Source organism: Physcomitrium patens, chromosome 15 (genome assembly GCF_059467195.1).
Source record: "Physcomitrium patens ecotype Gransden chromosome 15, ASM5946719v1, whole genome shotgun sequence".
NCBI classification, from domain to species: Eukaryota; Viridiplantae; Streptophyta; class Bryopsida; order Funariales; family Funariaceae; genus Physcomitrium; species Physcomitrium patens.
Genome location: NC_143424.1, coordinates 9,003,138 through 9,074,847, shown reverse-complemented (window position 1 = coordinate 9,074,847; position 71,710 = coordinate 9,003,138). Strand labels below are relative to the sequence as shown.

The following is a 71,710-nucleotide window of genomic DNA, read 5'->3' as shown; positions in this document are numbered from 1 at the left end:
ATAAAGATTCAAGATAAATACTACATTATCTAAAAAAATTTAAAAATTGAATAGTTAGATAAAGAGATATGAAATTCTGAAGTTTGGAGAAAAAAAACTTTTATGGGAAGAAAATGTGTTAAAAGTTTTTTCTTCAATTTGAGCATTTTATGCAAAGTAAAAGAACTTTTGGAAGCCAAGAAATTATATATATGTTAAAGATGGAGATACAAAGCTATGAAAAAATTCTGATATAAAGATGGATTTTTGTAAGAAGATTATGGATTTTCTTTGAGCTTATTGAAAATCTCACTTATTGACAAATAGTTAGTTATAATTTGATATAGCAAAGGATATTAGGAAATTTCTAGATGCTCTAAGAAATCTCATAAAAAAACCTTCTTAAATATAAAAGATTTTATAAGTAGAATATCTTTCTATATTGTTTTATTTATTTATCTTTTATAATAAGAATAAATCATTTAATAGAGCTTAGCTAATAAGCTAAAGCTAAACTCTCTACATCTAAGTCCCAGTGTATTTGTAGATAGAAAATCACACCATACAACAATGTGTCAAAGGTCCTATAGAATGTTGTCACATATCTTTTGATTAGATAGTATATATGGAGGCAAGAGTGAGCCTTCTTTGTTCTAATCAATGCCTTTTTAGTCCTTATTTTTGTTTGAAGATTTTCTAATCTTCTTGTCTTTGGCAATAGCCATTTTAGTTTAATATTATACCATCTTTGAATGATTTTCTAATCTTTTTGAATAACATAAGAATATATTAATCTTTTAGTTGTTTGGAATCCATGTCCTTATCTCATGGATATACATAGAAACTTTTATAAATACCTATATGATTAAGTAGAAGTAGATAAAAGTAGATTAATTTCATAATACCTTTTAGAGAAGCTTCTTATAAGCTTAATAGATGTTATTTTTACTTTATATATATTTATAATTAATTGATAGGTTAAAAACTTGATCAACAAGTTAACTATATGTTGATAGCTTGTAGAACAAGCTAATTATGTGGCATACACATAAGAAACTTGCCTTGCAAGTTAAGATGTTCATCTTGCAAAATCAAAGTATTTTGGAAGTTTTATAAGACATCTCCAAGTAGTTCCTAATTAAGAGTATATATGGAAACAAGAGTGAAGCCTTCTTCATTCTTATCAATGCCTTTTTAGTCATTAGTCTTGTTTCAAGACATTCTAGTTTTCTTGTTTTTGACAATAGTCATTCTAATTCAATATTATATCATCTTTGAGTGACTTTCTAATTCCTTTCAGTGATATAAGAGTATGTTAAGGAATTTCTTTCCTTGAGATTCATATCCTTGACAGTTTAACAAGAGTACTAATTTACTGATTCTATCTTATTTTAGAAGTGAGTGAATTACTCTACTTCTATTTTTGTATTTTTATGGTTGTGGATTATCCATCTTTAAATAAAAAATCTTATTTTCTAAAACTAATCTTTTCCTTAAAGAAAGTGGATTTTCCTTCTTTGTGAATTTTTTTATTAGAAGTTGTAAATTAATCCTCTTTGTGGAAATTTTTAATAGAAGTTGTAGATTACTTTCCTTTAATTTAATTTTTTGAATTTGTTTGAGTTATCTATAGAAAAAAAAATTATGGATGCTACTCTTAGCAAAAGTAAAAATAAATTTGTAACTATTGAAAATCTTCATAAACTTGTCAACACTCTAAGAGTAAAAATCTCATGTATTTCCAACTCAAATCATAGAAATATTATGCTGTCACGAACATATATTTATTGTAATTGTTACCTAAGTGATATGAATAGATAGAAGTAGGTAAAAGTAGATTAATTTTATAATATCTTTTAGAAAAGCTTCTTAAAAACTTCATAGATGCTACTTTGACTTTACATGTATTAATACTTGATTGATAGGTTAGAAACTTGGTTAACAAGTTAACCACATGCCATACATATTCATAGCTTGAAGAACAAGCTAACTATGTGGTACCTATATAGAAAACTTGCCTTGCAAGTTAAGATACATGTTATGCAAAGTAAATACGTTTTTGGAGGTCCTATAAAATATCGCCACATAGCTCCTAAATAGATAGTATATATAGAGGCAATAGTGAAGCCTTCTTCACTCTTGTGAACTCCTTTCTTGCTTCTAGTCTAGTTTCAAGGGTCTATAGTTTTCTTGTCTTTTGGCAATAGCCACTCCAATTTCTTTCTTAATATACATATTTAGTTATTTCAATTTTGACATCTTTCTTTGAAAAAAGTCTCATTTAATTATTTATTTTTATCAAGTTCTTATCCTTGACATATGCCTATGCCTATAAAATAAGTTCAAAGTCTATAATAAGAAGTTTTATAGTTGAAAGAAGCAAGTAGATCGACCTAAGAACCAAGTCCAAGGGATTTTGCTTCTAGAAATATGACAAGGAGAAGGATTAGTATGCTTGAAAAGTCTGATGGAACAAGATCAAAATTTTGAGGATTTTTGCAATAATTCAAGCTTCATCTAAGATTACATTCTTTTGAATATCTTGATAGATTTACTCAAGTTGGATTTATAGGGGTGCTTCTATTAAAAAGTGCTCTCTCTTGATTTGTACCTTTAATAAAAAAAGATTCTTGACTCTTTTATGATTTGAATTCATTCCTAGAAGTATTTATAGCCACATTCAAAGAAAGTAATTAAGAAATAGTACTAGAGACCAAGCTCTTATCTTTATGGTAAAGATCACGGTCATCCACCATACATGTTGTAAATTCTAAAACCTTGCTTGCGATGTCGACTCGAAAGACAAAGTCTTCATCAATTAATTTTAATATGGATTGAAGAATAATGTCAAAGACTTATTATTGACAATGCCCGAGGCAAAATCTTTGGAATAATTTACTGCTCAAGCCATTGCACAAGACAATTGATTATTTGAAAGATGTCAAAAATAAATATTTGGCTGAAAAAAATAAATCAAATAATGATGATAGCTCCCAAGTTTTTAGAAACTTATTCATCAAGACTAAAACCAATGCAAATTGATACAGTATATTTTAAATTCTTTACAAAGCAGAAAAAAATTGACAATATCAATAGAGTTTATACTTAAATTGTAAAGAAGCTAGGCACACTACTCAACATTGTCTAAAGAAGCAATGTAATTATAAAACAGAAAGCACAATTGCCAAAGAAGATAATATGTCAAAAAACTAGTTAATTCAACTACAATAGGGATGACGAGGATGGAATCGTGTGCAACATCTAGTAAAGGTCATATTTTCTATTTAGATCTCTCACCTTGTTTTACAATAGAAATCTATTTAGGACCAGAAAATCACAAGTCTTAGCCTTATTGAATTCAAGAACCTTAGCCTGTTTTATAGATGAAGACTTTGTGAAAAAATAAGATATATCTTTACTTAAAAAAATCAAACCTATGCATGTAAAAGTAATAGATGGACGTTCATTGTCTTTTGAAAATGTTATATTTGAAACTGCTCCTGTAGAAGTAGCAACTAATGGTCACAATAGTTTTGTAATATTTAATGTGATTAAATCTCCTTCTAATTCAATTACTTTAGAATTATCATGATTAGAATGATATAACCCTCAGATAGATTGGATTTCTTGCAATCTCAATTTCTCCCATAGTTTAGTCCAAGGTCCTGCTAAGCAAATAAAAATCCATAAGTCTAGTATATCCAAACCATTATTGGTAGAAACGAGAGCTTGTATGCATGCAACAAATGAAGGGCCATCTTTTACTATATATGCCATTTCTATTATTGATGGCGACAAGATATCAAGTGATATTCTTAATCAATGTCAAGATTTTCAAGACATTTTTGAAAAGAAAAAGGCAGATATTCTTTTGGAGTATTGTTCTTATGATTGTTCCATTGATCTTTAAGAAAGAACTCAACCATCATTTCTATCAATCTATAGCCTATCACAGTATGATTTGCTAGCACTCAAAGAATACATTGATGAGAATTTGACTAAGAGCTTTATTTACTATTCTAAATGTCTAACCTGATCTCATATCTTATTACTAAAGAAAAAAGATGGATCTATATGGATGTGTGTGGACTATTGAAGACTTAACAAGATCACCATTAAGAATAGGTATCTTCTATCTTTGATTTTAGGACTTCTTCATCAACTAAATTAAGCAAAGATCTCTCAAAAAATATATCTACAAAGAGCATATAATTTAGTCTATATTAAAGAAGGATATGAATGAAAGACTCTTTTCAAATTAGGGATGGAAATTTTGAATATAATATCATGCCTTTTGGACTCATGAATACACCAACTACTTTTCAATATCTAATGAATGATGTAATTTGTGAGTTTTTTAATGATTTTATTATTTTTATTTAATTATTATTTTAATTCATTCTAAGAATACAAAAGAACATGAAGTTCATGTTTGTTGTGTATTATAAAAAGTAAAAGATGTAAGATTATATACAAAGATGGAAAAGTATGTATTCCACATTATTCAAGTTAATTTTTTGGAATACATCATTTCCAATGACGGCCTTATGATGGATTCAAAAAAGGTCTTATCATAAATTAGAAGATCGTAAGAACAATAAAAAATGTGTAATGTTTTTTGAGATTTGTCAATTATTACTAAATCTTTATCAAAAACTTTTCTCAAGTTGGAGTTCCACTTATATGTTTAACTTGTAAAGATAAAATTGAGTAGAATAAAGAAGCTAAACCATTGTTTGTTGTTTTGAAGAAGGAACTTATTTTTGCACCAATATTATATTGCATCAACTTTGCTAAGGCATTTTTTATGGAAACAAATGCATCAGACTTTGCCTTGGATACAGTATTGTCACAAATGGGAATAGATAACAAATTCCATCCAATAGCTTTTTATTTCAAGAAATTTTCAGCAACTAAGATTAATTATGAGATCCACAACAAAGAACTTCTTATAATTATGGATTTATTTTAAGAATGGCGTCATTATCTAGAAGATGCTTCAAGTCCAGTCGCAATATATATAGATCACAAGAACTTCAAATATTTCATGTTGGCATATATTTTGAATCATTACCTAGCTCATTGGAGCATGTCATTACCAAGATTTGATTTCAAGATCACATATTGATCTAGAAAAAAATAAGGTTTATCAGATGCTCTTTCTAGACGCTTTTATCTTGCACTAAAAGAAGGAGACATATCTATTGAACAACAAAGAATAATTCTCTTAAAGCCAAAGAATTTTTATCTTTGAGAAAAAAAATCAACATTGATTGTTAATTTGACCTTTTTCAAATAAATTTAATCAAGTATGTCCTCTAATCCTCTTGTTCTTGATATTAAGAATCTTTCTGCTAAGTTTCATGATGTTTCAAAGTTCAAGTTAAAGAACAACCTATTCTATTTTGAAAGACACCTATATGTTCTAGAAAGAGAAGCACATTTACTTATTTTTCAAGCACGTCAAAACTTTCTAGCATCATGATATTTTGGATACAACAAGACTTTAAAGCTTATATCTAAAGATTTTTTGGTGGACTCAAATATAAAAGGCAATAAAAGACTTTGTCCAATCATATGATATTTATTCAAGATCAAAAATTCCTCATCATTGATCCTATGGACTTCTCCAACAATTGCCTATATCCATACAATTATGGTCTTCTATTTCTATGGACTTTATTAGAAATCTTCTAAGTTCAAGTTCATATGATTTCATTTTTGTAATTATAGATTGTGTCACCAAAATGGTAAATTTTGTACTATATATAAAATCTATTTCAGGTAAAAAAACAACTAAGCTTTTTATTGATAATATCTATCACTATTATGGATTATCAAAGGATATTATATCGGATAGAGAAACTCAATTTGTATCAAGATTTTAGAGAATCCTATTCAAGATTCTAAAAGTGGATATAAAGCTCTCTTTGGCTTTTTATCTTCAAATTATTAGGCAAACAGAATGGATGAATCAAGTTCTAGAGCAATATTTGAAGTATTCTATTAATTATCATCAAGATGATTAGATAATTCTTTTGCCATTAGTAAAATTTGTATACAATAATTTGATACATTCTTTTGCTCAACAAACACCTTTCTTTTCCAATTATGGTTATCATCCATGACTTGATACTTTTGACTTTTCAAAAGTTAATAATCTTATGGCGAAAGATTTAATAAATTGTTTGTTAGAGCTATATGCAACAATGAAGAGACAATTAAATGAAACTTAAGAACAACAAAAGACTAACGCAGATGTCTATTGATAGGAACAACCACAATTCAATGTAGGTGATTAGGTATGATTACTCTGTCGCAATATCAAGACTACTCATCCTTGTGATAAGTTGGACTATTGTAGGCTGAGACCTTTTCCTATTTGTGAATAAATCAATCTTGTTGCTTATTAATTACATCTACTGGAGTCTATGAAGATCCACCATATATTTCATGTATCTCTTCTAGAGCCATATAAAATAGTGAATATTTTGAGAAGAAGACAAATGCCACCTCTTCCTATAAAAGTGGATAATGATCAATAATTTGAAGTCGAAGAAATCTTAGATTTAAGGTAATACCAAAATAGATTAAAATATCTTATTTTATAGCCTGAATATGATATTAGTGAACGCACATAGGAGCCAACAAAGAATCTTGTAAATGCAACAAAGAGAGTTGAAACTTTTCATTAACAACATGTATGAAAATGAAGATGAAGAATAGAAAATCTTTTTTATAAAAGAAATAAGATTAAAAGAAGATTATATTCTACCTTCTATCTTTTTTCTATATATTTGTGATGTAAAGGAAATGGAGAACCAACAACCAACAAATTCAATTCAAGAGCTTTTATTTACAGACTTATTAAATGAGATATTTCAATTGTCACAATCTTCAAGGTGAAAAAATCAAGATGAAGATCCTTAAAAATGACATATCCTTCCTTGAATAGAAGGCAAGATATAATGTGTTTGGTATCACGACCTTTGAAAAGAGTTTGAATGTTTGGTAATTTTATTAGAAGTAGGAAAAAATCTTGACAATATTTCAAATATTTTATTGGAAAGAAGTTATGAAGGCCTCAACAATGATCAAATAACATGGTGGTCTTCTTGTTTTAGTATAGAATACTATCAATGGTTGAAAGGACCTATCAAATATCTTCAAAGAGAACAAATATCAGAGTATGTGGTAAATACAATTCATCACATCTTAGATCTTCTCAACATATGAAGATTGCTCCTTATAGAACTCGTCTCTAGAAGGGAGAATAATGTCATAGATATACATAGGTACTTTTGTTAATACCTATATGATTAGGTAGAAGTAGATAAAAGTAGGTAAATTTCATAATATCTTCTAAAGAAGCTTCCTAAGAGCTTCATAGATAATGTTTTGGCTTTACATATGTTTGTAATTGATTGATAGATTAGAAACTTGGTCACTAAATTAACCACGTATTGATAGCTTACAAAATAAGCTAATTATGTGGCACACATATAGAAAACTTTCCTTGTAAATTAAGATATGTATCTTATAAAGTCAACATGTTTTGGAGGTCCTATAAGATATTGCCACGTAATTATTAATTAAAAATATATATGAAAAAAAAAATGAAGCCTTCTTCATTCTTATCAACACCTTTTTAGTCATTAGTCTTCTTTTAAGGCTATCTAATTTTCTTGTGTTTGGCAATAGCCATTCTAATTCAATATTATATCATCTTTGAATGACTTTTTAGTTTTTTTCAGTGATACAAGAGTATATTAAGGATTTTCTTTCCTTGAGATTCATGTCTTTGATACCTTGACATGTTGATAAGAATGTTAATTCATTGTTCTTATTTTTTTATTTAAAGAAAATAGACTATCTTACTTTTATTATTATATTTTAAAGGTTGCAGACTATTCATCTTAAATTTAATATTTGAATTTCTTAATAATAATTTTTTCCTCAAAAAAAGTTGAGTACATTTTTTTGTGGAAATTTTTATTTGATATTAGAAGTTATGGATAACCTTCTTCTAATTTGACATATAGATTTATTTGGATTATCTATAGAAGAAAAAATTGTAGATACTATTTTTAGTAGAAATAAGAATAGATTTGTAACTATTACAAATCATCATGAATTTGTTAATATTCTTAGAGTAGAAATTCCATATATTTCTAACATCAATCATAGAAATAGTATTCCAATGCCTATCGAAGAAATCAAAAATAAATTTTTAAGTCCATGCTAAGAAGTTGTGCAATTAAAAGAAGCAAGTAGATCAAGTTTATAACTAAATCTGAAAAGTCTTGCTACTATAAATATGCAAGAGACAAAGATAAGTATGCTTGAGAAGTTTGATGGAACAAGATTAAAGTTTCAAGGATTTTTACAATAAGTAAAGTTCTATCTAAAATTTCATTCTTCTTGATATATTGATGCATTTACTTAAGTTAGATTTATAGGTATCTTTTTTTTGGAAGTGGTCTTTCTTGTTTTGCATCTTTGATTGAAAAAGATTCATAATTACTATATAATTTAAATTCATTCTTGGAAGTTTTCATAACCACATATGGAAAAAGTCATTAAAAAAAGATAGTAGATATCAAACTTATATCTTTACAACAAGGATCATATTCAGCCACCATGTATATTGCAAAATTCCAAAACCTTATTTACAATGTAGATCAGAATGACAAGGTCTTTATCAATCAATTTTAATATGGATTAAAAAATAATATCAAAGATTTATTATTGACAATACTAAGAACAAATTCAATAAAGCACTTCATTACTCAAGCCATTACATAAAACAATCAATTTTTTATAAGATGCTAAGAACAAAGATTTGGTTGATGAGGCACAAGTCAAGTTATGATGATAGCTTCTGAGTTCATAAAAGCTTATTCATCAAGATTGAAATCTATGAAAATTGACATGATAAGTTTCAAATCTCTTCTTTAGTAAAAAAAAATTCAATACTGTCAAAAAGAATTGTGCTTATATTATGGAGAACATAAGCACATTATTCAACATTATCCAAAAAACTAACACAATCACAAAATGAAGAGAATGGTTGCCAAAGAGAATAATATATTAGAAAATTAGTTTTTTTAGTTAGAATAGAGACCATGCAATTGGAATCTTATGCAATACCTAACAAAAATCTTATCCTTTTCTCAAATCATTTATCTTATTCTATAATAGAAACTTTTTTAAGACCAAAAAATCACAAAATCTTAGCCTCATTAAATTCAAGAGCCTCAACTTGTTTCAAAGACAAAGACTTTGTCCAAAAACAAGAAATATCCTTAGTTAAAAAAACCAAACCTATACATGTAGAAGTAATAGATGGTTATTTATTATATTTTGGAGTTGTTATCCATGTAACTATCTTTAAGATGTAACATTTAATGGTTATAATAGCTTAGTAATATTTAATGTGATTATATCTCTTTCAAACTTAGTTATTTTAGATTATTGTGACTAAAAACATATAATCTTCAAATAGACTGGATTTTTCATAATTTTTTTTTTTTATAGTTTAATCTAAATTTTATTAGTCAAGTAGAAATCTATAATTTTAATATGTCTAAATCTTTATTAGTAGGTATACGAGCTTTCATACATGCTACAAAAGAAGGATCAATTTTTATTATATATAAAATATCTATTTTTGATAAAAAAAAGATTTCAATAGCATGTTAAGCCAATACTGAGATTATTAAGATATTTTTTTAGAGCATCATATCTATAATTTTTCTATTGATTTTTAAGAAGAAACTCATTTATCATTTGGTTCAATTTATAACCTATTACAAAACAAATTGATTGCACTGAAGAAGTATATTAGTAAAAACTTGGCTAAAAACTTCATACGCCATTTTAAATCTCTAATAAAGAATCTTATCTTATTTATGAAGGAAAAAAATAGATCTTTATAGATGTATATGGACTATTAAAGAATCAATAAGATCCTTATTAAAAATAAGTATCTTCTACCTTTGATTTTAGAACTTCTTGATCAAATCAATCAAGCAAAGTTTTATAGCAAAATAAATCTACAAGGAGCATACAATATGGTACATATTAAAGAAAGACATGAATAAAAAATTATATTTTGAACTAAGTGTAGGCATTTTAAATATAATGTCAGGTCTTTTGGACTCACAAATATACTAATTACTTTTCAATATTTAATGAATGACATATATAAATAAACTTAAATAGAGCAAAGAACTTGAAGCATCTTTTGAAGTCTTGAAGACATCATTTATTTCTACATCAATCTTATATCACATCATTTTTTTCAAGGAATTTTTTATGAAAACAAATATATGAGACTTTGATATAAATTTGATTTTGTTACAAATAGGAGTGGATGACAAGCTCTATCTGGTAGCTTTTTATTCTATAAAATTTTTAATAGCCAAGATTAAGTGTAAGATCCACAATAAAGAGCTTCTAGTAATTATGGATTTATTTCAAGGATGGCATTATTATCCAAAAGGTGCTTCTAATCTAATCACTATTTATATAGATCACAAGAATTTCAAGTACTTCATCTTGTTATGTATTTTGAATCATCATTAAGTCCATTTGTAACAGAGCATGGATAAGATATTTGTATTATTTGCACATAAAGATATGTAGTTGGAGTTGTTTTTGAGAAGTTTCCAGAATTAAAGTTAGGATGGTGGTTTGTATATAATCTTCTATGGAATCATGTAGAAAGAATTAAGGCAATTATCATGGTAGGACCTATCTCTAGAATCTTTTAGAAAGACAGTTATTTTGGTGGAACCTACTATTAGAGACATTCTAAAAAATTTTAAGATAGTTGAACTAAGTATAAATAGAACTAACAAAAGAAATTTTAGATATTTAGTTAAATATGGCTTTAGATTCTTTTTCTTAATAAATTTTGGTTTTTTGTTCAGTTCTCTTTGATTTTGTTTGGTTATATTTGGTTTTATTCACTTTTACTCAATCTTGTCTTTCAAGTTCTATTTTGTTTGGTTACTTTTAGTTTTGTTCTAGTATGCTTGGTCTTACATTGTATTGAGATCCTTGTTGTTATGGATTTGATAAGTTTTTAGATTTAGAAAATTTGATCTTGTTTCACCATTGGAGCATATCTTTATCAAGATTATTTATTAACTCAAAAAATAACAAAGTCTATTAGATACTTTTTCTAAACATTCTTATCTTGTACAAAAAAATAGATATATAACTTATAATTAACAAAAAATAATTTTCTTAAAATCAAAATATTTTCATCTTTGGCAATAAAATCAACATTAATTGTTAATTCAATATTTTTCAAGCAAGTTCAATTGAGTGTGTCATATAATCTTCTTGTTTATGATATTAAGAATAATTCTTCTAAGACTTATTTTACTTTTAAGTTTAAGTTTCAAAATAATCTAATCTATTTTGGAAAAAAAATTATTTATTCCAAAAGGCAAAGCATAATTGTATGTTCTTTAAGCTCATCACAACTTTTCAATAATAAGACATTTTCAATACAATAAAACTATAGAGCTAATTTCTAAAGATTTTTAGTGGTTTCAAATATAGAAGGTAGCCAAAGTCTTTATATAATCATGTAGCATTTGTTCAAGATGAAAAACTCTTCATCATTGATTTTATAGACTTCTTCAATCATTACCTATTCCAAAACAACTATGGACTTTTGGTTCTATGAACTTTATGACAAATCTTTTGGACTCAAGTTTTTTTGATTCTATATATGTTATAATAGATTGATTCACTAAAATAATATATTCTATACTATATACAAAATCTATTACATATAAAGAAATAATTAAGCTTTTTCTTGACAATATTTATTGCTATCATAGATTACCAAAAAATATTATATTGGATAGGAGGATGCAATTTTTAAGAAGATTTTAGAGAAGGTAGACATAAAACTATCTTGAGCATTCTATCTTCAAATTGATAGACAAATGGAGTAAGTGAATGAAGTTTTGGAGCAATATTAGAAGTTTACCATCAACTACTAACAAGATATTTGGACAATCTTTTTGCCATTAGTAAAGTTTATTTAAAATAATATGATTTATTTTTTTACATAATAAATATCTTTTCTTCTAATTATGGCTATTATTCATAACTTGATATTTTTGACTTTTCAAAAATTGATAATCATATAGTGGAAGATATGAAAAATTATTTGTCAGAGCTACATGCAATAATGAAGGCACATCTTAAAGAAGCTCAAGAAGAATAAAAGATCAATAAAAATATTTATTGTAAGTGACAACCTCAATTCCATTTTGGTGACAAGATATAATTATTTTATTATAATATCAAGATTATTTGCCTTTGTGACAAGTTGGATCATCATGGACTTAGACCATTTTTTATATGTAAATAAATTAATTCAATTGTTCACTGATTATACCTATCAAAGTCTATAAAGATCTATCTTGTATTTTATAATTCTCTTTTTAAGCCATGCAAGACAATAGATATACTAGAAAGACAATAAATACCTTGTCTTTCTATAGAAGTGGATAATAACTAAAAATATGAAGTTGAAGAAGTCTTAGACTTAAAGAGATGCCGAAATAGGTTAAAATAACTTGTTCATTGATATAAATGTGATATTAATAAACATTCATGAGAGAGAACAAAAAATCTTGTAAATACAATAAAAAAGATTGATACTTTTTATTGACAACATCTATTCAAATCAAGATAAAAATAGCAAATATTTGCTATAAAAAATACTTTTAAAAAGATTTTATTCTATTTTTTTATTTATATTTGTATATTTGAAATCTTTCTTAAAGTATGTTTCTTTTATATATCTTATTTTTGTATATTCGTGATCCTAAAAAGATGGAAAATCAATAATTGAAAAATTCAATTTAAGAGCTATTATTTGCTGAGTTATCAAACAAGAAATTACAATTATTGTAATCTTCAAGAGGATACATTACAAATGAAGATCATTAAGAACAACATGTGCTTCCTCAAATTGATGGTAAAATATAATGTATTTTATATCATAAATTTGGAAGAGATTCTCAATGCTTAATGATATTATTGAAGATAGAAATGACTCTTGAAAGTCTAATAAATATTTTATTTGAAGGAAGTTATAAAATTTCAACAATGAACAAATAATAAGGTAGTCATTTAGCCTTCACATGATATATTATCAATGGCTAAGAGAGCTTGTAACAAGACATGGATAAGATAATTGTATTATTGATGTATAGAAATAGATAATTAGAGCCATTTTTGGAAAGTTTTTAGAAGTTTTTAGAATTGTAGGTAGATTGGTGGTCCATATAGGATCTATTATGGAACATCTTAGAAGAATTAAAGGCAGTTATTTAGGTAGGGCCAACTTCTAGAATCTTCTAAAAAGATAGTTATTTTCATGTAGTCCACCATTAGAAATATTTTAAAAAGTTCTAAGATAATTGGACAAAATAAAAATAAGATTGATAAAGGTCATTTGGAGCATTCAGTCAAGTATGGTTTTGGTTTTTTTTCTCTCAGTAAACTTTGGTTTACATTTTTTGTTTTGTTCCATATCTTTTTGCTTTATTTTGTCTTTCATGTTTTATTTTGTTTAGTTTTGTTTAATTTTGTTTTGGTCCATTTGATCCTATTTTGTGATAGAATTTATGTTGCTATAAATTAAAAGGATTTTAGATCCTTAAGAGAATTTAGTCTTGCAAAAGGATTGCAAAGAAGGTTGTTATTAGTAGTAAAAGGATTGCAAAACTAAATTATTAAAAAGATTTTATTAGTATTAAAAGGATTGCAAAGAAGGTTGTTACTATAGATTTTAAAAACCATACAACACGACTTATAGGATAAAATTTTATGCCACTATCCAACACTATGGCATAACAATCAACGTGAATGGAGATTGATGCCTTGCAAGGACCATTGATACCACAAAGATGAAAAATATTAGCACAAAAGAGATTATGTTATTACTATTCAAAGCCAAACCATCTGATCAAAGATTATTTGAAGCATCAAAATTTAGTTACCAATAAATCAAGGTGGATTTACAATCTTGAAGCTTATTTAGATAATAAAGAAGTGGAGCACGAAAATGAGAATCTTCAATAAAAGTACCAAAGATTAGTACTAAAAATAGCTATTATCTCTTAAAGACAAAAAATATGATCTTAGATAACTATTAGAAGGATCAACTGGTGTATCTATCAGATTGACTAAGACAACAACTATGTCAAGTGGTTATAGATTGTACCTCTATAAAAAATTACAACTCAACTCAGATTACTGGCCGACTTAGAATTAAAAGTAAGGTGATCAAAAGAGGAATTATGTATCTAATTGATGACCAAGAGAATGTATTAAGTGAGACATGTGAAAAAAAAAACCTTGAGATTGAATGGCATCTATGCCTTAAGAAAGAAATTCAAGGTAACTAAGCTCAAATATGAAATTATCTTTGGTATGCCATGGCTAGAAGTAAAAAATCAAAAAGTCGATTGACTAGCAAAGACAATCTCCTTCAAAGACAATGATTATAAGATGATTCTTAGTGTCTTTTCATCAAATGAGGTAAAAAAATGATTTACGGCTAAAAACTTACTTGTGGAGATGACCTTTATGAAGAAGCAAATACAACATAAGTAATCAATATATATGATGGTTCCAAATCTTGTCTCAATGGTAGGAAAGACAATTGAAGGAATAGATTGGGCAGAACAACTTGTACGTGAATATCGAGATATTTTTCTAATTGACTTATGTAGTGGCATATTATTTGATCAAGGTACCCTCTTTCAAATAGAATTATTGCTTGGAGCCAAATTGACAAGTCGATCAATTTATTGCCTAATGCCAAATAAACTTGAAGAATTTCAAAAGACATTGGAAGAACTCTTAAAAAAGAACCTTCTTCAAGAAAGTACATTATCATGGATAGAACATGTACTCTTTGCATTCAAAAAAAGATTGTAGAATTTGACTTTGCATTAATTATCGAGGCTTGAATAAATAGAATGTTAAGAATGCATATCCACTTTCACAGATAGACAATCTTTTTGACCAACTTCAAGGTATAATTATCTTTAGTAAATTAGACTTTCATAGATGCTATTAGCAAATACCTATTGTGAAAGAAGATATAAAAAAGATGGCATTTTGAATGTGCAATGGATATTTTGAATGGCTTGTTTTATCTTTTGGTTTCATGAATATTCCAGCTTCTTTCATGGATCATATGAACAAATTGTTTTAGAATCTTTTAAATAAGTATTTAATTATCTTCATTGATATTATCCTACTCTATATTAAAATCCCTAAAGAGCATGAAAAATATCTACAAAAAGTACTACATTAGCTATGATAGAGTCACTTTTATTGCAAGCAATCAAAGTATGAACTTTGGAAATTAGAGGTCACTTTTTTAGAACATGTAGTATCCTCCAAGGACATGCACATGGAATAGGATAAGATAAAAGTAGTGGAAGATTGGCCAATCTCCAAAAATATTTCTAAAATTTTTCTTATTCTTAGGCCTTGCTAAATATTATTATTATTTAATTTAGAAATTTGCATATATTATTGCTTCATTGACAAGACTATTAGAGAAGGATGTCCCATTTGAATAGAAATTGGAACAACAAAGTACCTTTGATAGGTTGAAGAAAGCACTTATTATTGCTCTAATATTGCAACCATGTGATTTCAACTTTCTTTGTACATGTGACATCAATACTACCGACTTGGCTATTAGAGTGGTCCTTCAACAAAACTTTGATAGGAACTTTCAATTCATAGTATATGACTCATGCAAACTTACAAGGATAAAGTATAATTACTTTGCACATGATCGAGAGTAATTAGTAATTGTATATACTATAAAGATAATATAATATTATTTATTAAAAAAACGAGTGATTGTTTGGATTGACTATTGATTCTTGCTATACAATTTATATTTAAAAAAATATAAAATGATAATATTATTATTAAAAAAGATAGTTGTAGCTTTTCAACATTCAACTTGAGTATAAATAAGGACAACAACATACTATATTGAACAACTTATTGCATAGACCAGACTTGAAGGCCAAATTAAAAGACAAGGAAAAAGTTGCTACTATTAGTAATTATAATTATTATTTTACTTATTCTACAAATTCCTTTCAAAATAAACCTGTAGAGGGAGATTCAAATGCATGAAAAGACTAAGCACATGAGTTCTACTTGTTAGGGTAATACAATTAACTATATTCTAAACAACTGAAAACACCAAGAAATACTACAATGCTTTCTCCCAATAAAAATACTCCTTCATCAATTGATAACAACAAAGTGTAACCCTGCACTATCAAAAGATTGTTCAAAACACATAAATTCCATCTAATACTAAAAATAATAAACTTTACTCTAACTAATCTGGATTCATACAATTTCTGTAATCACAAACTTTCTTTATCAAAACACACGCAACTCTCAATAAACAAAAATCATAATCTTCCATCCATAATCTATCTTCCAATAACTTTTCATATAATTCAATCACACAGTACTCGAATTACATAATGAATAACTCATAAATCAATCTCTGATTTATTCCACAAACTCACTTCTCAATATTCAGAAACTATCCATTATTCGTCAATAACAAAGAAACAAAGAGATAGTACCAAGTTTATCCCGGCTCGTGACTATCACAGTCTAGCCTTTAAATTAACTTCTACAACTTCTATATACTTTCCCCTAATTTTCCAAATTCTAACCATAATTTTGTTATTAACTATTTTTAATAACTAACTCAATTATCTGTCTTCGTGAATTACCTATTCTATAGACTATTAGTATATTTTATCAATATCTTTCAAAAATAAATTAATATCTATTCTACAGTAATATCATTTTAAATCTAATCAAAAAGAAAGAATGAAAGAAAGCTATGCATTAAAATATTTATTTTAAGATGGTTAGCAATGAGCTAAAGGTGAGTAATGTATAATATCAAGATTACAGTCTTAATGATGGTTTATTTTATTTCAAGAAAAAAATATATATACCTAATAATGTTATACTCCGGATGCACATACTTCATGAGAGATACGATATTCCAATATCTAGGCATTTAAGGCATGAAAAGACTCTAAAAAAAATCTCAAGGATATGATTTTGGAAAGATTTGGACTCTAATGTTCAAGCTTTTGTGTACTCTTGCAAGTCATGTCAATATAAAAAAGTACACAATACAACATCTCTTAGACTATTGCAACCAATTTCACTATGTATAGCATATTGAGAGTAAGTGATTATGGACTTCATTATGTATTTGTTATAAATGCGTGATAATGACATTACAGTTGTTATCTTTGTGGACTGACTCTTAAAGTAACCTCACTTGGCTATGATACAATTTAATATTAATGCCTCAACACTTACATGGATCTTTTTTGATACTGTCTTTTGTGATTAAAGATTACCTAGTATCATAGTTCAAATCAAGATTTGTACTTTATTCAGAGTTATTGGTAGGTCTTTTTCAAACTATTGAGCATACAACTTTTTATATCTACAACCTTCTATCCTCAAATAGATGGACAAACAGAGCATACAAATTAGACCTTAGAAGATTGCTATAAGTATTTGTGGTAGTTTACCATAAGGATTGAGATAAATATTTGACACCCTTAAAATTTGTCTACAATAATAATATTCAAGCAAGTATCGATCATTCACTATTCTTCTTTAACACCAATCACCATCCAATTATGCCAATAACTCTCCATCATTCTATCAACATCAACAACTCAATAATAGAAGAGTTTATACAATGATTTACATCTACTTTACAAGAAGCATAATATTGCTTCATTACCACACAAAATTGATAGAAACAATATACAAATAACCATCAACAATATAGACTTTTTGGGAGGTGACCAGATATTATTCTTCAATGTCAAATTTTCACTTATTACATGAATACAAGTTTGTTAGCTAGCACCTTGATGGCTTGGAACTTTTTACATTTTTATAATAATTTTTGATGTTGTATACTGCCTCGAGCTTCTCCCACATATTTAGGTCTATATGGTCTTCTATATTTTGCAGCCTAAGAAATTTTATAGTAAACTAATGTGCTTCTTGGATTGACATCAACTATAACTACTATTAGTTGTCATTCATGACCAACAAAAATATAGAGTAGATAACATTTTGGAGCATTGCTACCTTTATTGTAGCAATAGACATCTACAACTTTAATATAAGGTCCTTTGGAAAGACTATCTCATCCAAGATGCAATATGAGAATTTGTATAAAACCTCATCTATTGTTAAGAAACAATCTATATGTACCATCAAGAACAAAATAAAGACGTTTTGTATTATTGGAAGAAAATTAATTGTTATAAGGCATAGATAAGATAATTATATTATTAACGTGTAGAAACAAGTAATTAGAGCTATTTTTGAGAAAATTTTAGAAGTTTTTAAAATTGGGGCCAGATTGGTGGTCCATATGGAGCCTACCATATAGTATCCTAAAAGAATTAAAGGCAATTATCTAGATAGGATCCAACTCTAAAATCTTCTAGAAAAGTAATTATTTTAATAGAGCCTACTATTAAAAATATTCTAGAAAGTTTTAGGATGGTTGGACAAAGTATAAATAAGACTAATTGAGGCCATTTGGGACATTTGATCAAGTATAGCTTCATTCCATTTTCTCTTAGTAAAGTTTGGTTTGTATTTTTTGTTCTATTCTATTTCTTTTTACTTTGTTTTCTCTTTCATGTTTTATTCTGTTTAATTCTCTTCAATTTTATTTTTATTCGTTTTGTCTTACTTTGTGATAGAATTTATATTAGAATAGATTGGAAGGGTTTTAGATCCTAAAGAGATTTTAGTTCCATTTCAGGACCTATCAACTATCTTTAAAGAAACAAAGATTAAAATATGTGGCAAACACAATTTGTTGCATCTTGGACTTTTTCAACATATGATTGCCGCTTCTTGTGGAACTCATTTCTAGTAAAAAAAGAAGATTTAATATCACAAATATATATATATATATATATATATATATATATAGATTATTTAATTTTCTTGCTTTTAGTAATAGCTATTTTAATTTAATATGATACTATTTTTGAATGATTTTCAAGTCTTTTTGGATAATCTAAGAATGTATTGATCTTTTAGTTTTTTGGAATTCATGACTTTGACATGTATTAATATCAATAAATATTCTAAGCAAAATTGTATAGTTAAAAGTTATTATATATCAATACAGTTATGAAATAGTAATTGATTTTGTAAAGCCATGCCAGTAAAAGCTAATATGATAATTAGTAGAGGCACTACAACAAAAGTAGGATATTAAAAAATGTCTAGAAAAATCTTAAATATAAAAAGCCATTAAAGGAACTTTAAGGTTTTTTTTAAATTAGATAATCAATTTTTTATGTAGTAGTAATTTGAGTGCAAGTAGTTTTATCAAATCTTATCGGCACTCTAATTACATTGAAGATTGAAGATTGTTTTGTACAAAGAATAAAAGAGTCATTAGTCAATTGAGATTGATTTTAACCTAGTGCCATTGTGTCTTTATAAATTATCTTGTATCTTATAAATTCAAAGGCAGCATATAGCTCTTTTAATGTATTAATAAGGCATTGTGCCAATTTTTATCATCCTATATTGTATTTTTGACTATCATGACTTAAAGACAAATATAAATAAATAGTGCTTTATAATTCATAAGATTTAATATCAAAAATAGTTTAATAAATATTTTATTAATAAAAATAAATTAGCACAAAATAGACAACTTTAATAAATCTTTTAAAAGATATAATAATGAGGTGTGAAAAAATAAGTTAAAAAAAAACAAACAAAAAAATAAAAATAAAAATAATGTATTATACATATAATCTTGACTAGAATACAAAAATTAAAAATATAAATAGTAATATTTAGAATAAATATTTTTTAGATATCATGATAGATTTAATAATGTTTAGGTTTTTTATTTCAAATATTTTTGATTCTATATAATTGTAAATAAATAAATAACTTATAAAATTAAAATTCAATTTTGATTTAATAAAAAATTATTTCTAAACTTTATAAATACTTATTTTCAAAAAATAAGTTTATTCTTTATATAATTTAGAATAAAATAAATATTTAATATATTTAAAGACATTAGATAAAGAAACATGGTAGATATAAATCTATTAAAAAAATCAAGAGAAAAATAATATAAACCTAATATCAAATCAATTAGATTAAAAAATAATTAAAAATAATAAAAAAGGTTTTGTGTAATTTGTATAACATATTCTTCAAAGACAACAATGGCAAATCAAAATTACATATGTCTTTTTATTATTTATTTCTATAATTAACTTCACTAAAAAATTAATTACAGTTAGTATTGTAACAATTAGTCAATTTCAATAATTCTACATTGATGGTACCAATTTTTCTTACCATTATTGAATTATTAATTATTTTGCCCATCCTAAATTGCTTTGAAGGTTTCTTCTTCCAAATCTTGTTTTGATGCCCACAATCAAAATATTCAGAAATGTTACATATTTTTCATAAAAAAAATAAGATGAAGTTATTTAAATTAAAATTTACAATTGATATTAGTACTAAATTATATATTTCCTATCTTCAAAAGCCTTCTAATACTATAAAAATATGAAACAATATATATCTTAGAATCAAATATGATATTTTACTATAAATAATATAAGCTTTAAAAATGTATATTTTTGGTATGTATAAAGAAATGTAATTTTTTTTTATTATTTGTGTTATATAAGATGGTATAGTCTTTTGTTTAATTGTGATAACAAATCCATTTTTTTCAACCATGATTTAATACAATACTATAATATAATATATGTACTTTGAATATATATATATATATATATATATATATATATGGAAGAATATATATCTAAGATTTTTTACTTATCATTTTGTAAATCACATCTTCAAAAAACTATTCAAATATTATAATTTTTTTGTATTTTTGATACTTTAAAATTAATTAGTTTGTTTATTTATTGATATTATTTCTTTTATTTTTATTTTCTTCCATGAAATTCTTTGACAATCTATTTGCCTAAAATAAACTTATTTTTTCTATTTTTCTAATTATATCATAAATTTTGCCTAGATATAAAAAATATTTCTTTATTTCTAATTAGTCTTAAAATACGTACTTACAATAAGAGACCATAATATATTAATATCTCTGATGTGTGCAAATACATGACCAAAATTTATTTGCTAGTGGCCATAGTCTAATGCTAGATCTTTTTTACTAGGAATAGACAAGGCATTTGTTTTCTATTTCCACACCTATTGTGCAATAAGTCAAAACAGTTGATATTTTTTTTGTTTTTTTTTTTTTGTTTTTGTTTTATTTTATAACAAATAAAATGAGATTTTATTGCAAAAGAATACTTACAAAGAATTTGGCCTCAGTAAGACTCATAAATCCTTGCCAAAACTTAATTGAAGACTTGGAACTAAATAAGTAATATATAATTTTAACTTAGAAGGGATCTAATTTAATCCAAGAATATAAATTATTGAGGTGCCAACATGTGTGTCTATCTACTTTAGTGCAAATGAAATTATTTTTTTCCTAGCTAGAGTCAAAAGATTTGTACTTGCTTGTCTAAGATATCTTTAAATATTTTTATCAAAAATTAATTCCATGCAATTCTTGTATAGTAGCTAAGACCTTGCTAAATGTGATTTGTGGTCTTTTTAAGGAACCAAACTTAATTATTAATGGATTGGTCATTTTATTTGAATTAAAGTTCTCAAAGTGTCATGTCGCCAAAGAAAGCCCAGATTATATGAAACTTGCTAAATTATTTTGGTAATTTATATACAAAAATGTATTTTATTTATTAGAAGATAAAAACTACTAATGGAATTTAAAGGGTGAAGTGAAGGGCACAGAGGATTTTGATATTTCAATTCTAAATTCTTTATGCATGTGGATATGATTAAAAAGTATAAAAAATTATTTTAACTATACTATAGTAGGAAGAGCAAGAGACTTTGATAGAAGTATTATACTTTTCTTATTAGTTATTGTTATTAACAACCTTATGTCAAATACTCTATACAAAAATAGCTTCTTTATGGAATCTATGGAAAAGCTAAATATTTTTCCAACAAGCCAAAAGGTCATTGAGGAGTTCATTAAGCCACTTTTTCAAGTGAAGTATAAGCAATTTGTCTAGGTGGATAATCTAGCCTCGCACTATTTCATAGTGAATTGTAGAAGTAGAATGTTGTTGGGCCAGAAGTATCTTCTAAAAACATAGGTAAAACTTGTAATTAGTCTATAGAATGAATAGTCTACTTGTTTCTTGGTGCCTCACTCTTATGTAATGATACGGATTTTTTCCACAGTACATGTAATGCACTCCACGCCAACTATATTTGTAGAAATGGTTGGCATAAAATTCATATTGGAAAGGATCTAGAGAGTTAAATCATAGATAGAATAGAAGGGCTGGTTTATATGGCCGACTATAAAAATTATATTATTAAATTTTTGAATTCAAATAAATCCCTCCTAGTTGAAAGCTTATTCTAATTTATAATAGTTTAATTATCTAAATATTCTAAAAGTTATTAATTAGCATTTGATTCAATACCTAAGGAGTTTAATAATATTTCAATTGTAAAATAAGATAAACCACCTTACTAGGTGATTTCATCTAATTTGCAACCACTAATTAATTTTCTAAATAATTAAATAAAAATTCTTTTCACTTCTTATTAAGAAAATTTAACCACTTTAACAAAGTAAATTTATACCTTAATAAGCATAATCCACAAGATAAGTCACACATGTTTAAGAAATTATTTTTTTATATTTTTATTTATGATTTTTTATATTATATTTTTTTATTTACTTATCAAATAGAAAATTTATCCATCAAACTTGTCCATCATTGTTGATTACTCAATATTGCTTGCTTTTTGAACTTCTATGAAACTAAAGTCTTTTCTAGCTTTAATGTAATTGTGATACCAAAAGTAGTAAATATTGATGACTATACTAAAATAAAAATAAGGAATTTAACATTGATGGTCATTGGATCTCAATTTCAATCCACCAATGTAATTACAATACATAACATGACTAACAAAAAATGTCAAAAATGGAGGTAGATGTGATTATGTATCACAGACATATGTATAATTACCTATATGATTTGGTAGAAGTAGATAAAAATATATTAATTTCACAATAACTTTTAGAAAATCTTTTTAAAAGCTTTATAGAGGTTGCTTTGACTTTATACATGTTTTTAGTTAATTAATAGACTATTATACAGAATAACCTTATATAAGGGTGACTTTAAGCAACATTTAGTGCAAAGGTATTTTGTTGCTGGCAAGGAGCTCAAGTTCTTTATCTTTTTATCTTTTATACTAATATAATTAAAAAATTATCCACTATTTAGTAAATGATAAAATTTACTAGACAAAAGAGTTTCTTTCATGCATTAAATCAATTTGAAGAAAAACTCATTCAGTTGCATTGTCAACCATTCTATCATAAGAAGTGAATAATTAAAACTTTTATAAGTTATAGTTTTTATTTAAATCCTAATTAAATTACTTTCTAATATTTTTAATATTCAAGTAATCAAGTTCAACTTCTATTATTGATTTATACTTATAATGATAATTCTATCATGAAATGCATACCAAAAGAATTACTTCTTTTAATGCTTAATTTATTTTTATTTTATTTTTTTATTTTATCTTATTATTATTATTATTATTGTTATTATTATTATTTTAAATAAAATTTATCTATTAATAGAATATCATCCAAATATAAGTTATCATCTCCAAATAACTTTTTATCCATAAATAAAAATTCATCCAATTTTAAATAACATTTATTTATAATTTATCATCCATATCTAATCTAAATTCATCCATCATAATTTTTCATCTAATTTAAATTTATTTATTTAATATAACACCATCCATAATTTAACGTTATGTCATTTGATTGAGTTTAATTTCATTTAAGTTTATTTTTCATCTAATCTAAGTCGTCTACTTGAAAATCTTACAAAACCAAACTTGATGTAGTTAATTTACAATAACTAGTTTGTGTTGCTTGATTCAATATTATTAGCAATACAAATTTTCATGAGCCTTTAAACTAGAATACTGCCAATTACACCTCTGACATTTTCAATAGAAGTTCATCAAAATCACTTTAAATCTTTTCAATCACATAAAACTTGCGTCTTCATTATATTTGTGTTCCAACACTATAATTCTTTTCAAAATCACCTTTAAATATTTTTTAGGGTTGATATCTTTAATACCTAATGTGCCTCTAAATCCTATTGAATCTGTATTATGAGATCTCTTGTGCCATTCAAGTACAAGCAAATCCAAAAGAGAGGATGACAAAGGCCATAATAATGATGAATAGCTCTTCTGTAATTCCACTAGACTACCAACTTTAGAATAAAGTAGAACATTTGTAGTACTACCACATCCAAATACTACTACATAGGAGATCAAAAATAAATGCATAATTGACTCCAATTCATGAAGTAGCCAATAATAGTATAATCAAGGTATTAGAAATAGCATTGATATAATTTCAAGGCATGACAATTCACTACTTGCTAGAATCCTTCCTCCAATAGAAAATAATAATAAAAAATAATTGTGAGTTTTTTTGTAATAGATTGCTATTAATACTAGTATTTTTTATTTTTATTTTTTTTTAGACAAAGAGATGATTGGTAGTGTGAAAGAAATACATCAATAATCTATACAAGAAAGTCTATGCTCTTTCTTTAATAAAAAAATATGAAATTATTTGAGCATGAATATTCCTTGTCTTAAAGTGATTGTAATATAGTCTGGAGGCAAAACTGACCTTTTGCTACACTATCACAAGAATATATGTAATCCAACTTGTGGACAAAAGCTGTGCAGGACAAAGACTTAAAGAAGATCTTTACAATATTGACAAAACTTCTAATACATTGCTTAACTAATAGTACTACAATATAGAATGTGTCGCACCAATGTAATGTGAGAAGAATACGTATGAAGATTAGATTTAAAAGAAATGTAAGAAAAAGTGCACAAAATTTTTACAACCAATATTAGAGAATAAATTGACAATATAGCAAAATAGACCTAGCAAAACTATCATCAATGCTAACTCCTAAAAATTCCGTTGTCTTTTTGATATTATACTTTATAGCATCTAAAGTATGTTGAACAATAGGACATTAATAGAGTAAGAAAGCCAAAACTTTCACTTCAATTTGTCAAGGCACCAATAACAATAAAATGTCAAGGACATAAATCTTAAAGAAAGAAAAACTTAATATATTCTTCTATCACTCAAAAAGACTTAAAAGTCAGTCAATGATGGTAATATATTGAACTAAAATGGCTATTGTCAAAGACAAGAAGACTAGAAAGTCTTTAAATAAAACTAAAGATTAAAAAGGCATTTACAAAAGTGAAGAAGGCTTCACTCTTGTTTCCATATATACTATCCAATTAAGAGCTATATGACAATGTTTTATAGGACCTTTAACATATGTTGACTTTGCAAGACATATTTTAATTTATAAGGTAAGTTTTCTAAATTTGTACTACATAGTTAGCTTGTTCTATAAGCTACCAACACATATGACATGTGCTAATTTGTTGACCAAGTTTCTATTTTATTAATCAACTACAAATACATGTGAAATCAAAATGGTATCTATAAAGCTTCTAAAAAACGATTTTGGAAGATATTATGAAATTAATCTATTTTAACCTACTTATATCTAATCATATAGGTAATTATTGGAATAAATATATATATGTCCATGACACATAAGTCTTAAAGGAGCCACTACAATTTTGTAGCATGACAACAACACCAACACAGGCCACTTATTGAATGAGAAAAATTATACAACCAAAAGCTATTATCTTCACCACAATTCAACCAACAGTGCCATACTGTCGATTTTAAATTTTAGAGGAGAGAAAATACAAAAAGACCAACTATACAAGCGACAGAGAAGCTGATATTTTGAACGGGGCCCACATGAACCCACACACGAGAAGCTCGTTGTCCACCCAAAAGGATCATGCAAAAGTTTCGCGTATGAAAATATAGGGGCTGTCTGTTACTTTTTGGAAATTGTCAATTTCTTTGGCAGTGAAATTGTCCATTTATTATATCTCCAGCTAAGACCTTTTTGTGAGAATGGGCGATGCATCCTGCTTTCGAGTGTGATGGAGGAAAGATACCAAGCGGAGCGTGGCATTCCGAGGGCGATGCTGGACACGAGGCCTCAAGGCCCCGTGACCCCCATCCCTTGTTGGGACTATTAATTTAGGATCTCCGAGAGTCCCACGCTTTCCTCGCCTCTCAGCAGAGGGATAACGCTCCGCTCGCATTCGCATGATTCACCCTGCATGTTGGATGTCGTTTGATCCGTACCCCTTAACAGAGGTGCTTCCAGTGGGCCACTGCGTATGTCTGGATCCGTGTCTGTGGGGTCGTTTAAGCTGAACCAGCTGAGAATTGGTGGCATGCTGTGCCACCTCGGACGTCCCTCGAAATTCGCTTGGGGTGGGGATCATTGCGGAAATGCACTGTTTCTTTTTTTTACTTCCTAGGCTTTTTGGGTTTTGAATCGACAATCCAGGCGTCCCACCCGGTTGAGGGCAGCTGGAGTTCGGTCCTGCCCGGACATTTGTTGATTGCGATTGCAAATGATAATTCTGCTTGGCACCTAGGTCATTAGGCCAGACTCATACGAAGTCCGCTTTGTGAATCGTCCTGGGAATTGAAGCTGGCAGCGCGGAGATAGGGAGTGCCTTTTTGATCAGCTCAATGCGGTGGGGTGGTACTAAACGCCTGCTGATAAAGATAAATCTCTTAGTCAACGTTGTGCAGGATCGACCGAGAGAGGGCTGTATATCCAAGAACGTGACAACAGGGTGGTCGAAGTCGGAGCCTTGGAACAGACGCTGATTGCGTTGGGCGGGCCGGTTTCTCGACGTTGGTTAGTGGTGGATACAGCGGGTTGCGGAAGAGATTGAGGGTCGAGAGGCAGTCCGAGGTGAACCTAAGTGCGCGGAAGACGAGGAAGAAGAAGTAGCTTGCAGCTACAGTCATGTTGCTGAACTTATTCAAGACCGGCACCGTTGCATCGACACCGGCGTGCCGCAATGGCGCTTTTGTGAGGAAGTCCAGCAGATGCGGAAGGCCGGAGCCGCTGCAGGTGCGCGCTTCAGCGAGCGCCGAGGGGGCAGGATGGCTGAAGTCAGCGTCGTCGAAACTCGGCAAGATTGTCGAGAAGAAGGTCCAAGGTCCCAGCAAGGAGGGTGTCGGTGAGACGGTTACGTTCAAAGGAACGGCCGTAATCGTGAAGAAGTTGAAGTTGTTCGACGTGATGGATCGCGTTGCGGACATCCAGGACGACGCCAGTGAGCTCAGGGGAAAGAAAGTGACTTTCCAGCTTGTGAGCAGCGAGGTCGACTCAAGTGAGTTGGGCTTTTCCCCACCTTGTGACAACGTTTATTTGTGTCAAAAATAACGTGAAATCATGTTTCATTGGATCCCAACCGATCGTCGTCGAGGAACAGCATCGCTAAGACGGTATGTTAAGAGATTGAGGTTGTTGAAGTATTGGCGGGTATGTGGTGAGTGAGTGAGTGTGTGTGTTGGATCCGGAATGGCAGGCACAGGGGAGCTTGTGACGAGTGAAGAGGTGACCCTCCAGGGCTGGCTCAAAATCTTCGATTCAATCACGGCAGAGAAGCTCAGCTTTAATGTGGAGTTCTCCGTGCCCAAATCGTTCGGCGTGCCCGGAGCCATTCTCGTGAGGAACAACCATCCCAACGAGTTCCTTCTGGTGTCGTTCAAGCTTGACCTTTCCGGCGGAAGCTCCGCCGACTACATTACCAACTCGTGGGTGTACAACACCGAGAAGTCGGGACCGCGTGCCTTTTTCTTCAACACGGTAATTGTTCGTCGATCTCAGTTCGATGCAAGGGCTGTGGTCGAGATCCCAGTGTGGGTGATTGTGCGATGGTCTCACAATCGCTGTTTTGGGGTTTGCAGCCACTGCTGCCGCATGAGACTCCTGCCGGGCTGAAGGAATTGCGCGAGAAGGAGCTCAAGGAAACGAGAGGCGACGGAACCGGCATGCGAAATGAGACCGAGCGCATCTACGATTTCGACGTCTACAACGATCTGGGAACGCCCGACGTCGACCCAAAGAATGTTCGGCCCACCCTGGGTGGCAGTGCGGAGTTCCCCTTTCCACGTAGAATGCGGACTGGCCGTCCCCCGACGAAATTCAGTAAGCCTCGTTCACAGCATATCCCTGACCCCCAAACATGCTATAGGAAACGCGTTAGTGGTGGGTGCCTGTGCCACTCACCGCTACAGGCTGTGGTGGGAATGTTTCCACTGTCTCCATGCTCTCTGGAACTTTAGAGCAAGGCCTACCTGGCTATTAGAACTGAAGGTTGCGTAGCCGCGTACTTGCTAGCAGAAACAGACTGTTCGAGTGGAAAGTGTGTCCTACACATGCAGTTTGAGGTGTCCGTAATCGAACCGGTGGGATGAGATGAGTAGCGCATTCTGACATTTCGAGAAAGTGGTGCGCAATTCTACTGTGTAGGCCCAGAGTTTGAGAGCCGGGCAGCTGACCTGTACGTCCCCAGCGACGAGCGCTTCGATTACGTCAAGTTGAGCGATAACAAGGCGGATATGGCTCGAGCTGCAGCCCACGCCATACCGTCGAAGATTTCTACCAAACTGAGTAGGAAAGAGAGCTGGTCCAGCATGGAGGAGATCAAAAACTTGTATTCTGCACCAGGCGAAGAGGTGGGAGGAATCAACAATGTGTTGGGTAGCAAGGAGGATGTGTCTGAAAAGGATCAGCACCCGTTGCTATTCCTGAGGGAATTCACTTCCAAGCGTGCTGACGGCAAGGATAACGACCTCCTGAAGTTTCCTCTTCCTCGGATCTTGAAAGGTACTCCCATCGATCACGCCGTGATTCCTCCAACCCCCCCTTGCCGTGCGCTGTCTCCCTCCAGTTGCGCTGCGCTAGGATTTTCGCTTCGGGCTAGGGTATGGAGAGTCTGAAGTGACTCCTTGAGGTGTCGAGATTGGGACTTGAATTGTGGCAGAGGTCTTGTTGCGTTACCCTTGATGTGCACGAAGTGCCTGACAGTCGTGACGTGTGCATCGTGAAGCCGATGAGAAAGCGTGGCAGACCGACGCCGAATTTGCCCGGGAGTATCTCGCGGGCTTCAACCCTATCGAGATTGAGCTTGTCAGGGAGTTTCCTATCAAGAGCAAACTCGATCCTGCGGAATTTGGTGATCCCACCTCTGCCATCACTGAGCAACACATTGACGCCAAATTGGAAGGTCTCAGCGTCGCGCAGGTACCGTGAGCCGACTTCGAATCGTTCAATGTGGATTTGTTTGGTTGTGGCTCAACTACCGGAGTGTGTCACAGTCCTGTTTGCAAACAAATAATTGTTTATTGTTTTCTTTTTCGCTTTCCTTTACCGGGACGATGCGCGCAGGCCGTGTCCGAGAAGAAGCTTTTTGTGGTGGACTTTCACGATCTTTTTCTCCCATGGGTGGGAAGTATCAACAAATTAGAGAACAGCAAGAACTACGCCAGCAGGACACTTTTTTTCTTGTCGAAAGAAGGGTCACTCAAGCCCCTGGCGATCGAGCTGGTTCTTCCCCCGAGGACTAAGGGTGGAGAGAAGAAGGCCCGGGTGTTTACGCCTCCAGCGGATCCCTCAGAGACGGATCACATTTGGCAGCTCGCAAAAGCTCACGCCACCAACAATGAAATGACTGTGCATCAATCTGTCAACCATTTGTGAGTGTCGCTCCTCTTTGATGTCAAGTGTTTCCGTCAAGGAATGTGCAGGTCTCTTTGGAGGCGAGAGGGGCAAAGTTTCTATGTGCTTGACGATCGTTAACTGATCCGCCTCGTTTGGTGCAGTACGCGTTGCCACGCCGTCACCGAGCCCATGATCATCTCGACACACCGTCAGCTCAGCAAGCTTCACCCGATCCATCATCTGCTGTTCCCGCACTGCAGGCACACGTTAGAGGTGAACAGTACTGCTCGACTCAACCTCCTTCCTGCGGGGGGTACGATCGAGCAGATCTATACGCCTCGTGAGTACGTCGTGCGAATGGCTTCTGCTGCCTACCGAGACTTTTGGACATTTGACTCAAATGCGTTGCCGAACGACCTCATCAGGAGGTATCAGTTTTGCGCAATCCAGACCATCATTTTTTCTTGACGGTAGTTTCTAGTTTTGGTGAAGTGATGGATGATGATTTCTCTAGAGCGACCGCTCACGCTTCTTTCGCTCGACTTCAGGGGTATGGCGGTACCAGACCCTAACGCTAAACACGGAGTCAGGCTTACCATTGAAGATTATCCCTACGCAGCCGACGGGCTTGAAGTTTGGGGCGCCATGAAGGCATGGAACACGGAGTACGTTGACATCTACTACAAGGACGACAGCGTTGTGCAACAGGATGCGGAGCTTCAGAACTGGTACAACGAGTATCGTAATGTAGGCCACGCCGATAAGAGAGACGCACCTGGGTGGATTCCAATGGACTCGAAGAAAAACCTAGTAGAAATTCTGACAACAGTGCAGTGGATTCCAACGGCCATGCACGCCCCTATCAACTTCGGCCAATTTGACTACGCAGGGTTCATGCCCCACCACCCCTGTATGTGCCGCCGCCTGATTCCAGAGGAAGGGAGCAAAGAAATGGAAGAACTCCGAGCTGATCCCGTGAAGTTCTATCTATCGACTATCTCCGATACGGACACGACAACCACAGCCATGGCGGTATTCGAAGTTGTGGCGGCCCACGCTCCCAACGAGGAGTACATCGTCGAGCGAATTCCAACTTGGACGCAGAATGAACAGGTAATGTCTCTCTCCGCTTCGCCGCAGAGATGCGCTAGACAAGCGAAGCCTTCAGACGAGTACAATTCGCAGGAAGAGATATGGTGCCCGTCAACTGTTCATCACTGAGATCTTTGTTCCGTGTGCTTTTGCAGGCTAAGGCCGCATTCCAGCGATACACGGACAAGCTGCGAGAGATTGACGATTTGATTGTGAGGCGCAACCAGGATCCGAATTTAAAGCATCGGTGTGGTCCTGCTCAACTGCCTTTCGAACTTCTGCGGCCATTCTCAACCCCTGGTGTGACGGGAAGGGGTATCCCCAATAGCATCACAGTTTAGAAAAGAGAGTCCGATATACAGTGTAAACCTTTCTCCCGGTGGTGCCCGCTATTGTGCAGCAGTAAGAATGACAAATGTGCCCAGTCCGCAACGTTTTAAAGCGAAGTGGAATTAATCTTGAGGCGACTTTCGATCATATCTTTCCCAAATTGACGAACAGATGCATTACATTAGTGACGGATGAGGTGGCTACTTTAAAACATGTGTGAGAATCCTTGCTATGTCCATCACATTCTGGCAACTAAGGAATCAAGGAAGCATTTTATTTCAATTAAATGATGTTGAGTCTATGGCTTGAAAGCCTTGTCCATGACTCGTTGTCGAGGGGCTTTGTGCAGCTTGCTTTTTTGACATATGCAAATACGCTTTGCTAAAATTGTTTGATATATATTAGTTTGTTGGGTATGTACATTCTACTGTTTTAAGTGAACTGAACTGACCTTCTACATGTCAATGTGCATGAACTGACCTTCGACAAATTGTTTTAAATGACTAGAATTGGTTTTAGATATAGCATGCTACTTCTTTGGAGGTTTTTGGTGCACATATGAAATGATTGTTGGCTCAAACTTAGCAGCTCCAACATCGTACAATATGCAACATATCAACATCACTTTTTTCGTTAATTCTACTCACTTATTCACGATATCTCCCTCATAGTCTCTTAATACAGTAAAATGAACACACCCACTACTAATATATATCAAACAATTTTAGCAAAGCGTATTTGCATATGTCAAAAAAGCAAGCTGCACAAAGCCCCTCGACAACGAGTCATGGACAAGGCTTTCAAGCCATAGACTCAACATCATTTAATTGAAATAAAATGCTTCCTTGATTCCTTAGTTGCCAGAATGTGATGGACATAGCAAGGATTCTCACACATGTTTTAAAGTAGCCACCTCATCCGTCACTAATGTAATGCATCTGTTCGTCAATTTGGGAAAGATATGATCGAAAGTCGCCTCAAGATTAATTCCACTTCGCTTTAAAACGTTGCGGACTGGGCACATTTGTCATTCTTACTGCTGCACAATAGCGGGCACCACCGGGAGAAAGGTTTACACTGTATATCGGACTCTCTTTTCTAAACTGTGATGCTATTGGGGATACCCCTTCCCGTCACACCAGGGGTTGAGAATGGCCGCAGAAGTTCGAAAGGCAGTTGAGCAGGACCACACCGATGCTTTAAATTCGGATCCTGGTTGCGCCTCACAATCAAATCGTCAATCTCTCGCAGCTTGTCCGTGTATCGCTGGAATGCGGCCTTAGCCTGCAAAAGCACACGGAACAAAGATCTCAGTGATGAACAGTTGACGGGCACCATATCTCTTCCTGCGAATTGTACTCGTCTGAAGGCTTCGCTTGTCTAGCGCATCTCTGCGGCGAAGCGGAGAGAGACATTACCTGTTCATTCTGCGTCCAAGTTGGAATTCGCTCGACGATGTACTCCTCGTTGGGAGCGTGGGCCGCCACAACTTCGAATACCGCCATGGCTGTGGTTGTCGTGTCCGTATCGGAGATAGTCGATAGATAGAACTTCACGGGATCAGCTCGGAGTTCTTCCATTTCTTTGCTCCCTTCCTCTGGAATCAGGCGGCGGCACATACAGGGGTGGTGGGGCATGAACCCTGCGTAGTCAAATTGGCCGAAGTTGATAGGGGCGTGCATGGCCGTTGGAATCCACTGCACTGTTGTCAGAATTTCTACTAGGTTTTTCTTCGAGTCCATTGGAATCCACCCAGGTGCGTCTCTCTTATCGGCGTGGCCTACATTACGATACTCGTTGTACCAGTTCTGAAGCTCCGCATCCTGTTGCACAACGCTGTCGTCCTTGTAGTAGATGTCAACGTACTCCGTGTTCCATGCCTTCATGGCGCCCCAAACTTCAAGCCCGTCGGCTGCGTAGGGATAATCTTCAATGGTAAGCCTGACTCCGTGTTTAGCGTTAGGGTCTGGTACCGCCATACCCCTGAAGTCGAGCGAAAGAAGCGTGAGCGGTCGCTCTAGAGAAATCATCATCCATCACTTCACCAAAACTAGAAACTACCGTCAAGAAAAAATGATGGTCTGGATTGCGCAAAACTGATACCTCCTGATGAGGTCGTTCGGCAACGCATTTGAGTCAAATGTCCAAAAGTCTCGGTAGGCAGCAGAAGCCATTCGCACGACGTACTCACGAGGCGTATAGATCTGCTCGATCGTACCCCCCGCAGGAAGGAGGTTGAGTCGAGCAGTACTGTTCACCTCTAACGTGTGCCTGCAGTGCGGGAACAGCAGATGATGGATCGGGTGAAGCTTGCTGAGCTGACGGTGTGTCGAGATGATCATGGGCTCGGTGACGGCGTGGCAACGCGTACTGCACCAAACGAGGCGGATCAGTTAACGATCGTCAAGCACATAGAAACTTTGCCCCTCTCGCCTCCAAAGAGACCTGCACATTCCTTGACGGAAACACTTGACATCAAAGAGGAGCGACACTCACAAATGGTTGACAGATTGATGCACAGTCATTTCATTGTTGGTGGCGTGAGCTTTTGCGAGCTGCCAAATGTGATCCGTCTCTGAGGGATCCGCTGGAGGCGTAAACACCCGGGCCTTCTTCTCTCCACCCTTAGTCCTCGGGGGAAGAACCAGCTCGATCGCCAGGGGCTTGAGTGACCCTTCTTTCGACAAGAAAAAAAGTGTCCTGCTGGCGTAGTTCTTGCTGTTCTCTAATTTGTTGATACTTCCCACCCATGGGAGAAAAAGATCGTGAAAGTCCACCACAAAAAGCTTCTTCTCGGACACGGCCTGCGCGCATCGTCCCGGTAAAGGAAAGCGAAAAAGAAAACAATAAACAATTATTTGTTTGCAAACAGGACTGTGACACACTCCGGTAGTTGAGCCACAACCAAACAAATCCACATTGAACGATTCGAAGTCGGCTCACGGTACCTGCGCGACGCTGAGACCTTCCAATTTGGCGTCAATGTGTTGCTCAGTGATGGCAGAGGTGGGATCACCAAATTCCGCAGGATCGAGTTTGCTCTTGATAGGAAACTCCCTGACAAGCTCAATCTCGATAGGGTTGAAGCCCGCGAGATACTCCCGGGCAAATTCGGCGTCGGTCTGCCACGCTTTCTCATCGGCTTCACGATGCACACGTCACGACTGTCAGGCACTTCGTGCACATCAAGGGTAACGCAACAAGACCTCTGCCACAATTCAAGTCCCAATCTCGACACCTCAAGGAGTCACTTCAGACTCTCCATACCCTAGCCCGAAGCGAAAATCCTAGCGCAGCGCAACTGGAGGGAGACAGCGCACGGCAAGGGGGGGTTGGAGGAATCACGGCGTGATCGATGGGAGTACCTTTCAAGATCCGAGGAAGAGGAAACTTCAGGAGGTCGTTATCCTTGCCGTCAGCACGCTTGGAAGTGAATTCCCTCAGGAATAGCAACGGGTGCTGATCCTTTTCAGACACATCCTCCTTGCTACCCAACACATTGTTGATTCCTCCCACCTCTTCGCCTGGTGCAGAATACAAGTTTTTGATCTCCTCCATGCTGGACCAGCTCTCTTTCCTACTCAGTTTGGTAGAAATCTTCGACGGTATGGCGTGGGCTGCAGCTCGAGCCATATCCGCCTTGTTATCGCTCAACTTGACGTAATCGAAGCGCTCGTCGCTGGGGACGTACAGGTCAGCTGCCCGGCTCTCAAACTCTGGGCCTACACAGTAGAATTGCGCACCACTTTCTCGAAATGTCAGAATGCGCTACTCATCTCATCCCACCGGTTCGATTACGGACACCTCAAACTGCATGTGTAGGACACACTTTCCACTCGAACAGTCTGTTTCTGCTAGCAAGTACGCGGCTACGCAACCTTCAGTTCTAATAGCCAGGTAGGCCTTGCTCTAAAGTTCCAGAGAGCATGGAGACAGTGGAAACATTCCCACCACAGCCTGTAGCGGTGAGTGGCACAGGCACCCACCACTAACGCGTTTCCTATAGCATGTTTGGGGGTCAGGGATATGCTGTGAACGAGGCTTACTGAATTTCGTCGGGGGACGGCCAGTCCGCATTCTACGTGGAAAGGGGAACTCCGCACTGCCACCCAGGGTGGGCCGAACATTCTTTGGGTCGACGTCGGGCGTTCCCAGATCGTTGTAGACGTCGAAATCGTAGATGCGCTCGGTCTCATTTCGCATGCCGGTTCCGTCGCCTCTCGTTTCCTTGAGCTCCTTCTCGCGCAATTCCTTCAGCCCGGCAGGAGTCTCATGCGGCAGCAGTGGCTGCAAACCCCAAAACAGCGATTGTGAGACCATCGCACAATCACCCACACTGGGATCTCGACCACAGCCCTTGCATCGAACTGAGATCGACGAACAATTACCGTGTTGAAGAAAAAGGCACGCGGTCCCGACTTCTCGGTGTTGTACACCCACGAGTTGGTAATGTAGTCGGCGGAGCTTCCGCCGGAAAGGTCAAGCTTGAACGACACCAGAAGGAACTCGTTGGGATGGTTGTTCCTCACGAGAATGGCTCCGGGCACGCCGAACGATTTGGGCACGGAGAACTCCACATTAAAGCTGAGCTTCTCTGCCGTGATTGAATCGAAGATTTTGAGCCAGCCCTGGAGGGTCACCTCTTCACTCGTCACAAGCTCCCCTGTGCCTGCCATTCCGGATCCAACACACACACTCACTCACTCACCACATACCCGCCAATACTTCAACAACCTCAATCTCTTAACATACCGTCTTAGCGATGCTGTTCCTCGACGACGATCGGTTGGGATCCAATGAAACATGATTTCACGTTATTTTTGACACAAATAAACGTTGTCACAAGGTGGGGAAAAGCCCAACTCACTTGAGTCGACCTCGCTGCTCACAAGCTGGAAAGTCACTTTCTTTCCCCTGAGCTCACTGGCGTCGTCCTGGATGTCCGCAACGCGATCCATCACGTCGAACAACTTCAACTTCTTCACGATTACGGCCGTTCCTTTGAACGTAACCGTCTCACCGACACCCTCCTTGCTGGGACCTTGGACCTTCTTCTCGACAATCTTGCCGAGTTTCGACGACGCTGACTTCAGCCATCCTGCCCCCTCGGCGCTCGCTGAAGCGCGCACCTGCAGCGGCTCCGGCCTTCCGCATCTGCTGGACTTCCTCACAAAAGCGCCATTGCGGCACGCCGGTGTCGATGCAACGGTGCCGGTCTTGAATAAGTTCAGCAACATGACTGTAGCTGCAAGCTACTTCTTCTTCCTCGTCTTCCGCGCACTTAGGTTCACCTCGGACTGCCTCTCGACCCTCAATCTCTTCCGCAACCCGCTGTATCCACCACTAACCAACGTCGAGAAACCGGCCCGCCCAACGCAATCAGCGTCTGTTCCAAGGCTCCGACTTCGACCACCCTGTTGTCACGTTCTTGGATATACAGCCCTCTCTCGGTCGATCCTGCACAACGTTGACTAAGAGATTTATCTTTATCAGCAGGCGTTTAGTACCACCCCACCGCATTGAGCTGATCAAAAAGGCACTCCCTATCTCCGCGCTGCCAGCTTCAATTCCCAGGACGATTCACAAAGCGGACTTCGTATGAGTCTGGCCTAATGACCTAGGTGCCAAGCAGAATTATCATTTGCAATCGCAATCAACAAATGTCCGGGCAGGACCGAACTCCAGCTGCCCTCAACCGGGTGGGACGCCTGGATTGTCGATTCAAAACCCAAAAAGCCTAGGAAGTAAAAAAAGAAACAGTGCATTTCCGCAATGATCCCCACCCCAAGCGAATTTCGAGGGACGTCCGAGGTGGCACAGCATGCCACCAATTCTCAGCTGGTTCAGCTTAAACGACCCCACAGACACGGATCCAGACATACGCAGTGGCCCACTGGAAGCACCTCTGTTAAGGGGTACGGATCAAACGACATCCAACATGCAGGGTGAATCATGCGAATGCGAGCGGAGCGTTATCCCTCTGCTGAGAGGCGAGGAAAGCGTGGGACTCTCGGAGATCCTAAATTAATAGTCCCAACAAGGGATGGGGGTCACGGGGCCTTGAGGCCTCGTGTCCAGCATCGCCCTCGGAATGCCACGCTCCGCTTGGTATCTTTCCTCCATCACACTCGAAAGCAGGATGCATCGCCCATTCTCACAAAAAGGTCTTAGCTGGAGATATAATAAATGGACAATTTCACTGCCAAAGAAATTGACAATTTCCAAAAAGTAACAGACAGCCCCTATATTTTCATACGCGAAACTTTTGCATGATCCTTTTGGGTGGACAACGAGCTTCTCGTGTGTGGGTTCATGTGGGCCCCGTTCAAAATATCAGCTCTCTGTCCTTCTGCATGAAGGTTGTGGGAATGGAGATCAAAGACCTTGTGTTTTCCTGGGAAAAAGCTCAGGCATTCGACCATGGCCTTTAGTAAGGAAATTTTGGTCATGTTCTTGTTTACAGAAAAGGCATGAATGGATCATGGTTTCTTGTTGAAGGTGCAGACTTCAGGACTAACTGGGAACATAGGAAAGTTTTCATATGTAGGAAAATTTTATGATATGTTGAGAAGTTATGGAGAGTATTTTTAGCTTAGACAAATGGATTGTTGAAGAACTTTATGGAAGTAAAAGAAAAACACAAACCTTAATTTTCATAAATAAACAAACTGCTATGTATGAATAGTTTTGTTAAGTAGTGATTCATAAAGTGAAAAGTCGAACTCTTGGATATTTGTTCTCTCAGCCAATATATCTCTTCCTTGCGCTTTGCATCGTTTTCTTCCAAACGTACACATCACGTTGCAGTACTAATTAAATCTTGAATTGAAAGATGTGTCTGTTGACAGATTTAAATATAAGGTTAGACCATTTTCTGTACCATAAGTAATAACAACTAATTCCTTCGCCTTGCACATTCCAAGAATGTACATTACTTTTGGCTTACATTGACCATATTACTGTAACATACTTGATTATAATGCAGGTATTACTGAACAATTTTACAGCAGGAAAAGGGTCTGGAGGTTAGGAGTTATGTAATTTACTATCAGTATGATTTTTTAATTTTTAGCAGAATTAAATCCATCTTACTATATGTCCGGGTAACATATGTCACCTTTGAGTATTTTGTTTTTAGGCGCTACCTTGAGTTTAAAATGACGGGGACCATATTGGAATGTTTTGATGGTTGGCAACATCTTTGAGGTTTAGAATGGTGTGCAACAAATAAATATTTGTTTGATTGTAAGCACTGCAGATGTTTCCTCGTTAATATTGAAGAGGTAGTGATCTTTCGCCGAATCGAAACCACTGAAGCGCCTTCAATCACTCACAAATATCCTACCTATAGCGTAACGTACAATGTCGGGATGTCTTGCCCGTTATGATTACAAGCTCTCAGTTTCAATTCCTAATGCCAATGGTAATATTCACTTCATTCCTTAAGCGTATAAATGCATATTTCGATTGTTTGTGCTGCTCTGGTCTCTCCAGTGTCATCTGAAATAGTTTTTATCGTATCACAAAATCGAACCAAAACGAATGGCAGTTGCATTGCTGAATCTTACTATCTGTTCGCACTACCCTACACCCGCACTGTGTGGCCAGGCTTTAGGCATTCGTACTTATCTTACTCTGTACGGCGGTACAGCCCCCACGACTACTTCTGTCCTATATGGTGATGCTGTTGGGCACACCCATGGATGTCACACCAGGCTTCGAATGAGGCCGGAGCAGCTGATACGGCATCTTAACAGGACCACCTCTGTTCCTCAGCTTCGGATCCGCATTGCGTGCCCTCATCACAGCGTCCGCTTCATTTACGCTCTCCTTAAAGCCCTTGAATGCGGCCAACACCTGAAACAAGTCCGCATAGTGATCAATTACATGCAGATCAAGTTAAACATGAGTTTCTCACATATATAAAAACAGACATCCCGATAAATAGTAAACTCGAGGTAACAGTCTCTACGTACCTTTTCGTTGTTGGTCCAATTCCCGCGACGCTCGCCAATGTACTCCTCAATCGGACAGTGCGCCGACAGCACCTCGTACACAGACATCGCAGTTGTGGTGGAGTCGATGTTGGAGATGGATGTCAGATAATACTTCTCCGGATTCTTGTTGAAGTCTGCTTTGTCCTTCTCGTTGCCGTGCTCCGGAAGCAGGCGTCGGGTGAGTGTGGGATGGTGCGGCATGAATCCCGCGAAGTCGTACTGGCCGAAATTGACAGCCGCATGCAGGCACGAAGGTATCCAAATAACAGTCGTCAAAATGTCCACGAGAGCTTCCTTCGAGTTCAGCTCCGGCCACCCGTGCGAGTCCTTCTTGTCCTCGTGAGCTTTCTCCCGCATTTCGGTCCACCATGTCATGAGCTCACTATCTTGCAGCACAGCGGCGTCATCCTTGTAATAGATATCGACGTATTCCTTGTGCCACGCCTTCAGAGCGCCCCACAGCTCGAGCCCATCCGCGGCGTACGGATAGTCTTCCACCACAAGCCTCACTCCGTGCGGCGAATCCGGGTCTGGCACCGCCATGCCCCTGGCGACCAAGTCGGTAGGCAGTGCTTGCGACTCGAACGTCCACGTGTCTTTGTAGTTCACGGCAGCCATCTCCAACGAGTACGCGCGTGTTGTGAAGTGAGTTTCGATAGACCCACCCGCGGCGATCAAAGTCGCTCGTGCCTGCCGGTTGATCTCGAGCGTACTCTTGAAGTGTGGTGCCAACAGTTGCATGAGCGGATGCAGCTTGCTGAGGTTACGGTTCGAGCAAATGATCACCGCCTCCGTCACCGCGTGACACCGCGAGCTGTACACGCATCGAACTCAAGGAATTGGATGCTTCTTTCTTCTCACTAATCGGAAGAACACTAAAACGCAGAAATGACAGAAGGAAATGACGACGCAACAACGTTGACCTTCGTTCCCACATAGACTAGACCAACGAAGTAAAAGGAACACGGTCGGCACTCACAAGTGGCTAAAAACTTGGTGCGCGGTGATGTCGTTGTTCGAGACGTGAGCTTTCGCCAGCTCCCACTCCCAGTTCACTTTCCAAAGTTGATCGTCCTTTCGGGTGGTTAGCACACGGGTGATCCTCTCCTCTCCGACCGTCTTCGGGGGCAGGGCCAGTTCTATCGCGAGCAACTTCAGGATTCCATCCTTGGACAAGAAAAGAAGTGTTCGGGTGGCGTATGTTGCGCTGTTCTGTTGTGCGTTGATTTTCGCCACAAACGGGAGGAACGCGTCGTGGTAATCGACGACGAACAGCCTGTTACTTGTCACCGCCTGCAGAACAAACACCATCACAGTGCCCGTCAACTACGTCCACAAAGCGCCCGGACTGAATTGACACCCTGTGACAGCACATGTACTCACCTCTTCGACGCTCAGGCCTTCCAAGCTACCTTCAATATGGTCCTTGGTGATGGCGGATGTGGGATCACCGAATTCCGCAGGGTCGAGTGAACTCCTAATTGGAAACTCCTGACCATCGAGACCACGTTCACAGTCAGCGCTAATACCACCGCGTCCCAATCAACCTTCCGACAGGCACGAATCTTCACCCTAAGCCGATACCCATGAGGTCAACGACGATTACCTTCACCCGCGTGATCATCACCGGATTCAATCCCGCCAGAAATTCCCGAGCAAACTCGTCATTGCTTCTCCAGGACGTGTCGTCGGCTGTCTCACAACCAACACGTCCACAATCAAACACCTCTACATTCGTATATCTAACATTGGTGTGAAAATCGGACAGAGCCTGCAAATGCGACCCTGCACTGGGAGCGAGTCCCTACCTTGCAACAGCTGAGGAAGAGGATAAAGCAGCGGATGCTCCATTTTTCCATCTGGCTTTAGTACTTCTTGCAAAAAGACCAAAGGGTATTGCTCCTGCTCCGGGATGTCTTCTTTGTCGGGCAAGACGTTGTTGATCCCTCCCACTTTTTCTCCCTTCTTCGCGTAGAGCTTCTTGATCTCCTCAACGGTATCGAACTCCTGCTTCCTCGTCACGAAGCCGGTCACCTTCGACGATACGGAGTGACCGATGGAGCGGAATCCGTCCGCCAGGAAATCGGACATCTTCGCGCGCTCGAAGGCCTCATCGCGAGGGATGTAAAAATCACCCTTCGTCTTCCGCGTCTCGTACACCATTCCGGGAAATTTCTTCGCCTCTGCATGTGACTTTTCACTGTTAGTCTTCTCTGGCTTCATGGATTCCAAAATATCTCTTTAACTCATCTTGTTGCCTGCCCTGAGTCCCTCTCCGACCGAAGATACTTACCGACCGTGGTGTTGCGTCGACCTGTTCGCATTCTGCGAGGAAAGTGGTACATGTCATTGCCGCCCAGGTTGGGTCGCTCGAATTTCTCGTTCTGCTCTATGTTGCCCAAGTCATTATATACCGCGTAGTCGTATATGCGATCGCCGATTTGTCGTTCACCAGTTCCGTCACCTCGAAGGTTGATAAGCTCCTGCTCCCTTAAAGCCTTGAGGGAGGCTGGAGTTTCGTCCGGCAGGTAGGCCGTGTTCTGGAAAAAAATGCGAGCCCCTGTCTTCTCGGTATTGTACACCCACGAGTTGGTGACGTAATGTGCCTTGCTCTTGTCATGGAGCTCCAGTTCGAACGACACCAGTAGGAACTCGTTCGGGTGGGCGTTCTTCACAAGGATGGCCCCTGGGACGCCAAATGACTTGGGCACGGTGAACTCGAGCACGAAGTCGATGAGCGAGGCAGCTGGTCCCTCAAGCCCAGCCCAGTTTGGGAAGATCACCTCACTGCTCTTCATGCTCTCACCCGTCTCTGCAACAACAATTCCAACCACAGCCGTCAGAAATTACGATTCCTGCAGCAGGGTGAAACGCCGGCCACACAAAGCACGACAGTTCAACAGCACAAACGGGACCCGATTGGGAACTTCGGCGGGACAGCTCGCGACCGGATTTTCCACTTACTTGGATCGACATCCTTGCTCACGAGCTGAACGGTCACGCGCTTTCCTCCCACAATCTCACTGGTGTCGTCCTGAATGTCCGCAACCCGGTCGATCAGGTCCAGCACCTTCAGCTTCTTCATGGTCGTGGCAACGCCCGTGTACTGCACGTTGTCGCCGGAGGGTCCTCGAGTGGAAGTGCTGGTCGCAGTCTTCCTTTTCTCCCCGAAGCTGCTCAGCTTGCCGAGCTGCTTCGAGGCGGTCTGCAGCCATCCTGCTGGATCACCGCCCGAGCTGGCTCGCACTTGAATCGACTGCGATCGCCCGGGAGACCTCCCCCTGCTCACCACAAACTCTTCCCGGGAGCCACGAAATGCCGAAGCAAGGCTCCCCGTCTCCAACCGGTTGAGCATCATGGCGTCGGGCAGCGTGATCAAACGCCAATATCGATCAAACCTCGCTACAAGGCGCACGCGGTGCCTCTCACCTTTCCTGGAGTTGCTGAGTAAGGTTCTCTGAGGGGTACTTCTATTGGGAGCCGGGAGCTACAAGTCCTTCCGGATTCGCCGATCGTGTTGCATCTGGCCGTTGAATGCTCGGTTCACGATTAATTTAAATCCTGGCCTTCTGGATACCTTGTTTAAAGTGGGCCATCCCTGGTGGTCATTACGGCTCGAAAGATCGCCGTTGACAAAGAGAAGTTACTATGAGCTCCGTCTCATTTCTGTTGAATTGTCCTACAAGCATGTCCAACTGACACATCCATCTTCAATCCACGAGTCTGCTTTCCGTTGCCTCTAGCAAGGGAAAACCCCGGCCCCTATTCTGGCAACAACAGCTTCGGGTTCAGGAAGCCACTCATGCGGAGACTTGATAATTAGCACTACCTGGATTATTAGCCGTGCGAATCATGTGTTAGGTGCGGCAGGAGGGGTAGCAACTCGCTGCACCCAGTGATACCCCCAAGCAAAAGTGAAGCTGTGGCAGGCAAGCAATGCGTGGGACTGCCTGAAGTGGACAAACATCACAGCGTGCAGCAAATGGATATGGCAGATGACGAGACAGCGCCAGTCCACGTCACCATCTGCACAGTCACCTCTACCTTCGTTGCCTAAACCAAGCAAACAGAAGAGTTGGGATTACCTCGACTCGTTCTAAAATCTGAAACGTGCTCTCCGCTGGAATCTTTCGAACACGAGTGGGAATCATTCCTATTATTAGCCAATGCATTGTGAAGGGGACTGAAAAGAAACCGCATCAAATGGATCCCTCCCCACATTCAGCGTGCTTGTGACACACTTCAAAATGGTGTTTGTGGAAAAGTAAAACCTCGTCGGTCCACCAACTTGGTTGCGTTGGAGTTAATTTTTTCACCGATGGAGATATTGTAATGCAAGGGCACATCGGATGTCCATTCGTGCGCGAAAGAAGGAGGCGGTAAGCATCCATTTCAACAGGGATCCAGAATTACGCTACATGAGTCACGCCGCTGAATGTACGGGGATGCAGGGCAAGGATTCTTGAGAGTCCCTGATATTTGAATTGGTCAAAGATCACCAAATTTGGGCACCAATATACTTTTCTTTTCGAATGAAAGTTATGATATCGAGAATTATTCTGAAAATTGGCCAACCTCGCATTCCAATAGGCTTTTTACAAAAGCATTCCTGTATGAAGACAACGGGGGCGTACTGTAGGCTGCAGTCGCTGGAATGCGGAGTCCTAGGATAACCATGTGCAGCGACGTCGTGGGGTCACGTGAGTCTCGAGGGTGAAAGTGCACAGATTTGGCGGAGTACAGACACACAATGACAGAACACAGAATTCAGAAACACATAATGGGCGTTGTCACAAGCACAGATTTTGGATTCACGAGTTGTCGAGTCCCAGAAGGGGGATACAAATACTCGCCATTGAGACCCAGAGACAGAAGTTGATATGGTGACAGGGAGCAGTACAGATGGGGTGTATCTGACACGCCCGCTCACTTGGATACACCCATAATAGGATACAAGCCGAGGTGATCACTGAATTTTCAACTATCGAGAGGAGGCGGAGTATTCACGTCAACTTGGAACAATGGTGGAGACTCATGGCCAAGAGTGGGGAGAGCATGGGCGAAGGTGTGTTTTACGGGGGACAAAGTGGTCTGTGATAAGGATGTTTCAATCTATTGTCGTGATAGGATCTCATGATTGTCCTGGTTTGGAAGTGGTAGACTACGTCATTAATTTGTTGTGTTTGCGGCTGCAAATTTAGGTGATCTTTCTGGGACTGTGATATCTCGTGGTGACTTTTTAATGGGTGAGTTGCTAGTGTTTTGAGTTGGCCTTTGCATGGCTGCATTGCTCGTCATCAAGTGAGGCAGTTCAACTGCACCACTAGGCTGAATGTTCAAAGAGGTAGTACCAAGAGTTGAGGGTCGCATGAGGTTTGAAGTAGTACTATGTTGAGTGACGAGGTCGTCACCCTTGCATCAGCTATAGCTGGGCGGAAACAAGTGATATGATTCAAAGGTGCTGAATATAGGAATTTTAAGGTCCTGTAGGAGGCAGAGAAATCTGTAATAGATTTTTAGGATTTCTACGTGGTGCTGAGTCGTTTGTTACTAGCTACCTATTGAGTTTAGACTTTGAATATCTAATTTATTTCTTAGTTTTGTGAAACTCTATTTGTCTAAACCTTTAGTAAAAATATTTGAAACTTGATCTTGGATTAGAAAATAGAAAAAATCTACAATATTTGTGAGGACATTTTTTTTGTATATAATCTAGCTATATTTCCCTGATTTTTGACTTTATTGTAGAAAATGAGATTTCTAGCTAAGTTAGAGTTATTCTAGTTGTTGCAAAATAATGCTATTGGATTTGGTTTTATCCTATAGAACCTTGAGGATATTATTTTTATTCATATGGTTTCTTTGATGCCTTTGGTAAGGGCTCTAGTTTTGGCATTAGTTGATGATATGGCTCTAGTTTTGGCATTAGTTGATGATATGGCTGTTATATTTTGTCTTTTAATGCCTAAGAGATAAGACCTCTAGCAAAATTAAATACCTATTTAATGATTGACTTGCAATTCATCTTATAATTTTTTCAATCCAAATTAATAAACTCCATTATTCTAGGGCTACAATCGGTTTTTTAGAAGATATTGAGTTCAATTGAGTCTTTGATATAATGGAGGATTTGATTTGTCACCTATAGATGTAAAATTCAAACACTATGCATAAACTTGTTTAATGTATTTGTTACGAATAAAAAAATTGATTCTATATTATTAAGATAAATTTGTATATCTACTAGCTTTTAGAACCGTTTGATATCAATCAATAGTAAGTTTAATTTTATTTGCCTAACTTAAATCTTTTGACTATTATTGTCAAAAAAGTGGTGTATTTTGTTTAATTTCAAATCACTTCAAAATTTAGGTTGTGTAGGCCTTTTCAAACAAAAATATTCTTTTTCATCATTGAATAAATTCTATGTCCATTTAAAAACTATATTTATATACATTTATCATTTCAAATTTTCGCATGAATAAGATTTTAATTTAAGAAATATTAGTAGGATTTGAGTTTGTAAAAAAAAAGTTGTTAATATTGATAATCAACAATGTGACCTTTCTTCTTTTTAAAGATAGTACAAGCTGTAATTAGCCTCAATTTGGAAGAAATTATAATCATTAACAAAAATGTTAATCTTTTTAAACTATGCATATAGTACTTATTTTAGACTGTATATTGATATTTTGATATGACATATTTTATTGCTTATATATGAGCTGTAAAAGCCATTAGATACTTCTATGTAAACAATTTCTTGCAAATTGCCATTAAAGAATATAGAACAAAGGTCCAAGTAGAAAAAAAATAGGTGTTTATCGCCAAAGTGATCAAATGGCATAAGATCATAGCAATAAGTAGGAAGATAAGAGTAGCATAAACAATGTTGCTATAAAACATGGAGGTATATTTTAAATATGGGTTAGAGGCAAAATAAGAATTAGAGAAATACCACATTAATTAATAGAGAATTAGAAAAATTAGTATAATGTCACTAAATAATAAAACCTTGGAATAGAGTAGTATTTGATCAAAGGCCATGTAATTCCAAATTTTAGTAGTAAACTAGTTTATTTATAAATCAATATGTATTATTAGTTGTAGTTATTATAAAGTTTTATCTTATTCTTACTTGTAAATATTAAAAGCTGAAGTATTATTTTGTAACCAAGCTGAGGAGCATTGTATGACAAAATTTTGAATAAAGTTGTTGGAAAATAAATACAAGATCCATAAGCAAGATGAATAGAAGAATCAAACTAAGAGAGAATACAAGAAGATATCCTTCTAGTTGTCTTAAATCTATTGAGCATAGCCAAAATCTAAAAGAAATTGCTATTGTCATTATTTCTAAGGAAATTGAAGATTTATAAATTTAGTTGGAATAATATAATGCATTGATAGAAGATTGTATGAGAATGGTTTTGTAGAAAATGTTGTAATATTATAAAGAGTTTGCATAAATAGTCATGAATTTATAATCTATGGCCTAAGCACCACAAGATTGGCTACCTAATAAAAGACATGGCTAAACTTCAACAAAAATTCTATCTATTATTACTGATGTATATATTTATTTTAATAATTATCTAGATAATATGAATAGATAGAAATAGATCAAAGAAGATAAATTTGATGATATCTTATAGAAAAGCTTCCTAGAAGCTTCATAGACAAGACTTTGATATTACATATATTTGTAATTGATTGGTAGGTTAAAAACTTAGCCAACAAGTTAGCCATGTGTTGCACATATTAGTGGCTTGTGGTATAAGTTAATTATGTAGCATACATATAGAAAACTTGCCTTGCAAGTTAAAACATGTGTTTCATAAGTTAAACATGTATTGAAAGTCCTATAGAATGTCATCACATAGCTGCTAGTGAGATAGTATATATGGAAATAAGAATGAAGTCTTTTTTATTCTTATCAATACCTTTTTAGTTCTTAGTCTTGTTTCAAGATTTTTTAGTCTTCTTTTCTTTGGTAATAACTATTTTAGTTTCAATACAATAATAGATTTGAGTAAATATTTACTTTTTTTGTATGACATAAGAATGTATTGAGTTTTTATTTATTTGAAATTCATATCCTTGACAATTTAACAAGAGTGTTAATTCATTATACTTGTTTTGTTTTAGAAGTAAGTGGATTATTCTACTTCTAACATTGTATTTTGAAGGTCCCAAAGTATCCACCTTTGAATCAATATTTAATTTTTTAATACTATTTTTTTTTTAAAAGAAGAAATTAATCTTTTTTGTAAAAATTCTCATTTGATATTAGAGATTGTGGACTATCTTCTTCTAATTTGAATTTTGGCTTTATTTGAATTATCTATAGAAGAAAAAATTATAGATGCTACTCTTGATAGAAGTGAGAATAGATTTGTAACTATCATAAATCTTCATAAGCTTGTCAATACTCTTAAGATAGAAATCTCAAGTATTTCTAACATCAATCATGGAGATAGTATTCTTATATCTATGAAATAAGTTAATAATGAAGTTCAAAGTCTATACTAAAAATTTATGTAATTGAGTGAAGCAAGTACATCAAGTTTACAATTGAATTTGAGAAGTCTTGCTATTATAAGTATAAGAGAAGTAAAGATAAGTATGCTAAAGAATTTTGATAGAACAAGATCAAAGTTTTGAGGATTTCTACAAGAAGTCAAGTTTTATCTAATGATGAATCTTTTTTAATACCTTAATAAATTTACTCAAGTTGGATTTAATCAAGTTAGATTTACATATGCACTTCTATCTAGAAGTACTTTCTGTTAGTTTGTATCTTTGATGAAAAAAAGATTCACAAGTATTCTATGATTTGAATTTATTCTTAAAAATATTTAGGACTTTATTTAGAAAAAGTAATTAAAAAAAATAGTAGAGACCAAATTCATATCTTTATGACAAAGATCATATTTAGCCACTATATATATATATATATATATAGCTAAATTCTAAAATCTTACTTGTGATGTAAATTAAAATGATAAAGCCTTTACTAATTGATTTTGATATGAGATGAAAAATATTATTAAAGGTTTATTATTGACAATATCATGAACAAACTCATTAGAGCAATTTATTGCTCAAGCTGTTGTATACAAAAATCAATTCTTTGAAAGATGCCAAAAATAAAGATTTAATTGAAGAAATACAAGTTAGGTCATAGCAACACCCTCTAAATTTTTAAAAGCCTATTCATTAAGCCCAAAATCTATACAAATTAATATGATATATTTTAATCTTCATATTGAGTAAGAAAAGATTTGATATTACCAAAAAGACTTATACCTATATTATACAAAATCCAAACACATTATCACGAACATATATATTTACCCTAATAATTATCTAGATAATAAGAATAGGTAGAAGTAAGTCAAAGTAGATAAATATGATAATATCTTATGAAAACCTTCCTAGAAGCTTCATAAATACAACTTTGCCTTTATACATGTCTATAGGTGATTGATAGGTTGAAAACTTGGCCAATAAAGAGGCCACGTGTTGACATGTTGACTACTTGTAGTACAAGTTGGACATATGGCACACACCTAGGAAACTTGCCTTGCAAATTAGACATATGTCTTATAAGTTGAATGCGTATTAGAGGTCTTATAGCATGTTGCCACATAGTTCTTAATTAAGTAGCATATATAGAGGCAAAAGTGAGGCCTTTCTTACTCTTGTCAATTCTTTTCTTGTTGTTAGTCTAGTTTGAAGAGTCTTATGTTTTCTAGTCTTTGGCAATAGCCATTCCTATTCTTCTTTGAATATACATACTTAATTCTATTTTTTAATTTCTTTTCTTGATACAGATTCCATAAGTTTATGTATCTTTTTTCAATTTGTATCCTTGACATATTGATAAGATTACACATACAATATCAGAGCTTTGTCCTTTCTTAATTAAGAGTGGATTATCTCTTTCTCTTCATAAGACATAAGCATATTAGAAGTTGCAGATTATCCTCTTCTAAACTAATATTTTTTCTAGAAATTTATTCTTCTTGATTCTTGAGTATTATATTTTGTGAGAATAGATATTTTTTATTTTTTATTTTTTATTTCTTTTTAATTTATTGTGCTAGCATGGTAGAGCTTGCTGAAATGAAGAGTGCAATGGCTTAAATACAAGAGCAAATGAGAGAGTTAATGCTTGCAATGCATCAACTCAATCTATCACTACAAGGAGCAACGAGATTATAAGGCAATGAAGATACAAAGATGATTGGATTTGCTTCAACATCTATACCAAGCCATACTACTACTCCTACAATGGAATATCATTCAAATTTCAAGGAACCAAAAATTAGATTATATAAGAAGTTTGATGGCATAAGATCTAAGTTTCGAGGATTCATCAATCAGGTACAACTGGTGATTGAACTACAACCTCAAAATTATCCAACTTAAGGATCACAAGTCAAGTTTATTGTAACACTACTTTCAAGTTCTGCTTTATCATGGTTTTCATCTTTTCTTGAATGACGTGATCCAATATTAGATAATTTGGAAGCATTCTTAGTAGAATTTTGATCTATGTATGAAAAACATAATGTAATCTATGTTGTAACTAACAAGATTCATATCTTGCAATAAAACAATCGATCAATGATATTATATGCTTCATGATTTTGACAATTAGTGATAGATATCAAGTGGAATGATGTAGCACTCATCAGCCAATTTTTCTATAGATTACAATATGAAGTAAAGAAATTGATGCTCAATTGACCTGATCTTCATACATTGAGTCAAGAAATTGACATTGCTATGAAATGTGATAATCAACTTTTTGAGTTTCAATCTGAGAATTGTATATAAAAATCTCAATGTTATTATAATTTAATGGCAATACCAAGGACTTCTCAATCTAAACATTTGAAAGTAGAAGACATGCAAATTGATAAAGTACGTTTTAAACTTCTTACCAAAGAAGAAAAGACTTATTGTCGTAAAGAAAGACTATGTTTTTATTGTAGAAAAGCTAAACACTTTGCTCAATATTGTCCAAAGAAATGATGTAACTATAAAATGAGGAGTACTGCTATCAAAGATAAAAACATGTCAGAAAATAAATTTGTTTAGCTATAATAGGGATTGAGGAGCTAGAATCTTATATAATTCCTAATGAAGGTCATATTCTCTCCTTAGAACCGTCTCCTTATTTTATAATAGATGTGTATTTAGGATCTAATAATTACAAAGCCTTTGCTTTAATAGATCCAGGAGCCTCAACTTACTTTTTAGATGAAGAATTTGTTAAAATTCATAATATATAATAAATATAAAAAACTAAATCCATACACATAGAAGTCATAGATAGTTATCCATTATCTTCTAGAGATATTATTCATGAAACACTTCCTATAGATGTAATAATAAATGGTCATAATAGTTGCATAATTTTTAATATAATTAGATCTCCCTCTAATCCAGTCATTTTAGGTTTATCATGGCTAGAAAAGTATAATCTTGTGATATATTGGATTTCTTGTAAACTTGACTTTTTTTCGAATATCACTAAAAGTTTTTTTAATCCAATAGAAAGCCATAAGTCTAATATAGCCAAATTTGTACTTGTAGGTGCAAAAGTTTTTTTGCATGCTGCAAAAAAATAATTATCTTTTATTATTTATGCCACATCTATTTTAAATGATGGAAATATTTCAAGTGAAATTTTAAATCGATATCAAGATTTTGAAGATGTTTTTGAAAAGAAGAATGTAGATATTGTCCCAAAGCATTATCCATATGATTGTTCAATTGATCTTAAAGAAAGAACTCAGCCACTATTTAGTCTAATCTATAGTGTATCACAAAATGAGTTGGTTGAACTCAAAAAGTACATTGATGAAAACTTGGCCAAGAATTTCATACACTATTTAAAATCTTCTAGAAGAGCTCCTATCTTATTTGTAAAGAAAAAAGATGGATCATTACAAATATGTGTGGATTATCGAGGATTCAATAAGATTACCATAAAGAATAGATATCCTCTACTTTTGATATCCGAACTTCTTAATCAATTAAATCAAGCTAAGATCTATACAAAAATAGATCTACGAAGAGTGTACAATCTGGTCTGCATTAAAAAAGGAGATGAATGGAAGATTGCATTTCAAATAAGTTATGGACACTTTGAATATAATATCATGCCTTTTGGACTCACAAATGCACTAGTTATTTTTCAACATCTTATAAATGATGTTTTTTGTGAATTTCCAAATGATTTTATTGTCTGTTACTTAGACAAAATTTTAATCTACTCTAAGAATGCAGAAGAATATGAAGTTTATGTTAGTTGTGTATTACAAAAACTTAGAGATGTGGGATTGTATGTCAAGATAGAAAAGTATGTATTCTACACTACTCAAGTTAACTTCTTAGGATACATCATTTCAAACAATGATCTAATAATGGATCTTAAAAAATTCATACAATCATGGATTGAAAGATTTCAAAAACAATAAGAGATGTATAATATTTTTTGAGATTTGTTAATTATTATTAGATCTTCATCAAGAACTTTTTTCAAGTTGTACTGCCACTTATACATTTAACTTGTAAAAATAAGTTTGAGTGGAATAAAGAAGCAGAAGCATCATTTGAAGCTTTGAAGAAAGCATTTACTTCTATATTAATCTTGTATTGTATCGACTTCTCCAAAGTATTTTTTATGGAGATAGATGCATCTGACTTTGCCTTGGATGCAATCTTGTCACAAATAGGAATAGATAAAAAACCTCATCTAACAGCTTTTCATTCAAGAAATTTTTTAGCAATCGAGATTAATTATGAGATCCATGACAAGGAACTCTTTGTAATCGTGGATTCTTTTCAAGAATAGCATCATTATTTAGAAGACAGTTCAAGTCCAGTCATCATATATATGGATCATAAGAACTTCAAGTATTTTATGTTAGGATGTATTTTGAATCATTGCTAGGCTCATTGGAGTATGTCTTTATGAAGATTCGAGTTTAATATCACTTATCGATATGAAAACAATAAGGTTTGTCTGATGCCCTTTCTAGACGTTTTTATCTTATACTAAAAGAAAGAGAAGCAGCTTTTGATCAACAAAAGATAATTTTACTGAAGTCAAAAAAATTTCATCTCTAAGCAATGAAATCAACATTGATTGTTGATTGGACTTTTTTCAAGCAGATTCAAGTAAGTATGTCCTCACACCTTCTTATTGATGATATTAAAAACAATTCTTCTAAGTCTTAAGATACTTTGAAGTTTGAATTTAAAGAGAACCTATTTTATTTTGAAAGATGCTTATATATTCTAAAAAAAGAAGTATAATTATATGTTCTTGAAGCTCCTCATAATTTCCTTGCAATAGGAGATTTTGGATATAATAAGACTTTGGAGCTTATATCCAAAGATTTTTTGTGGCCTCAAATGTAAATGGCTATTAAAGAATTTGTATAGACATGTAATGTTTATTCAAGATTAAAAACTCCTTGTCATCGACCTTATAGACTCTTCCAACCATTATCTTTACCATGACAATCATGGTCTTCTGTATCTATAGATTTCATCACAGATCTTCCAATTTCAAGTTCATATGATTCCATATTCGTGATTGTAGATCGTTTCATCAAGATGGCATATTTTGTATCATATATAAAATCTATCACACGTGAAGGAACAGTTAAATTCTTCCTTGACAATATCTATTGCTATCATGGATTACTAAGGGATATTATATCAAACAAAAGAACACAATTTTTATCCACATTTTCGAGAACTCTTTTCAAGATATTGAAGGTAGATATAAAACTATCTTTGGCTTTCTATCAACAAGCTAATGGACAAACAAAATGGATAAATTAAGTTTTAGAGCAGTATTTGAGGTGTACCATCAATTATTAATAAGATAATTAGACAATTCTTTTGTCATTGGCAAAATTTGTTTACAATAATTTGATACATTCTTCTACTCAACAAACACCTTTTTTTGCTAATAACGGTTATCATCCACAATTTGATACTTTTGACTTTTCAAAAGTTAATAATCTTGTGGCAAAAGATGTGACAAATCGATTGTCAGAGCTACAAGTAATAATAAAGGCTCAATTAAAAGAAGCTCAAGAATTACAAAAAGCCAACGAAAATATCTATTGCAAGGAAAAACATCAATTTTATGTGAGGGATAAGGTATGATTACTTCATCATAATATTAAAACTATTTATCTTTGTGATAAGTCAGATTATCATAAGCTTGCATCATTTTCCATTTGTGAATAGATCAATGCAGTTGCTTATCAATTATACCTACAAGAATCTATAAAAATCTATCTTGTATTCCATGTGTCTTTACTTTAGCTATACAAGATAATGGATATATAAGGAAAGAGACAAATGCCACCACCTCCTATAGAAGTGGACGATAATAAAGAATTTGAGGTAGAAGAAGTCTTAGATTCAAGGTGGCACCCAAATAGGTTAGAATATCTAGTACATTGGCGTGGATATGACATTAATGAATGTCCATAGGATCCATCTAAGAATCTAGCAAATACATCAGCCAAAGTTAAAGCTTTTCATTAACATCTACCAAAATCCAGATGAAGAGTCAAGAAATTCTTTGCTATAAAGCAAAGTAAGCCCAATGGAGATTTCATTCTATCTTGTATCATTGTTTCTTTGAATTTTATAGTAGTTAGGAGATGGAGAACCAACAACTAGTAGATTCAACTTAAGAGCTATCATTTATTGAACTATCAAATGAGACATCGCGACTATCACAACCTTCAAGATAGTAAAATCAAGATGAAGATCCTCAAAAATAACATGTTCTTCCTTGAATAAATGGCAAGATACCATGCATTTGGTACCACGACCCTGGAAGAGACTCCTGGTGTTTAGTGATACTTTTGGAGGTAGGAACCACTCTTGATGGTATTACTAATGTTTTGTTTGAAAGAAGTTATGAAGGCCATAATAATGATCAAATATCAAGGTGATCTTCTTGTCCTAGTATGAGACATTATCAATAGTTGAAGAGACCTATCAACTACCTTTGAAGGAAATAAAGATTAAAGTACATGGCAAATACAATTTGGCGCATCTTGGACTTCATCAACATGTAATCACCGCTCCTCATAGAATTCATCTCTAAAAAGGAGCATAATATCATGAACATATATATTTATCCTAATAATTATCTAGGTAATAAGAATAGGTAGAAATAAGTCAAAGTAGATAAATATGATAATATCTTGTGGAAAGCTTCTTGAAAGCTATATAGACGCTGCTTTCCCTTTATACATGTCTATAGGTGATTGATAGGTTGAAAAATTGGCCAATAAGGTGGCCACGTGTCAACATGTTGACCACTTTTAGGTCAAGTTGGACATATGGCACACACCTAGAAAACTTGCTTTGCAAATTAGATATGTATCCTGCAAGTTGGATGCGTATTAGAGGTCTTATAGCATGTTGCCACATAGTTCTTAGTTAAGTAGTATATATAGAGGCAAGAGTGAGGCCTTCCTCACTCTTGTCAATTCTTTTCTTGCTTTTAGTCTAGTTTCAAGAGTCTTATATTTTCTAGTCTTTGGCAATAGCTATTTCAGTTCTTCGTTGAATATACATACTTAATCCTTTTTTGTCACTTTCGTTTTGATACAAATTCCAATGAATTTATGTATCTTCTTTTAGTTTGTATCATCAACTTATTCTATTCAATATTATCTAAAAAAATAATATAATTATTAAATAAAGAGTATGGTTGTCAAAATAAATAATATGTGAATAAACAAATTTTTCCAATTACAATAGAGACTATGCAATTAATATCTTATACAATACCAAGGTCCTATTTTCTCCTCAAATTCCTTCCTTTATTTTGTAATAGAAGTTTTTTTAGGACCAAAAAATCACAAAATCTTTGTTCTTTTAGATTCAAGAACTTATCTTCTTTTATACATAAAGTCTTTGTCATAAAATATGAAATATCTTTAATTAAGAAAATCAAATTTATACATATAGTGGTTATATATAATTATTTGTTGTTGTTTAAAAATGTTATCTATAAAATTATTCTTTTAGATGTAACAATTAATAGTCATGATTTTTTTAGTAATATTTAATGTAATTAGATCTTCTTTTGATCTCTTTATTTTAGGATTATTATAATTAGAGAAGTAGAATCCTCAAATAGACTAGACTTCTTGTAACATTTATTTTTTTTGTAGTTTAATCTAAGATTTTTTAGTCAAGTAAAAATCTATAAGTCCAATACAATCAAATATTTATTGATAGATACAAGAGTATTCATGCATGCTATAAAAATGGATCACTTTTTGCCATATATGCCATATTTATTTCTGATGATTGAAAGACTATAAGTGGCATTTCAAGTTAGTATGAAGATTATTAAGATATTTTTAACAACAAGAATATGGATATTTTTCTAAAGCATTGTTTGTATAGACAATTAATCTTCAAGAAGAATCTCAATTGCCATTTAAACCAATCTTTAATTTATTGAAAAACAAGTTGGTTGCACTCAAGATATACATTTATAAGAATTTAACTAAGAAGGTCATACATTATTCAAAATTTCTAGTAGGTGCTCCTATCTTATTTGTAAAGAAGAAAGATGGATCATTATGAATGCATATGGACTATTAAAAACTCAATAAGATCACCATTAAGATTAATTATCTTTTATATTTGATTTCAAGACTTTTTGATTAACCCAATAGCTTTCTATTCTAAAAAATTTTCAACAACAAATATCAACTATAAGATCTAAAACTAAGAACTTCTTTCAATTATAGATTCAATTTAAAAATGGCATCATTATCTAAAAGATGCTTTTAGTCGAGTCATTATATATATAAATTATAAGAATTTCAAGTATTTTATATCAATACATATTTTGAATCAACATCAAACTTGTTGGAACATGTCTTTATTAAGATTTGATTTTAAGATCACTTATTGATTAAAAAAATAATAAGATTTATTAAAAATCTTTTGTAGATAATTTTATCTTGTACTAAAAAAAAGATCCAATATTTAATTAATAAAGAACGATCTTCTTGAAGCCAAAGCAATTTAATCTTTGAAAAATAAAATCAACATTGACCATTGATTCAACTTTTTTCAAGTTAGTTCAATCAAGTATATCCTCTAATCCACTTATTCATAATATTAAGAATAATCCTTCTAAGTCTCATGATACTTCAAAGTTTAAGTTCAAAAATAATCTATTTTATTTTGAAGGTTGCTTATATATTCTAAAAAGATGAAGTATAATTACATGTTCTTCAAGCTCATCACAACTTCTTAGAAATCAGATATTTTAATAACAACAAGACTTTTGAACTAATATCTAAAGATTTTTGGTGGCTTCAAACGTAAAAAGTAATAGAAGACTTTGTAGAATCATGTTATGATTGTTTAAGATTAAAAACTCTTCATCATTGGCTTTATGAGCTTTTTTAGCTATTATCTATTTAAAAACAACCATAGTCCTTTTTTCTATGGTTTTTATCATGGATCTTTTAGTTTCAAGTTTTTATGATTCTATATTAATAATAGTAGATGGTTTCACTAAAATGACATATGTTGTACCTTATACAATATCTATTACATGTAAAAAAATAATTAATTTCTTTTTGACAACATCTATTATTATTATGGGTTGCTAAAAGATACCATATTGAATTGAAATACTTAATTTATATAAAGCTATTAGATTTTTTTTTCAAAATTATAAAATAGATATAAAATTATCTTTGGCTCTCTATTATAGATATAAATATTTATTCCAATTATTACCTATATGATTAAATAAAAGTAGATAAAAATAGATATTTTTTATAATATCTTTTAAAAAAATACCTTAAAAGCTTTGTAGATGCTACTTTGACTTTATATGTGTTTGTATGTTAAAAAAGTATCAATAAATTAGTTACATGATATACATATTAGTAGCTTCTTAAATAAGCTAAGTATATAGGATACATATTAAAAACTTGTCTTACAAGTTAAGATATATATCTAGCAAAGTCAACATGTGTTAAAGCTCTCATAGAACATTGCTATATAGCTTTTAGTTAGAAAGTATATGTAGAAATAAGAGTGAAGCCTTCTTCATTCTTGTCAATGCCTTTTTAGTCTTTTTATATATAAAAATAGCTATTTTAATTTAGTATATTACCATCTTTGAATAAATTTTTAATCTTTTTGAGTGATACAAGAATATAATGAATTTTAATTTCTTAAAATTCATGTCTTTGATAATTTGACAAGAATGTTGACTCGTTATTTTTATCTTATTTTAGAAGTGAGTGGATTATTTTACTTCTATTTTTATATTTTGAAGGTTATAGAAAATCCATCTTTAAATAAATAATTTAGTTTTTTAAGACTAGTTTTTTTCAAAAAGAGCAAATCACCTTTTTTTATAGAAATTTTCATTTGATATTATAGGTTGCAGATTCTCTTCTTGTAATTTGACTTATGGATTCATTAATTTGTATGAAATAGAATGAAAAATCATAGATACTATACTTGAAAAATATGAGAATAAATTTGCAACTATTATAGATCTTCACAAATTTGTCAATATGCTTAAGGTGGAAATTTCATATATGACCAATGCCAACTATGGAAACACTATTTCTACACATATGGAAGTAATCCAAAATCTATATTAAAAATTTTTGCAAATGAAGGAAGCAAGTTGATTAATCCCACAACCACATCTAAAAAGTCTTGTATCTGCAAGTGTGATAAGAAGAAGAATTAGTATACTTGAGAAGTTTGATGGAACAAAATTAAAATTTTGATGATTACTACAGCAAGTTAAGTTCTATTTAAGATTGCAAATTTTCTAATACTTTGATGGATTTACTCAAGTTGGTATTCATAAATGCACTTCTATTTAGAAGTCTTCTTATGAAAGAAAAAAAAATTATAATTTTTTTATGATTTGAATTTATTTCTAAAAGTATTTATGGCCATATTTAGAAAAATTAATCAAGAAAGAATAGCAAAAATCGAACTCTTATTTTTACAACAATAATTACGATCAGCCACCATATATGTTACTAAATTTCAAAACCTCACTTATGAAGTGGACTAAAATGATAAAGCCCTTATTAATTAATTTTGATATAGATTAAAAAACAACATCAAAGATTTGTTATTGATAATGTTAAAAGTAGTTTCTTTAAAATAATTTATTGCTTAAGCCATTACATACAACAATTAATTATTTGAAAGATATGAAGAATAAAAATTTTGCTAGAGAAGAATAAATCAAGTAATGATGATAACTTTTAAGTTTTTAGAAGTTTATTCATCAATGTTGAAATGAATACAAATTAATAAAATATATTTTAAATTTCTCATGGAGCAAAAAAAGACTCAACATTGTCAAGGGGGTTTGTACTTATATTATAGAGAAGCTGAACATATTGTCCAATATTATCCAAAAAACAAGGAAATCATAAAATGACGAGTAAAGTAGCCAAAAAAGACAATGTATCAAAAAACAAGTTTTTTTGGCTATAATAATGATTGTGGAAGTAGAATCATGTACAACACATAATAAAGATTTTTTTTTTTTTTTTTTGTTTTTTTTTGTTTAAATCCCTTAGCTTATTTTATTATAGATATATATTTAGGATCTAAAAATTATAAAGACTTTATATTATTAGATTTAAGAGCCTCAATCTATTTTATAGACAAAGACTTTGTCAAAAAACAAATATTTTTAATCAAGATAATCTTGATTTTTCTTGTAATTTCAACCAAAATTCCATTAGTTAAGTAGAAATATATAAGTCTAGTACATCCAAATCTTTACTAATAGATGCAAGTGCTTTCATGCATGCAACAAAAAAAGGATCATCTTTTATTATATATGCCACATCCATTTTGAATAATAAAAAGATATTAAGTGATATTCTTAGTCAGTATAAATATTTTTAGGATATTTTTTTTAAAAAAAATGTAGGTATTCTTTTAGCGCATTGATCGTATGATTGTTCAATTCATTAGTAAGAAAGAGCTCAACTACCATTTTGACCAATCTACAACTTATTATACAATGAATTGGGTGCATTAAAGGATTATATTAACAAAACTTGGTTAAAAACTTTATATGCTATCAAAAATTATTAAAAAAATGAATTTAAAAAAAATTTAAATATATTCTTGTATTACTTGAAAAGACTAAGAAATCATTCAAAGATGATAATATATGAAATTAGAAAGTCTTGAAATAAGACTAAAGATTAGAAAGGCATTGAAAAGAGTGAAGAAGGCTTCATTCTTACTTCCATATATACTATCTAACTAAGAGCTATGTGACAATGTTTTATAGGACCTTATACACGTATTGACTTTATAAGATATATATTTTAAATTACAAAGGAATTTTTTTTATATGTGTACCATATACTTAGCTTATTTTACAAGCTACCAATATATATAGCATGTGATTAATTTGTTGACCGAAATTCAAGCCTACCAATTAACTACAAATATGTATAAAGTCAAAGTAATATCTATAAAACTCTTAGAAATATTTTTTAAAAGATATTATGAAATTATCTATATTTATTCACTTCTACCTAATTATATAGGTAATTATTAGAATATATATATATATATCTATATCTATGACATTACTCTTCTTTTTAGAGATAATTTATATGAGAAGCAATCATCATCTTTCATGGATCTTACTTTTTTTCATCTTAGTTTTAATAGATGTTATTGATAAAAAGTCTCAATATTCTTTATTGAATTTACAAGATTCTTTACTGACTCCCATGTACATTCACTAATATCATATCCGTGCCAATGAACAAGATATTCTAATCTATTTTGATGCCACCTTGAATCTAAGACTTCTTCCATCTCAAAATCTTGATTGTTATCCATTTCTATAAGGAGAAGTGGCATTTGTCTTCTCTCTAAGATATTCACTATCTTATATGGCTCAAGAAGAGACATATTTTCATGTTATAGATTAGCTACCATATGAAAATAATACACATATATATTCAATATAAAATTTATTATACAATGTAATAAAAGTCATATAATTATATTTTAGTTGATTGTAAACTATAATTATATCATTACATAAAAATATTTGGTTTAAAAGGGCTATTATTGAGATTGATTTTATATTCGTAATAATTTTTATATATTTAGAGCCATCTTTATTAGACATTGGTGACTCTTGAATTTTTTTTTATTTTTTTTATTTGGTATTTAGGACACATATTATGTAAAAATTATTAAAAAAAAGACTAAAAAAAGATTTTTATATAAAAAAAGATATTAAAGACAACTATGAATGGAAATAGAGGATAAAAATCTCTATTTTTATTCTCCAAAATTCATGCCTAATAGGCTTCAAGAAAGCTTCATCCAAATGCCTAATATATAACTAGAATCAAATCTCTCATAAAATTGATTCATTAATAAACCTCAATTTGGAAGCACTATCTTGAAGCAATCTATGCTTCTCCAAATCAACTCCAAATCTTTTTATTTTTTCATAAAAAATATAATCTTTTAAATCAAATTCTAAATGCACAATCTAATCTTCAAAAGTCCTTCATAAATATGAAATTTTATTTCATATATTTTTTATTTATAATTTTTCTATAAATGTTAGGTATTTGGATGAAATTTTTCTATAAATATTTATTATTATGTTATAAAGCTATGTATCAAATTTTATAGCATTTATATTTTGGATTTTTGAGATATGATAAGAATAATACTTGAATATATATAAATTAGGATTTAGTCCATCTGCTAGGATTTCTAAGATATCAAACAATTTATAGTAGATTTATGGTTTATTTTTTTTGTAGTATAACTTAAGAATAAATTTTACATTATCTAAAAATTTGAAAAAAATTGAATATTTGGATCAAGAGATATAAAATTTTAAAATTTGGGGAGAAAAACCCTTAATAAAAAAAAATATTTTGAAAGGATTTTTCTTCATTTTAAGCATCTTATGTAAAGTAAAGGAGTTTTTGAGAGCCAAGACTTTATATATATGTTTAAAATAGAGATATACAACTATGAATAAATTATGAAATAAAGATAGATTTTAAAAAAGAAATTTTAGATTTTCTTTGGAATTATTAAAAATCTAACTTATTAACCAATAATTAGTTATGATTTGATATAGCAAAGGATGTTAGGAAATTTCAAAATACTTTAGAAAGCCTTATGTATAAATCTTCTTATATATAAAATTATTTTATTAGTAGAATATGTTTTAATATTGTTGTATTTATTTATCTTTTATAATAAGAATAAAACATTTATTAGAACTTAGCCAATAAATTAAAGCTCAATTCTCTACAACTAGATACTCAGTGTATTTTTTGATTATAAATCATATCATATAATAATGTAAAATATGGGATAGATCTTCATAGACTTCCATAGATGTAATTGATAAGCAACAAGGTTGATTTATTGACAAATAGAAAAATCGTCCAAGCTTATGATAGTCCAACTTATCACAAGAACAAGTAGTCTTGATACTGTGACAAAATAATCATATCTTCTCACTTATATTGAATTGTGGTTGTTCCTTGTGATAGGCATCCACATTGATCTTTGATTATTCTTGAGCTTCTTTTAACTATGTTTTTATTGTTGTATGTAGCACTAATAAATATTTTATCAATTTTTTTAAAAAATCAAAAGTACCAAGTTATAGATAATGATCATAATTGATAAAGAAAGATATTTGTTGAATAGAAAATTTTATCAAATTATTATATGTAAATTCTACCAATAACAAAAGAATTGTCTAGTCATCTTGATGATACTTGATAGTATATCTAAAATATTGCTTCAAAACTTAATTTATTCATTTTTGAGATGTATTTAATTTAAGTGCATCAAAGTTATTTGAAAGATAATGAATTTAATTTGTAAGAAGAGAGGAATATAATACTAATATATTTACAAATTTGAATAGAATTAAGAATAATTTTACTTTGGGATTTTTTATATCATTTATTAGATTTTTCTTCTTTTTACTTTAAGATTTTGAAAGAACCTAAATCTTGTTGTTAGCTTTCCACAAAGCCTTAGCATGTAAGAAATAGAATTGTAACAAGGAAAATTCAAACAAATTTGTGTGAGGGAGGTTGCTGGATTTTTTGAACAAGAAGATTTGAGATTGGTTTGGAATTTTCTACATTTGTTATTATAATTTTATCATTTTGTGCTGAGATTTGGAGAAAAGATAGATCTTATTGTTAGCTTTTTAACAAATCTTAGTATATAAGAAGATAAGCTATGACAATAGAGGTGTGTTTGAATTTGTGAGACAATATTGTTGGAGTTATTGGGTGGTGAATTTCAAAATTGATATGGAATTTTTTATACTATTTTTTATATTTATATTTCTTTATTTTGAAATTTTAAAAGAAGCTAGTTTTTGTTATTAGTTTTTTAATAAGCTTTAGTATATAAAAAGATATATTATAATAAGAGAGATCCAAGCTAATTTTTAGGCAAGGATTTTGATGATAGAAACTGCAACAAGTGCTTAACTTTTTTTTTCTTTAACTTGGATCCTATTTTTTTAAAAAAAAAATTATTAACTTTTATAAGTTGAAGCTTGATTCAAGCTTTATGAACTAAATTTTATCTAAATTGAATTAAGAATAAATGAATTATAAGTATTTTTAATAAAAAAAAGTTTAAGTTTAAAATTAAACTTAGGAATTGGATGCATCTTAGCACAAGAAAGAAATTAATCTAAAATTTGTATCTAGCCTTTGGACTATCCTTTTATATTTGGCTTCTTTTGAGCAACATTGTGCTTCTTATAATCTACTTGCAATCATGGATCGTGTATTTTCTTGAAGAGGCTTATCCTCTTCATATAAATTTGGTGCTTCTAATGAGAGCATCTTTGAAGCAATTAGAATAAAAATAGAGCACAATAGAATTATAGAGCTAGGATGCAAGCTTAGAACATAAAAAAGAATTCAAGAGTTTAAAAAGAGGAATGAAATTTTTTTGACATTTAAAGATGATAGATAATTTTGGAGGAGCCGAAACAAGTAGCACTAGGAGAACAAGTACCAATATTTTATTCTTGGCTTTGAATATGTTCATAGAGAGATAAAAAAAGGTACTAACAAATGAGAAGAGGATAACTAAGGCATTACAAGACATGATCAAGAAGCTTGAGAGGTTTGATGAGAAGAATATCATTAAGTTTTTTTGAGCATATATAGAAAAGATAGAGGTACATCAAGTCTCAAAGTCTTACTATATTATTAGTTTTGAATTAGCATTTATTCTTGAAATTAAAAAGATGGTAAAAGATTTATATGGAGATAATTTAAAGGCTTAGAGTGACTTTGAAGAGAGATTGAGAGATGATATTTATAATAAGGATTTTATTAAAATCACCAAGATGTCATTTTTGGAGTGGATTGAGGCACAACCACGGAGGTCTATAATCCTTAATAAGTTGCTTAAAAAATTTGAGAGAAAATTCTTTGAGGTTTCATTTTCAGAGAGACTTTTATTAAGTACAAGGAAGATTGAGCTCTTCTTCCAAGCAACAAATGAAGTATTAGAGGAAATATTCTTTGAGCTCTTGGATAAGAAGTCCAACATGTGAGATTTAACTAATAATTGGAAGAAAGTAGAAGATGCACTGCTATTGGTAACCAAGCAATAGTATATGAAGAGAAGAAGAAGGACTTTGAGGCATGAAACTCTATTACTTATCATGCCAATTATTCTATCAAGTTTAGTGATAACTATTCCAATCCAAGAAATATGTAAGATTTTTTTTAAAAACATGTTTGAAGAGTTGATAAAAGACTTGAAAGAATTGAAAGTGGAGATGAATGAATTAAAAAAGTTTAAAAGAAATATTTTTTTACATACATTAAAAGAATTAAAGAGATTTGTTAAGAGTTGTATGTATTGTGATAGTTATGAGTATGAGAAGAAAGATTGCTCTAATTATAATGAGGGCTTGAAAAAGAGAGTTGTATTTTTTAAAAAATGTAGTGTAAGACTCACTTCTATGGGGCAACCTTTGGAGCTCAATTTTGAAAGAATAAATATAAAGAAGCTTATAAAAGACTTTTTAGGGAGAACAAGTGGATTGCTTATAAAAAAATTGAGTCTTATTTTATTCAAGTAGAAACTAAAGACCTAATGGCTACCTTGAGGCTACAATGAGAAGCTATAGTTAGAAAAAAAGAAGCTATTAGAAAGGTAATAAGTTGACATGATCCAATTGATGCTATTAGCATCAAAGTCTTTTTAAAAAGGATTTAGAGGACTAAGATGCCATTATAAAAGAGATGATTTTTGATACAAAAATTGAGTTCACTTCAAAAGAAGCACTTGGCATAATAAAAAAAGACTTCCATGAACTTATTATTGATATCATTAATAGAAAGATATAAATGATGGCAGAGGAAATTATAATGAAGGCATTGAATTCATATTTGATTGAAGAAGAAGATCAAGAAATAGAATAAGTCTTCTCCTAACTTTGTGCACTTAGGTTTGAAGTGATGCTACTTAAAAGAAAAAAAGAAATGACTACTTAAGACCATAGTAGAAGCAAATATTTAAGAGGTGCAAGAAGCAAAAAAAAAATAGAGCATAAAGTAGACATAAGTGAGGTATATATATCTAATTATGTTTTTTATAGGAGGTTTGAAGGTGAAAGGATGAGTGCTCAATTTATACATCTTTTTTGAACTAAAGCTACTACATTGCTTAAATAAGACTAGGAGACCACAAGCAGCACTCTTTAATACTTGAATTTATTGAATTTGATTATAGAATAGAAATTAATATCATATCAAGGAGGATTATGAGATGGACAAGTAGTCCATTAATATTAACTATGGATGGGTGTTGAAGGCTATCAATAAAGAATGAAGTATGTGAGCTCTTAATTATGCTTTAAAAATTAAATTTTTATTATTTTCTTGTTTTATGATAATTCAATATATTAGATTAGAATTTATATAAATAAAATTTATTTTTATAGAATTTTTAGGATTGCGACCTTTGATAGTATAAATCATAGCCTAATTCTTTATATTAGGTTAATTAGGACGCAAGTAATAAGAGTTAGAAAATTAAAATAGTAACTTAGTTAATTTTAATAATTTAGAGGTTATTAATCACTACTATGAGGGTTAATTAAAAGCCTATGAGTTCACCTACAATCATTTCATATGATTTAAAGTGAGTTAAAAATATAATTTTTTAATAAATCTAATAAAATTTAGGAATGAAAAATTTGAAATTTCTTCCAAATTCAATAAATTCAAGTAGTATAGTGGTTCTTTTAATTAATGAAAGTATTTTTAATGCAATGGTGGAATTGGATTCATTCCCTAGAGTGAAGAAAATAAGATTAGCATCCTCTTCTTCAAAATACAAATAGATGTCAAAGACATGAATTAAAAGATGATGCATAAACCAATAAAATTTGTGTTAAAAAAAGAGTAACAAAATAGAAATAAAGAAGTACGTATATTAAAAAGAAACTAGAATGCCTTATTGCCAAAAGACAAGAAAACTTGAGACTCTTGAAACTAGATTAGAAGCAAGAAAGGAGTTGACAAAAATAAAGAGAGCTTCACTCTTGTCTCTATATATATTATCTAATTAGGGGCTACATGGCGATGTTCTATAAGTCCTCCAATATGTGTTGACTTTGTAGGACACATTCCTTGACTTATAAGGTAAGTTTTTCTATGTGTGGGCCACATAGTTAGCTTGGTCTTCAAGCTAATAACATGTGTGGCACATGGCCAACTTGTTGACTACTTTTCTAATCCAAAAAGTCAATTATAGACAACTATAAAGTCAAAGCAACATCTATGAAGCTTCTAAGAAGCTTTTATAGAAGATATTATAGAATTAACTTACTTTTACCTACTTGTACTTACTTCTATCTATTTATACAGATAATTATGTATATCCATGATATTACCCTCTCTTCTAGAGATAAGTTCCATGAAGATCAGTTATCATATGTTGAAAAAATCTATAGTGTGACTAATTATATTTGTCACATATTCAAATCTTTTTTCTCTTTGAAGGTGATTGATAGGGCCTTTCAACTATGGATAGTATCTCATACCAGGGTGGAAAGACCAACTTGTTATTTGATCATTATTGAGGCTTTCATAACTTTCTTCAATTATAATATATGAAACACCATCAGGACTTGTTCTTATTTATAATAAAATTATCAAACATCAAGAGTCTCTTCCAAGGTTGTGATATCAAACGCATTGTATCTCACCATCTATTTGAGAAAAAATATGTCATTCTTGAAGATCTTCATCTTGATTGCGTCATCTTGAAGGTTGTGACAATTATAACGTCTTATCCGGTTAGTCAGCAAATGAAGGATCTTTAGTCAAATCTACTAGTTATTGGTTCTCCATCTCCTTAGCATTACAACTACAAAGAAGCTATAAAGAAGGATTGAAAGTAAAATATTATCTTGCCTAAATCTTATTTCTTTTATAGGGAAGATTTTTATCTTCATTTTGATAGATGTCATTGATGAAAAGCCTCCACCACATTTGTTGCATTTGCAAGATTTTTTATTGGCTCCTATGTGCATTTATTAATATCATATCTGTACCAATGGACAAGATATTCTAATTTATTTTGGCATCACCTTGAATCTAAAACTTCTTTTATTTTGAACTCTTCATTATTGTTGACTTCTATAGGAGGAGGTAGAGCTTGTCTTCTTCTTAGTATGTTCATTGTCTTGTATAGTTTAAAAAGAAACACATGAAATACTAGATGCATTTTCATTGACTTTGGTAGGTATAAACGATATACAACTGGATTGATTTGTGCAGAAATAGGAAATGGTCTAAGTCTATGATAGTTGAACTTGTTGTAAGGACGAGTGATCTTGATATTGTGACAAAGTAATCATACCTTGTCACCTATGTGGAATGATGGTTGTTTCTTTTGATAGATATCCACATTAATCTTTTGTTGTTCTTGAGTTTCTTTTAACTACGCCTTAATTATTGCATATAGCTCTGACAAACGATTTGACAAATCTTCCATTGTAGGATTATTAGCCTTTGAAAAGTCAAAAGTATCAAGTCATGGATGATAACTATAATTGGCAAAAAAATATATTTATTTTATAGAAGAATGTATCATGTTATTATAAGCAAACTCTACTAAGGACAAAAGAATTGTCCAATCATCTTGTTGGTAGTTGATAGTACATCTTAAATACTATTCCAAAACTTGATTAATATGTTCTATTTGTCCATCAATTTGAGGATGGAATGTCAAAGATAGTTTTATATCTACTTTTAGAATCTTAATAAGAGTTCGCCAAAATCTTGATACAAACTTAGTTCTCCTATCGGATATAATATCTTTGGATAATCCATGATATCGATAGATATTGTGAAGAAAGAGTTTAGCTATTTCTTTACTTGTGATAGATTTTGTATATGGTATAAAATGTGCCATCTTGGTAAAACGATCTACTATCACGAATATAAAGTCATGAGAACTTGAGATTGAAAGATCCATGATAAAATCCATAGAAACAAAAGACTATAGTTGTTTTGGAATAGGTAATAGTTGAAGAAGTTCGTAAGGTCGATGACAAGGAGTTTTTGATCTTGAACAAACGTCGCATGATTGAACAAAGTCTTTCACATCCTTCTACATTTGTGGCTACAAAAAATCTCAGGATGTAAGCACTAAAGTCTTGTTGTATCCAAAATATCTTATTATTGGAAAGTCATGACGTACTTAAAGAATACGTAATTGTGCTTTTCTTTTTGGAACATATAATCAACCTTCAAAATAAAGTAGGTTGTTTTTGAACTCAAACTTAGAGGTATCTTGAGACTTAAAAGAATGATTCTTAATATTATGAATAAAAAGATTAGAAGACATACTTAATTAAATTTTTTTCACAAAGGTCGAATCAATAGTCAATGTTAATTTCATTACTCAAAGATGAAAATGCTCTAGCTTCAAGAAAATTATTCTTTATTGATTATAAGATAAATCTCCTTCTTTTGGTATAAGATAAAAACATCTAAAAAGAGTGTTTGATAAATCTTGTTGTTTTTCAAGTCGATATATGATCTTAAAATCAAATCTTGATAAAGACATGCTCCAACGGGAGTAGCAACAATTTGAAATACGTGTTGACATGAAATACTTGAGATTCTTGTGATCTATATATATGGTGACTGGATTAAAAGTACCTTCTAGATGATGACGCCATTCTTGAAATGAATCTATGATTGCAAAAAGTTCTTTATTATAGATTTTATAGTTCATCTTGGCTGTTGAAAAGTTTTTGGAATGAAAAGCTAATAGATAGAATTTATCATTTGTTCCCATTTGTGATAATATGGCAACTAGAGTAAAGTCTAATACGTTTGTTTCTATAAAAATGCCTTAAAAAAGTTGATGCAATATAAGATTGGTGCAGAAATAAAGGTTGACTTCAAAGCTTCAAAAGATGCTTTAGCTTCTTTGCTCGATTCGAGTTTATCTTTGCAAGTCAAATGTATAAGTGGAACTCCAATTTGAGAGAAGTCTTTGATGAAGATCTGATAATAGTTGACAAAGTCTAAAAAACATTAGACATCTTTTACCATTTTTAGAATCTTTCAATATATAATCATTTGAACTTTCTTAAGATCCATTATTAATCTATCATTTGAAATGATGTATCCTAAGAAGTCGGCTTGAGTAGTATGGAATACACACTTTTCTATCTTGGCATAGAATCTTGCATCTCTTAATTTTTGTAATACACGACGAACATGAAGTTCATGTTCACCTATATTCTTAGAATAGATCAAGATGTCGTCTAGATAATAGATAATAAATTATCTAAAAACTCTTAAAAAATATCATTCATTACATGTTGAAAAGCTATCGATGCATTTGTAAGTCCAAAAGATATGACGTTGTATTCAAAATGTCCATACCTAGTTCAAAATATAGTCTTTTATTTATCTCCTTCTTTAATACGTATTAGATTCTATGCTCCCTATAGATCTATTTTTGTATAGATCTTAGCTTGATTCAGTTATCGAGAAGTCTGGATTTCAAAGGTAGAAGGTATTTATTCTTGATGGTAAACTTGTTGAGTCCTCGATAATCACCACATATCTGCAATGATCCATCTTTCTTCTTCACAAATAAGATTGGAGCTCCTACTTGTGATTTAGAATGGCGTATGAAATTCTTGGCTAGATTCTCTTTAATATATTCCTTGAGTTCAGTCAATTTATTTTGTGATAAACTATAGATTGATCCAAATGGCGGTTGTGCTTCTTCTTAAAGATCAATTGAACAGTCATAGAGATGATGTTTTAGAAGAGTACTCACATTCTTCTTTTCAAATACATCTTAAAATTCTTGATATTGGTTGGAAATGCTACTTAAAGTCTTTGCATCATTAGAAACAAGACTTTCTATTGGATTAATTTCACTCTTAATTATACTTTTAAAAAAGTCAAGGGTATAAGAAATCCAATCGATGCAAAGATTATACTTTTTTAACCATGATAAATCTAAAATGACTAGATTAGAGGGAGATCTAATTATATTAAAGATTACACAACTACTATGACCATTTATTGCTATATCTATAGAAAGTGTTTCATAAGTATTATCTCTAGAAGATAACGGACAACCATCTATGACTTCTACATGAACATGTTTGGTTTTTTGTATTAATAATATTTTATGACTTTTAAGAAATTCTATTTCTAAGAAATAAGTTAAGACTCTTGAATCTATGAATGCGAAAGCTTTATAATTATTAGGTCCTAAATGCATATCTATTATAAAATAAGAAGAGGATTTTGAAGAGCAGATAGGACCTTTATTAAAAATTGTACAAGATTTCAACCACACTGTTCCTATTGTAGTTGGACAAATTTGTTTTTTGACACATTGTCTTCTTTGACAGATGTGCTCTTCATTTTGTGATTTTTTCGCTTCTTTGGATAATATTGAATAATACGTTTAGATTCTCCATAATATAAGCATAATTTTTCTTGATGTTGACAAGTCTTTTCTTGCTCAATAAGATGTTTAAAATGCAACGCATCAATTTGTATATCCTCTACTTATAAATGTATGTGTTGAGAAGATGTTGATATTGCCATTGAATTGTAGTAATATTGAGGCCCATTTAAGTGACTTTCATATCAAAATTTAAAAAGTTAAATATCACATTTCATAGCAAAGTCAATTACTTCACTCAATATTTCAGGATCAGATAAGTTGAGCATCAATTTCTTTACTTCATATTATAATCCATAGAGAAATTGGCTAATAAATAAAATATTATCTGACTTGATATCAATTGTAAGTTGTCAAAACTGTGAAGCATATAATATTACAGATCTATTGTCTTGTCACAAAATATGGATCTTGTTGGTTGCAATATAAGTTGCATCACGTTTTCCATACATGGATTAGAATTCTCCCAAAAATGCATCCAGATTATCCAATATTGGATCTAGTTGTTCAAAAAAAGATGAAAACCATGATAGTGCTGAACCTAAAAGAAGTGTACCAATGAATCTAACTTGTGATCTTAGAGTTGGATAGCTTTGAGGTTGAAGTTCAATCATAAGTTGTACTTGATTGATAAATCCTTGAAATTTAAATCTTGTACCATCAAACTTCTTGGACAAAGTAATTCTTGGTTCTCTAATACTTGAAGATTGTTTTATTGTGGGTGGAGGGACATGTTTTGGTGCAGATGTTGAAGCAGCTCTAATCATCTCTATATCTTCACTTCATGCTATTCTTGTTGATCTTTGTGGTAGTAAGCTAAGTTGATGCATTGCAAGCATCAACTTCCTCAATTGCTCTTGCATTTGTACCATTGAACTCTTCATTTCAACAAGCTCTACTATAATAATATTCAAAAAAATATCTAATACTATTCAAGACAAGTAGAAGAAAGAACTTGAAGACAAAGAAAATACTAAGAACAATATGAGTTAAGAAGAAGGTAATCCATAACTTCTAATATACTTATGTTTAATCATGAAAAAGAGGTAATCCACTCTTAATTAAGACAAGTCAAAGCTCTCATAATGTAAGTGTACTCTTATCAATCTGTCAAGGACATGAACTAAAAGATGATGCATAAATCAATGAAATCTGTATTAAAGAAAGAGTAACAAAATAGAAATAAGGAAGTACATATATTAAAAAGAAACTAGAATACCTTATTGCCAAAAGAGAAGAAAATTTGAGACTCTTAAAACTACATTAGAAGCAAGAAAGGAATTGACAAGA

General features: G+C 32.7%; 3 protein-coding genes and 1 long non-coding RNA gene across 4 annotated transcripts; 2 read left to right on the top strand and 2 right to left on the bottom strand.

The window, feature by feature from the left end:
- The first annotated feature begins 26,973 nt into the window (after positions 1-26,973).
- On the top strand, positions 26,974-31,612 carry LOC112292633 (putative linoleate 9S-lipoxygenase 4). The gene is made up of 9 exons (XM_024541302.3): positions 26,974-27,567; positions 27,766-28,046; positions 28,148-28,388; positions 28,713-29,069; positions 29,293-29,486; positions 29,631-29,938; positions 30,065-30,331; positions 30,452-31,016; positions 31,151-31,612. The coding sequence occupies exons 1-9, from the start codon at positions 27,198-27,200 to the stop codon at positions 31,334-31,336; spliced, it is 2,769 nt and encodes a 922-aa protein (XP_024397070.1). The 5' UTR covers positions 26,974-27,197; the 3' UTR covers positions 31,337-31,612.
- A 535-nt stretch (positions 31,613-32,147) lies between these two features.
- On the bottom strand, positions 32,148-36,786 carry LOC112292632 (putative linoleate 9S-lipoxygenase 4). Its single transcript, XM_024541301.3, has 9 exons — positions 36,193-36,786; positions 35,714-35,994; positions 35,372-35,612; positions 34,691-35,047; positions 34,274-34,467; positions 33,822-34,129; positions 33,429-33,695; positions 32,744-33,308; positions 32,148-32,609 (listed from the first exon to the last, which is right to left on the bottom strand). The coding sequence occupies exons 1-9, from the start codon at positions 36,560-36,562 to the stop codon at positions 32,424-32,426; spliced, it is 2,769 nt and encodes a 922-aa protein (XP_024397069.1). The 5' UTR covers positions 36,563-36,786; the 3' UTR covers positions 32,148-32,423.
- Positions 36,787-38,727: 1,941 nt separating this feature from the next.
- LOC112292631 (putative linoleate 9S-lipoxygenase 5) lies at positions 38,728-42,751 on the bottom strand. The gene is made up of 8 exons (XM_024541299.3): positions 42,287-42,751; positions 41,616-42,134; positions 41,131-41,505; positions 40,929-41,014; positions 40,706-40,813; positions 40,302-40,615; positions 39,302-40,136; positions 38,728-39,182 (listed from the first exon to the last, which is right to left on the bottom strand). Exons 1-8 carry the CDS (start codon positions 42,678-42,680, stop codon positions 38,997-38,999), a joined length of 2,817 nt encoding a protein of 938 aa, XP_024397067.1. The 5' UTR covers positions 42,681-42,751; the 3' UTR covers positions 38,728-38,996.
- Positions 42,752-43,980: 1,229 nt separating this feature from the next.
- On the top strand, positions 43,981-45,052 carry LOC149987735 (uncharacterized). The gene is made up of 2 exons (XR_016506673.1): positions 43,981-44,387; positions 44,524-45,052. It is a non-coding gene; the product is annotated as an uncharacterized LOC149987735 (long non-coding RNA).
- Positions 45,053-71,710: the final 26,658 nt, after the last annotated feature.

Coding starts and splice junctions, on each gene's coding strand:
- LOC112292633 (XM_024541302.3), top strand. CDS start 27,198: ATGTTGCTGAACTTATTCAAGACCGGCACCGTTGCATCGACACCGGCG. Junction 30,332..30,451: donor CCGAACGACCTCATCAGGAG/GTATCAGTTTTG, acceptor GCTCGACTTCAG/GGGTATGGCGGTACCAGACC. Junction 31,017..31,150: donor CTTGGACGCAGAATGAACAG/GTAATGTCTCTC, acceptor GTGCTTTTGCAG/GCTAAGGCCGCATTCCAGCG.
- LOC112292632 (XM_024541301.3), bottom strand. CDS start 36,562: ATGTTGCTGAACTTATTCAAGACCGGCACCGTTGCATCGACACCGGCG. Junction 35,613..35,713: donor GTGCCTTTTTCTTCAACACG/GTAATTGTTCGT, acceptor TGGGGTTTGCAG/CCACTGCTGCCGCATGAGAC. Junction 32,610..32,743: donor CTTGGACGCAGAATGAACAG/GTAATGTCTCTC, acceptor GTGCTTTTGCAG/GCTAAGGCCGCATTCCAGCG.
- LOC112292631 (XM_024541299.3), bottom strand. CDS start 42,680: ATGATGCTCAACCGGTTGGAGACGGGGAGCCTTGCTTCGGCATTTCGT. Junction 41,015..41,130: donor TCTTCCTCAGCTGTTGCAAG/GTAGGGACTCGC, acceptor GTTGTGAGACAG/CCGACGACACGTCCTGGAGA. Junction 40,137..40,301: donor CACCAAGTTTTTAGCCACTT/GTGAGTGCCGAC, acceptor ATGCGTGTACAG/CTCGCGGTGTCACGCGGTGA.